Source organism: Phyllostomus discolor, chromosome 4 (assembly GCF_004126475.2).
Source record: "Phyllostomus discolor isolate MPI-MPIP mPhyDis1 chromosome 4, mPhyDis1.pri.v3, whole genome shotgun sequence".
NCBI lineage: Eukaryota > Metazoa > Chordata > Mammalia > Chiroptera > Phyllostomidae > Phyllostomus > Phyllostomus discolor.
Window position 1 is genome coordinate 67444074 of NC_040906.2, and position 72089 is coordinate 67516162.

Here is a 72089-nt window from a genome sequence, read left to right on the forward strand (position 1 = left end):
AGTAGAACATAATCTTATTTTTTCTTAGAAAGTTTGAGCTCCATTTCATCCTAAACCTCTTGAGCTAAACCTTCACTGTCTTTTCTCAATCCTTATGCTCTTGTTTTGAAATGCATTTATTAAATTATAAGAAGTCTCATCTGATAACAATGGTACACACCTTATGCAACACATAAAAATTTCCATGGCTCCTGATCATAAAACTCTACACTAGATTTTCTCTAAGTAGGACTTTAAATACTGTTTTAAAACAGCCAAGAAAACTCCTCAGACAAAGACACAGAAACAGTGGCAATATTCAAAAGGTAATACAATGATTTAGATGGAGTTCAAATTCAATCAATTAATCAGTACAACATTCTTCTGATCTCATAAAAAATACAAGTTTGAAAAACAATTCCTACCTTTTGGGAACTCTGGGATGAGAAGAAATACAGTCTTACTATTTTAGGAAAGCATTTACTTAAATACCACAGTGAGTGATTCAAATTTAATCAAATGCAGTTAAATATTTTAAAAAGGAATTATGCTCATTAACTGGAATAAAAGGGGAAGGCTTCATGCCAAAGAAAAAATTTCTTTGGCCTTTGAAAGACTGGTCAACATAGGACCATCAAAAAGGAAGGAGAGGGGAACTGAGGTTTGGAAGAAAGCAATCTCACAGCATTTGAGTGAGCCTAGTATGCACATGAAACAGAAGAGATGCTGATTTTGGACAAAGAGAGGATAAATGTTTTAAATGGGGGGGGAGGGGAAGGATTGGGACAACTGTAATAGCAAAAACAATAAAACAATTAAAAAGAGGAAGGAGGAGGAGAGATTAACTAGAATGGAAGAACCTTATAGTGGAAGGCTTGTCAGACACAATTCTGTGGGCAAGAAAAGTTATTGAAATTAATGACTTGGAGAGTAAGATAAATAAAGTAGGATATTTAGGAAAATGAAGTAACAGGTGTGTTTATGCCCACTTAAATACTAGAGGCATGAAGACCAATTACAAAGATACTCTAATAGGAGGTAGGGTCAGCAAAATGATTAAGATAAATGTGGAATGCAAATGAGAAGGCAAAATCAGCTCCCCAAAAGATTCCGTAACTCTATGAGTTGTTAGAATAGTTATGACTATTGAGAAGTAGGGAATAAAAAACTTTTTTAAGGCTAAATTTATCAATACAGTCAAATGGTAAATTAAAATAGATTATTTTCTTTATCTTTAAAGTACTGTTTGCATCTGTTTGCCTTGACCGTAACTTCTTGGTTAATCATACCTAATAAGAGACACTAAGGGCCAAGAAAGAAATGAAAAGTTTCAAGGGAAAAGAAGGAAAAAAAGTTTCCAGGTTTTTTTGGAGTGAAAGAGTAGTTGCCTTAAAGTTAATAAAATTTTGAAAAATAAAGAAAAATATTAAAATTAACAAAAATAATCCACAATCTCTCATATAGGGATCAGCTTCATTAAATACATTGTACATTTAATTTCATATTCACTCTATATACATTTTTTTAAATTGAGATGACTATACATGTATGTTTGTGTGTGTGACCTGCATGCCATTATTTATCCATTGCAGCATTTTCATAGTATATTAAATATTCTTTGAAAGCACTATTTAAAAAAAAGTTAATAAGTTAGAGTTATAGGAAAAGAAAACATGATAAATTAAAAGTTTCTCTAAAAAATGAAAGAAAATTCATACTTACTGAGCATCTCCTTTAGTTACTTCATCTCATTTAATTTTTCTTTCAACCCAAGAAACTAGTTTTCAAATTTTATAATTTTCTAAGGACTATGACATATTAAAATTTTATCCAGATGTATGGTTATTAAATATGAGGAAAAAAAGTGTTGAAATCCAAACCCAGAGCATGCTATGGAATTTCTGCTTTGGAATACCAGCTCCTCATGCCTAAATGCTCCATGTAATGCTCATGAAAGAATTCCATTTCCTTTCCTGCTTACAGTCTTCTGCTGTGTGAACTCTAGTGAACAAGAGCCTTTCCCAATGTTAATAGGAATTTGAGAAGAGAGGCAAATCCTATGTTCAGGTTTTTAAAGTGCTAATCAAACCCTGAACATGTTAGTATTCAGAGACTATCCAAAGCAGAGATATTGTATGCAACATGTCCAAATTGTTTTATCCATAGAAACTTTCTCTCCTGGTACATCTAATGGGAAAAATGTTCCTTATTAGGTTTGACAATACGATCTTATACTTCTGAAAAAGCCTTAAAGGGTGGAAAGTGGAAAGGCTTCTAGTATATATGTATTAGTTTAAAAGGAGAACAAATAAAAACAAATAAGGAGAACCATAAGTAATGAATATACATCCCACTGAATTTTATTATATAAGAAACCAAAACAACATACTTATAAATGAGTCATGATGAGACAGTCTCTTTCAAATGTTACACAGCTGCAAATTTGGGGACAGGAAATCCATTGAACTTTTAATAAGCAAACGTTCCGCATGACACCATGACGAAGACGAGGCCAAACACAGACTGATTCATCATACCTGTTCCCGTTTTGGATGACTTCATCTCCAGCAAGAGGGAAAGAAAGTGGTCAGCATTTGGAAATACCCAGTAAAACATGAATTGAGTCAAAAGAGGACAAAACACATAAAATTATAAAGGTGCTTTCCTCAATTAGATAACCTTCAAACCTTTATGATAAATTTGGAATTATCTGTTTTCCTAAAAGAAAGGTATTTACTTACTTTTGTTACACTTCCATATGTATAAAAGTTAAAAATAGTTCAAACAATCTAAAATAAAAATTAAAAATAAAAAGTAATACATCTTTTAAGAATAAATCCATGTACGGTTATTGTATAATTTTTTCACAGACGAAGAAAAGAAAACATTAAAACCTTCTCTGAGGAATGGGAAAAGGAGTAAAAGTGGTACTAAAAGTTTGTTATTTTACTTTTTACCCTCTGTACACTGACAAAATATTTTATAGCAGGCATATATTGCACTTTTATTTTATTGTTTTAAAATTAATTTTAAAATAAAAAACAAGGAAAGTAATTAGATTATCTTATTCAAAAAAATATATGACCTTCATCTCTTTCATAAAGATAGTCTTGAATATTCACTTCCTTTTCTAACAGAAATATGATCATTCTGTTCTGAAACTTGAGTATTTCACTAAAATATTCTGACTTTTTCTATGCCCATGTACATGACTATGCCCTGCTTGTTTTAATAGCTGCAAAATTATGTCAGGATATCACTGTAAAATAACCTATTTGACAATTGACAATTACATTTCAAAACTTATCAGTTGTTTTCAGTTTCCTGCCACAACAAATATGTCAGTGAACATCATTGCACATGCTATTTGGAACATCTGTGTGCGTATTTGTAAGAAAAATTCCTAGAAGTAGTGTTGCTGAGTCAAAGGGCACATAATGGATTATAAAATGAGCTGAACTCAACAAAGTATAAGCAAAACGACTTCCATCTGTCTCACCTCTAGTCTTTCCTCCCTGCTCTTCAATCAGATTGTATACTTTCAGATATTAAAAAGTCCAAGCTAGTCTTAAAAATAAAACTTCATGCTCAGATACAATTTTAATCTCCCCTTCTCCCAGCCCAGACCTGACCATTTCAAGATTCACCAGTGGGGAAGGGAAACAAGGACCATTGTTTTAATATTTCTCCCCTCCATCCTGAAGCTTCTCTTGGCCTGAGATTAAGGAAGAGGAAGAGAATCTACTTTAGTCCCATTTCCTGATAACTCTTGCCTTTTGAGTGATAGACTAAAAATTACAGAAGGGTTGATACTTTTTAGGTTCTAGATGACCTAGAACCTATCTTTGGAATAACAGGAAAATTACCATTTGTTGTTATTAGTTTTAAGGCACTAACCCAGACAAGAAAATGCCTAACTATTCTATTATTTACATTTTTATTTTTGACAATACTAGTAAATAACTCTTCAAAATACCTAAACAATTTAACACCCACTAAGAATGTATTTAATATAACTTATTTCTCCTCACCCAAGCTTTGACTCTTTGGCATTCTGATAGGTGAAAAATGTAGAATCTAACTTTCACTGATTTGCATTTCTATATCAGTGATCAAACACTTTTATTTATTGGCTATCTGTATTTATTTTTCTGTCACCTGTCAGGACATATACTTTTTTATTTTCTATAAATTTTTTTTGCTGGTTTTTATATATTTTTATATCTCATATACAGTAAGGAAATTCATTCTATACATTTTAAATATATATCTGAAATTGAGAGAGATCAGTAGAAACATATTTTTCTAGTGTGTAGTGTGAATTTTTACTGTATTGTGTTGTTGGCTTTGTGCAAAGAATGAAGTCTTTAGTGTTCATAATTTTAATATACTAAGGATTTCTTTAGGCTTAATATAATGGTCAGTTTTTACAAAAGGTATCTTATGGTATAGAGTCAGCATATAACTATTAGAATATCCATATTAATCATCTAATTCTAGATGTATAGAATTAATCATTTTTCATCTACTTGATTGGACATATGCTATAAAGTGTGGCTTAAAAATCTTTTACCAATAATGAATTGCCAACCATTATTGCTATATAGTATGCCATTTGTTATACAAAGTTTGTGGTGGCTATATATTTATTGTGAATTTTATACCCTTCATCATTAAGCTGAAAATTATAGTTGCCTCTCTAACATCAACCAATCCCTCCCCAGTTATACAGACACTATATAATTTAGGGTAAATTAAGTCACCACCCATCCCCATGGATGATACCTGATTAATATAAATCAATGGTTCTCATATTTTCAGGCCCCAGATCTCCTTTAAACTCTTAAAAACAAACTATCAAGGACTCCAAAAACCTTTTGTTTATGTGGGTTATATCTCTCAATGTTTACCATATTAGAAAATATTTATTAAATCATTTAAAATACCAGGATAATAAGCTTATTATATATTACTACAACTCCCATCTTTTCATGAAAAATAACTACATTTAACAAACTTAAACAAATGTAATAAGAAGAGAGGCACTGTTTTTTATTTTTGCAAATATCTCTAACATACGGCTTAATAGAAGACAGTTAGAATTTAATATCTGCTTTTGTATCCAATTTGTTATCTGTTATTTGATTGAATTTTGTGAAGAAAATTCAGGCATACACAGATGTAGCTGGAAAAGTGAAAAACATTTCAATGGCTTTTTCAGATAATTGTAGATATTCTTTTTTGATACTATACTACATCAACAACTGGTAATTACCTTGAATGTTAATTGCTTAAATGTAAGTACTCTTCAAACATGTTTTTGCATTAAAACTCATTACTCTATTTTGTACTTTGAGTGGATCTTTTACTAAGCATGATTTTGTAACATAATACAATGGTCATTTGGAAAATACTGGGTCTCTAAGTTTTGTGAATCTTCTAAACATTGACACATTTTATTATACAATATAAAAAATCACATTTGGTAATATCATCGATATGACTACTAAAAATCTTTTAATGTTGGGAAGTTGTCACACTAACTTAGGATGGCAGACTTAAGTATTTTAAAATTCAAATTTTTGCCCGAAGTCTGAATTTTATCTTGGACAAAAAAAAAAAAATACTATCAGTGATTGCTTTGAAGTGACACATTCAATTCATTGGGTTTCAAAAAAAAATTCTATCAAATACCTAAGTCTAAAGAAAAATAGTAGGTGGTTCTATGTAAAACAAAACAAAACCAAAAAATGCTAGTTCAGTTGCAACTCAATCCCAAAGTGCTTTCCCAGACACAGCCAGAGACGCCTACTGCACTTCAAGGTACTCATAAAATGCTTCATGCTTATTTCTCATTTCATCACACAAAACATTTTTAAAAACTTCTATTCAAGGATCAATATTTAACAAAATTAATAGATTCTATTACTTTATTAATGACATTCATAAGTGAAATGGGCATTTTTTTCAGCTACAAGGGATGGCAGTGAGTGGCTAGCAGTGAAGAATGCAATGAAGACCAGTGCAGTTTGGTGCCCTCACCTTGAATCATACTGAGGCAACAGCAGTTTTACCCATCAGCTTCATATTGTGATAAATGTCATTATAGTGAAAAGGGCAGATCACCTGTTAATACTGGATTGGTCAAAAAGTCTGTTATGTTTTTTCCGTGCAATGGCTCTAGTAGTGGTCAGTTGTCTTTAAATTCATTCAAAACAATTTTTGTTAGATTGTATTGTGACAGCTATCATATCAGCATGGATTTAAAAAAAACTTATCAAAATTGGTGAATTTTGTGCATTTTAATATTGAAGATGGAAGAAAATATACAACATTTTTGGTGTATTATGCTTTATTATTTCAAGAAAGGTAAAAATGCAACTGAAATGCAGAATAAAGATTTGTACAATGTATGGAGAATGTACTGTGACTGATTGAATGTATCAAAAGTGGTTTGCAAAGTTTCTTGATACTATTGACATTTTGGTGAAATAATTTTTTTGCTGTGGGTCTGTCTTATGTGTTGGAAGATGTTTAGCAGCACCCCTGGCCTCTGCCCACTAGAAGCCAATAGCTGGAGGAGATAGCCAACATACTTGAAATATCCGAATCAATAAAGTTACTGGTGACAATGAAAAATATCCCTTTTATTTTATGGGAAAAAAATAACAGACTTTTTGACCAACTTGATATTATTATCAAAATAGTTTTAACTTTGCAGACCTCTTGAAAGAGTCTTTGGGGACCTCCAGTGATCCATGATTTGCTCTTTGAGAACTCAAATATAAATCAACCAGGAAGTAATCCTATCTGCCTTTCCACAGTGATTGGTTTGGGGATTTGGTGGGGTGGGGTAAGCAGAGTGATGACTGTGAATAAGAATCACATTTCCACAGTTTCTTATGACCAAGAGGAGAGCAAGCCTGAGAACAAGCCACACAAAGTGAAGTGCACACCAAGGACCATCACAGAAAACAAGGCCCTAGACCTCATGGCACTCACTATGTCACTATTTTTTTTTTTTGGTTGTGTGTTAAACACAAGACAACATCCCAAAATGAAGCAACTTATGCTAAGTCCCACATCACCAGACCAAGATTTAACTTTACAGTTTAGGCTCTCCCTGAAATGGAATCTTAAACCAGTCAGTCAGGAATCTCCTGATCAGCACTAGTAAGGTAGGTAAATGCCAGATGGACACATGCCATCCTGAAAGACAGTGACCTTGGAATAACCAGTCCACTTTTTACCCAGTATAGCTTCCTTTTGTAAGTCTTTCCATTTGTACAGCTCCTTGGAGCTCCTTTCTCTGCTAAACAGTATGCTGCCTGACTCATAAAAAATTGAAATAAATCCAATAAGATTTTGAAAATCTACTAATTTGAATTTTGTTTAACTCATGAGCCAAATTGTCCCTTCATTTTCAAACCAGTTTGACTTTGTGTCTGTTCTAAGCACCAAAGATGCACCAGTGAACAAAACAGACAAAAATTCTTGTTCTCATGGAGACTAATCTGAGAACCTATTTCTCATTACAGGTAATTTATCTCATTTACCTTTATTTTTTAAACATCCTTTGTTCTTATTCCTGACATTTTATTTATACGTCCTGATTTTAGTATTTGCTTTTTTTTCAAAGTTGTCTCTGACCTCTTTTATTTTTTTTTTAGTTTAAATGGTATGCTTAAACTTTATTTCTTGAAGTATCCACTTTAGCATATATTTTTTCACTCCCTGCTAAAAAAGCACTCGCATTTCCTCCTACCTCACACTTTTTTCTCCCTATCTTCTATTCTTTTGCTTTTTAGATTGTTATATTTACACTGTTTATATTTATAAAACTTAGATGTTGCCCAATAACCACAATTCTTATCATTGTTGTTCCCTATTCTAATATAAGCCCGTTAATATTCACTGAAAGTCTTCTAATACTAGTTTCCCTACTCTGAAATCCTTATCATGACTCATTTATTTAATGCCTGATTTATATCAAGTAATTGCTTTTCAAGGGCTAATTTGTGCTATATTCTTTTTGCATATGTGAGAATATCCCTCTTTGACCTTTATCTTAAATAAAAGTTTTAAAAAATTACTGAGTCACACTTTTTACCCTTAGACATCTGATGTTGTTTCATGATACTCTATCACTGAGAGTCACAGTGTCTGATATAGTCTAAATGTGCTACCTTTTTTCCTTTGCCCTAAGAAGTGTTTTCAGATCCTTGAAATCCAGTAACTCCTCTAGGCTATAGTTTAATGTTGGTCCATGCCATCATCTTCTCTAGAACATACTGTGCCATTTCACCTACAGATTTCTTTAAGACATTTCTATTCTGTCTTTTAGTGCAATTTATATGATTCATTTATTTTGTTCTCTTTGGGAGCACCAACTGTAAGTTATTGGGTAATAATAGAAATTTTTCCTGTTACCTGGGAAGTAGGACTAAGACACCAAGCTATAAATAAAAGATGCTGTACACCCCACTTTCTAAGGTCTATTAACCACCGGCGGTTGGTACAAGACATCTCCCTATGGTGCTCTCAGAGAGGACTGTTTAGCAGGACAACTGTACTACCAGCAACACGTCTATTTAAGTGCAAGACTAGGGAGAGAGGACATTGCTTTTAAGATAATCTAGTGTTCAGAAAGAAAAGCTATTTTCACCCCCTTCCTTCTTGTGGGTTAAGTAAGAGAGATACTCTGCCTCCCCAAAGTCTTTAAATCACTTTGTGTCGGATGAAGCCGCACTTACAAAAAATGCAGGATGGTGCACATGTCTAACAAAATATTAATTGCAATGCAACTTCTACAGTGCTTATACAGGTATAGCCCAACAAATACTCGACACATACATAAAACAGCCTGATTTTACTCCTTTAATTTTTTCCAGTTTTTTTTTAATTATACTCTAAGCTATTTGTTGTTATTTTCTACCCAGTATCTAAACTTCCTTCATAACTTAGGGGAGACCACACTGTGTGAGACTTGGTATGAACTTGCTTCCCATCTACCCACTAAGGCATGTAAGAAGAGGCAGATAGTTCAGCTCCACACAACTGCAGCCAGGGCACAAGCATGTGCTCCAGGCTCAGCCAGTTGGCTCTTTGCCCATGAATTTGATTCTGGGTTGAGTGATGCAAGGAAAAGGAAATGGCTAGAATCATTTGTAGTGGCATCCGCTATCAGCATGGTATCCAATGCTGATGTCAAGCAAGGCTGACTTTTTCATTATTAAAAAAAACTAGAATCAATTTTTGCTACTTGCAATCAAGATCCTGATGCTCCACACACAATTAGGATCTTCAAAATTTTATTTGTTTGTAACATATAGTCATTAGATTAACTAAACAGCACTTTAAAGATTAAGATCAAAACACAATTAGCAATAAAGCTGTAAAACATCTCAGGTACCTTGCTTGTTTTTCTCATACACTTTTTTTCTTGTCATGCCAAAAAGAGAATAAACATATCTGTGTTCTGATAACTAATGGATGTATGGTAGAAAGCCAATATAGCACAAATTCTTCCAAACAATTTAAATGATGTATAAATAGGTTATGTGTTCCCAAATTAGATTTTCCTAGATTTATTACTATTAACTTTTGGCTTAGCATGTGAATGAGTTGGTTCCAGAATTTGGATAGAAAAGCTAGTTGAAAGGGTTATATTGATATGCCCTTCATATTGCTAAGGCTTATCCTGTCAAATCCCTTTTACATATCACTTTTCCCCAATCATATCTCAGTAAAATCTGCTATCTTATGTCTTTTCTTCAAGGGAAAAAATCTTTACTAGCTCCTTACATTCTCACTCTCAAAAGTTATGCCCCATAATTGTGAGGATATTAAATGCCAGACTCTTTTTTGAAAATATATTCTACCTCAATAAGGCAGAATATACTGCTCTGAATCTACAGAGCAATCGATTCTCTGACTTTGGTGAGATTTAGACACTTTTGCTTCAATAGCAGTTTATTAAGCTGTATCCTTCCTAAAGTATTTTCTGGTGCTATTTTTTTTTAATGATTCCCTTTCTCATTTTACAAAACCTTCTTGGATCCTGTTACCCTGACAACAGGTAACATATTGCGTACTTCATGAAGACCAAGAACTAAAGACAGAAAAAAGGAAGCTAGCCCTTCTCATCATTTAAGAGCTCATAGATGGAAGATTTGTGGCATAATGATAAATAATATTTACCAAGAATCTCAAGAAGAGTTAAAATAATTGTTTCATTAGCATTTTTCAGAAATGTACAATAATTTTATTTAGGAATACATATAGAGTGTTTATATGTGTCAGGCAATGTTATAAATCTGTAAAATTAAAATCTAAATTTTCCTAGCCTTCTAAGTGATGGGCTCTTATCCTCATTTTACATATGAGAAAACTAAAGTATAGAAAGTTTAACTTGCTCAAGGTCACAAAGCTAATACATGTTGGAAGCTGGTTTCACTTCCTGGTAATTTGGCTCCTCTGTCCATTATTGAGTTACTTGGTGTATGCATATGATTAAAGATTATTTGACACTCAACTTGAAATTTGAATCATATTTAATGATTTGTGTCAAAAAGTCAAAAAATGCACATAATTAGTACATCACCAGGTGTACATGATCATACCTGAGGCAATGCAACCACTCCCAGTTGCATTATCCATTCCCAGTTGGCTGGTCTTCTTACTCCACTACATGCTAAAGAAAGCCAATAGAAGGAAAATTATTAACATTACTTGAAAGAACTATGTTCTTAAGAGCCTTCAGACGCCTTGTCTTATCTAGTACTTATGACACAATAGGCATTTTTATCTGTGCTTAATGATTAGAAACTGAGACCCAGAAAGGTTAAAAAGCCTAAAACTATCAAGAGGCAAGACTCAAATGTAGCCTGGCTCTTTCTGCCATACGCGGCCACCGTTTTTACCAAATTTGGTACCACTGAAAACTCAAAATCCCAAACTGAATTGAGAATTCTCACTGGACTATGAAATTAGCACCCTCTAAGTGAAAACCCTTTCCTCTGTTCTTTGGTTCAGATGCTATATTAATTATATTTTCAGTCTGTTGCCATTGTTTATGGGGGGTGTTTCCCTGGACCCTCTTAAAGTTCCTCGCTGGGTCTGAAAAGTAAACTGACCAAGACAAACTAATAAGAGAGAAGCATACAAATTTATTTAATTGTTCTATGTGGCAAGGGAAGCTTCACAAGGAAACAAAGACCAGGAGAAACAGTTAAATCTGAGTATTTTATGCTAGATTTAAAGAATAGGCAGTCATGGGGGAATGTGATAGATTAAAGAACATAAGGTCAGGGTAGTAAACTGGGGAAACAGCAAGGCCTGTTTGTTAGGATTCTTCTTGGTGTCCCTGGTCATTGAGATAAGGATGCTTCTGTCCTCCAGGAGGCTTCAGGACTGTTTCAGGGGAAAAGGACTGAGGGGGAGGGAGGTCAGAGTGACCTTCCTGCTTCTGCTGTTTTTTTTCAGACTCCTTTAGTTTAAAACATTCCAGGTGCTGTGTTTTAACGTAGCATGTCCTTAAGCCCGTCACCACCTCACTGGGGACCACTAGGCAGTAGACTCACACTCTGGAATCTATTTGATTCCAAAGGTTGTGTTGTTTTTTGTTTGTTTCCAAATTATCTCTCTTGTTAATATTATTAATATTACTTCCTCACAACAGATTCCCCAGAGTTGAATTTTAGATTTAAGGAAATAAACTTTATTATGGTCCCTAAATATATATTTTAAGCTTAATTATTCAAAACAGCTATACCAAATTACATTGCCACCACAAATTTATACATGTAATATATAATCTCAAGGATTTTATTGTATTTTTATAGAATTAGACCTTTGAAAATCTTAAAAATATTTTACTGATATAGCAGGAAAAAAGGCATCTTATCATCATTCATTTTTTCCTCAATACCCATTCTCAGTGATCTTAAACTAAAAAGGAGATACTACAATTTTAGCAAAATACATAAAATAGTGTTTTCTTAATAAAATAGTAGTTTCTAGCAAAAGCATGCTTCCAAATTTCTATTAAAATATCTATAATACAAAGAAAAAGGTAAAAACTCACGATTCACCTCAAGTTTTCTAGAAGCACAGTTAGTTGCTAAGTCTGCATCCCCAGTCCTCAGCCACTGCCTCACTGTCACATCTGCATGATGGGAAAGACAGTAGAACCTACTTCAAGGCTTGTGGGAAGTAAGTGTTTACATAAAGAGCCCTTAGAAGAGTGCTTAGTAAAGACCAAGTTCAAAGAACACCTTAGCTAGTGTTATTGCCGTTGTTGTTCATCCAGGTTTCTCAAATCATACATGTACCACTGCAAACACACAGGGTCAGGGTGACACTCACAGCTACTGTAGCAACCACTCACAAGTGCAGTTAAGTGGCATGGATCACTTGAAAGAAAAAAGTATGTCTTCCTTTTTCAATTGTAACTGAATCCTTCTGATTAAAACAAGATTAAGGTTTCAATTTTGGTGTCAATAATGCTTAAATCTTTCCAACAACTGAAAACCTTCTTTATTACCTAAGAGAGAAGGTTTTAGATTGGCAGGAAATAGCATTCAACTAGAATTTAATAACTAATTTTTAAGCACATTTGCTTTCACAAATATCTTCTATTTCTATTGTTTTACTATTGTTTTTATTTAAATAATATAAAGTTTTTTATAAAATAACTTTAGAAAGTGATGGATCTATTTAATCAAAATATGATGTAAACAATGTGTGTGATAAGCAGAAGTGCAAAAATCAAGCAGTGTACATAAAAGATTTCTTTTGGAAAAGGTGGTCATCCTTACACTCCAAAAAGCCAGGCCATCAGTATTGCAGGCTTTGCGGGACAAACAGCCTCTGCCAAATGACTTGACTCTGCTATAGACAGTATGTGAGTGAATGAAGGCAGATGTGTCCAACAGAACTTTTATCTATAAATATGAGTAACAGGTGGGTTAAAATGATGGGCCATAGTTTGCCACCCCAGCTCAAAACTATAAGAGATATTAGAATCCTGAGATAAATGTTTTATTATAGTCAAAGTATTATTTCCAAAATTTCACTACTAAAAAAGTGAAGTAATTCATTTGAGGTTGGGAGATTTAATTTTTAAATAGTGATTCCCTGTTAATTTCTTAAAAGGCTGTGGCAAGGATTTCAGATTTAAAACTCAGCTTCAGAACTTTATGAGAAAAGAGGATGGACAAACAGCACTTAAACATCCTTCCATAATTCATATAAGAATTACATGTATAATAAACATTTGAGGTGATGGATGTGATAATTAACTAAGTAGGGGAATCCTTCCATCAAATCATTTCATACATCACGATCTACACTATAAATATCTTACAGTTTTACTTTGTAATTACACCTCAGTAAAGCTGGGGGAAACCCCACAATGTAATTACTAGATTCCTAAAAGTGTATACTAAAATCATCTAGCTAAATCATTTCTTTTGTAATATAAATGTGGATATATATGTGTCTTTAAAAAAAAAAGATTTATCTATTTATTTCCTTTTAGACATGGGGAAGGGAGGAAGAAAGAGAGAGAGGGAGAAACCTCACTGTGTGGTTACCTCTCACAGCCCCTACTGGTGTGGTCTTGCCTACAACCCAGGCATATACCTAACTGGGAGTTGAACTGGCAACCTTCTGGTTTGCAGGCCCAGTGCTCAATCTACTGAGCCACACCAGCCAGGGCCATATGTGTCTTTTTTTTTTTTTAAGAAAACAATGACAGCTTTGCCTTTAATGATAAAAGATAATGTAAATATGGTCTCATAGACTCTTAATTTTATGGCAAGATCACCTTTACTATAAATGATGTAGTTAAGTTTATTTACAGGATTTTAAAATGAAATACTTTAAACAGGAAGATAAAACATGACATATACGTATAACACTCACCAGCCACCAGGCACTACTATAGCAGTTTACATGTTTTAACCTATGCATTCCTCCTGAAAAATCCTTTGAGGTTGGTAGTATTATATTCCCACTAACATGTAGGGAAAGTGAGGCATATAAAAGACCTCATAAGAAGTAAAGTTGGGATTTGAATATAACCAGCCACTCAGAGCCCATGTCCTTAGGCGGCGGTGGCTGCTGCTGCTGCTGCTGCTCTGCCACTCAACTTAAGTCACAACGGCTGGTTGTGTTCTCCTGAAAACTTCAGCTCAGCTTTAAATCTGCAAAATATGGCGGGAGTTTTCTTGCTGGTGCAACTGAGAGAAGCTCACAAACACAAACAAGGGGGAATCCTCCCTGAGCAGGAATGACAATAACTGACAGCAATCTCAGGTGACAGTTTATGAAAACTTTCTGGGCCTGAAGTAGCCAGTTTCGCGGTAAGTTCTGAAGCCCATAGTCACAGACAGCGAGGGCCAAGGAGAATCTGGCATGCTGTTCCCAGTGATTATTCAAAGCAGAGGCACCGTGGAGGCTTTGTTTTAAGTGTTTGTTAGGCCAGACATCATATTACAGTTAAATTAAATGTTGACTTTAAAATTTGCAAATACCACTTCCAGCCAAGATGGAGGCGTAGGTATTCACACTGTGCCTCCTCGTGCAACCAAAACTAAGGACAACAAGAATTTACAAACAAAAAACAACCAGAACAGAGAGAAATGAACTGAATGGAAGTCTGACTACCATACATCCGGATTGGTAAGGGGAAGCGGAGTCAGAGGCCTATGGAGAGGGGTCAAGAGGTCCCAGCAGGAAAAATCAGTGGCTAGCAGACGTGGCAGTGCAGGGCGCAGATGGCAGTTGGCGGACCCCAGAAGCGCAAGGGCAGCTGACAGACCAGTGGCAGACTCTGGGCATGGGAGGCAAGGAGCAGACCCAGTGAGGCGCGCAAGGCAGCTGGCTGTCCACAGTCACACAGTCGCACGCAGATAAACTAGGCAAAAATGGGCAGTGACACAGACCACACAACCCAGGGACCCAGCGCCGGGAAACAAAGCCTGAAGGCACCAACTGAAAACACCTGTGGGAGTTGAGGCCGGGAGATTCTCTCAGCCTCACAGGAGGCTCCTTGGGGAAACCCACAGAGTCTGAGAAAGTACACAAGCCCACCTGCCCCGGAGCCAGCACCAGAAAGGCCCAATCTGCTTGTGGGAAGTGGCAGAGGGGACTGAAGTCCTAGAGAGAGCAGAGCAGGTGCCATTGTTCCCTCTTGGACCCCGCCCCCACATACAACATCACAACCCAGTGACTGAGGTGCCCTGTCCTGGTAAACACCTAAGGCTCCACCCCTCATACATAACGGGCGTGACCAGACCAAAGGAAAAAAATTAAATTAAATTAAAATGATGGCTCAAACAGAGTTAAAATCCCCAGAGCCAGTTTTTTTAAGTGATCGAGAGATAGCCAACCTATCAGATGCACAGTTCAAAGCACTGATGATCAGGATGCTCACAGAATTCGTTGAATTTGGTAACAAATTAGATGAACAAATGCAGGCTACGATAAGAGAAATGAAGGAAAATGCACAGGGAACCAACAGTAATGGGAAGAAAACTGGGTTTCAAATCAATGGAAGGGACCAGAAGGAAGAAAGGAACAACCAAACAGAAAAGAATGAAGAAACAAGAATTCAAAAAAATGAGGAGAGGCTTAGGGACCTCCAGGGCATCTTTAAACATTCCAACATCTGAATTATAGAGGTACTAGAAGGGGAAGAGGAAAAATAACAAGTGGAAAAGTTATTTGAACAAATAATAAAGGAGAACTTCCCCACTCTGGCAAGGGAAATAGACTTCCAGGAAGTCCAGGAAGCTCAGAGAGTCCCAAAGAGGCTGGACCCAAGGAGGAACACACCAAGGCATATCACAATTACATTACTCAAGGTAAAAATGAAGGAGAGAATTCTAGAAGCAGCAAGAGATAAGGGGACAGTTACCTACAAAGGAGTTCCCATCAGAATGTCAGCTGATTTCTCAAAAGAGACGTTGCAGGCAAGAAGGGGCTGGAAAGAAGTATTCCAAGTCATGAAAGGCAAGGACCTACATTCAAGATCACTCTATCCAGCAAAGCTTTCATTTAGAATGGAAGGGCAGATAAAGTGCTCCTCAGATAAGGCCAAGTTAAAGGAGTTCATCATCACCAAGTCCTTATTACATGAAATGTTAAAGGGACTTATCTAAGAAAAGGAAGATAAAAAATATGAACAGTAAAAAAAACATCAAACTCACAGTTAGTAACAACCATACCTAAAACAAAAGCAAACTAAGCAAACAACTAGAACAGGAACAGAACCACAGAAATGGAGATCACATGGAGGGTTAGCAACAGGGGAGTGGAAGGAGGAGCGAGGGGGATAAGGTACAGAGAATAAGTAGCATAGACAATAGGTAGAAAATAGACAGGGGGAGAGCAAGAATAGTATGGGAAATGTAGAAGCTAAAGAACTTATGACACATGGACATGAACTAAAAGGGGGGAATGTGGGTGGGAGGGGGTGGGCAGAGTAGAGGGGAGTGAAGGGGGAAAATGGAATAAAATGTAATAGCATAATCACTAAAATAGATTTTTAAAAATTTGCAAATACCATATGATCTCACCCTTAATAGTAAACTAATCAACAAAACAAACAAACAAACAAAATATAACCAAAGACACTGAAATGGAGAACAGGCTGGCAGTGACCAGAGGGATGAGGGAATTTCAGGGGAAAGGGGAAGGGTTTACAGGAACAAGTATAAAGGACACATGGACAAAAACTAGGGGAGGAGGGTGGAAACGGGAGGGAGGTGGGGAGGGCTGGGAGGGTGGGCTGGGATGGGGGTAAAAGGCAGAAAACTGTACTTGATCAATTAAAATATTTTTTAAGTAAAAATAAATAAATAAATAAATTTTAAGATAATATTTCCCTCCCAAGTTCAGATGCTCATATTTACGTTGGCTAAAAATTGATCTTAATGTTATGGATCAACATGAGTAGTAGTTTACCTTCATAAAACTTCCTTTTTATATAGTTATGTTTTTATAGAATTAATTTAAGAACGTTGTGAAAATTATTTCTGATGTCTCTTATACATCCCATTTGGGTATAAACATGAAGGACAACAATACCTAGTAGTGATTATGGCAATAAAAAATGAAAGAATTATAGCCTAAAACTAAGGATTTATAGCCTCAACCAGCATGATAAAGGATATGCCTTACAGTATACCTCCCCACTCCAAATATGGCAAATATTACATGGGATGATGACAGTGGAATGCAAAAGCAGCTTCCAAAGATGTTATTACAAATTATCCTGAAAATATAAAAGGTATTTTCATTTGGAAATTAAAACTTCAGTGTTTTTCAAAATTTGGATAACATTAAACAACAAAATTGGATTTAACAGTTTTCTTACTGAATTGTTTCAGTTTAACTTCAGCAATCATGTGAATAGTAAAGGAAACAGAAAATTTGGGGTTATTAATCCATCACCCGTTGATTACTATCCAATTGTGCCTACAGCAGCTGTCAGAGTGGCATCTGGACATATTCTCTGGCACCACAAGTAACATCATAGTCTTGGGCCTCTACACCCTTCACTCTCTGCTCTCTGACTCCCCTTTTTAATCATTACTCTTCATCCCGTCTCCAGTACTATCTGTCTACCCCCTTCTCTGTACTCTCAGAACCTCTATATTCCCACAGGAATGAATCTGCTCGTCAAACCTGGGACATTCACAAGAGAACAGAAAGAAGAGAAACTGGGCATTTCCACCCCATCATTAAATCTTTCTCCTTTTCACCTAACACAAAGTTGATTCTCTTACTTGAGTGGCTCTGCATTATCCTCTTAACAAATAGAACTTTTAAAAAAATGAGTCATAAGGATAAAAGTAGCCTTTAAAATTGGCATTTTCTATAAATTCCTTTTCCTAAAAATGATTTAAGGAGGCTTTCAGGAACATATTAAATTAATGTTATTGAATTAAAATAAATGGTGGCATTTTAGAACAAAGGATAAATACAGGGGTGGGCTAAAGTAGTTTTATATCTGTTTGTATGGGAAACAATACAGTAATTAATAATAATACAAAAATAAACTGTGTTTTGTATTCTTACAACTGTAAACCTACTTTTGCCCACCCTTGAATAAGTGAAAAAAAAAGATAAAACTAGACTGTGTCACCATGTAAACATCTCTCATTAGGTCCCCTTTTTTATAGATGGGCCACAAATTCAGAATCATAGGGGTCAATTCAAAGGAAAAAGAAACCACAATTTGTTACATTCTTCATGGTAGGCATAACACAAACTACATCATCATTTTAAAAGTCCAAGTATAATGTCCTCAAAATTGTTACAGAAAGCACAATGGAAAGTTTCACAATACACATCACATACTATCCCCCAAATCAAAATTCATAACAGATTATTCTACAAAGAAGTTCAGAAGATGTTAAACAAGATTCTGTGGTTACTTGAGTGGAGAAACATCCCCCAAAATGTAGAAATTACATAGGAGGTACTGATTTAAAACATTCTAATTATCTTCATAGGCTTTTCTTATAAGAAGAAATTAGCTTTATCTAGAGGGCCTGTGAGTTAGCCATACCTCCTATAAAAAAATAAATACTGATGCCACATCCATGATCCTCGACTGATCCCCCATTGTCCCTGCAGGTCTCCACTGCATTGAAAACATTTTTGGGACAATGATGTTTCCACTATTCATTGGGGGCTGAGACCCCACATTCATATGTGCTGTCCTGTCCAGTGAAGCATGCTGGCCATCCATGAGCCACCTGCCACCACATACACACACAGAGCAAAAAGTGTAAATACAGAAATGTACTTGCTTTCTAAATTATTTACTCCTAATATATAAATATTTTTTCTTAACAGATGAGAGAACAGAGTGTCACCAACATTTAATTTGTATTATTCATTACACCTTTAAATCAGCCTTTATAAATATCAGACACTACACTATAGCACTAAAAATGAATCACTGCTAAGAACAAGAACTAAAGCAACGAAACACAGCATCACAATTTGCTTTGCTAAAGAGTAAATCCCAACTAAGAAGAGAATCCAAGGGATGGAGCCAGAAGGAGGTAACTCAGTTGAGGAGGCAGCCTCACTATAACCTCCTGGAATTCTGCTGTTGGTAATGAGAGTGACAAAAATTCCCTTTCAGTGTGACACATTTTAACTAAGACCTTGCCCCCAAGGAAACTATACATTGATACTACTTGAAGATAAATAATTCTCTCTCTCTGACACACACATACTCATACACACATAAAAGAGTCCTTTAGGGATGATGATGAAGAGTGTGTGAGTATTCTCAATATCAAGATTGCTCCATCAAGCCCCAACTGGTATGGCTTAGTGGGTTGGGTGTCATCCCATAAAGCAAAATGTTGCTGTTTTGATTCCCAGTCAGGACACATGCCTGGGTTGCAAGTTCAGTACCAGGTTGAGGCCTACAGGAGAAGCAACCAATCAATGTTTCTCTCTCATGTCGATGTTTCTGTCCCTTTCTTTCTCCCTCCCTTCCCCTCTCTCTAAAATTAAATAAATAAAACCTTTAAAAAGACTGTTCTGTCAAAATATAAAACAAAGCCAGTTTTTAGACAAGTGATTTTAACAAGTACTAAAGAAGTTGGTTCAAAAATAGTGAATTTCATAATATATGTAAACCAAATCTTTATGCTGTTAACCTTAAACTCATACAGGGCTGTGTATAAGGTCTATCTCAATAACACTGAGGGAAAATTAGTGAAAGAAAAGTACAAAAAAGCAAGCAAAAAAATCAGAATGTGATGACATGATAAAAAGCTGAATCTGTAAAGTATGCTAGTTCAAGCACCAAAATAAGCATGTTAAACACACTTCATCAACTTTGTATCAAATTCACTTTACCTTTCGATCTATAGCATACTGAGACAGACCAGAATGCCTGAAAGAACCCAAATATTTTTACAGTTTTGCATATAACTCCAATCGCTAGTATTTTCTTTCTGGAAACTGTTTCTTAAAAAGCCAGGTTTTTCTCAGCTGTTTTCAATGTCATGCTAGCTTGATTGATCTTAGGTGATTCTTTTTGTTTTTAACCTTTCTTTAGAGTTTTGTTAATTAGTGCTGAGTGTCAGCAGACCGTACAGATAAGCTGACAAATGACTGAAAACATGTAACAGAGAATTGCTCAAAACTCCCTTGCCACCAGTCAGGAATAATTGGTACCTTTCTCTAAGCTTTCCTAGGAGAATGACAAATCAAGAGAAAATGCCTTCATTCCAAAGGATTTTTATCAGCTCTGAAATGGAACCATTTCACCATTTTAACTTCCAAAGAGCTGAAAAATACAGTATATTATAATTTTAAAAATCACAGGACTAGTATATAAAATGGGAATTAAGCCTTATTTACCAATATCTACATCTAATTCAAGAGGTAGTTGTGGCTAGTTGAGAACTTTTATGTACTGGAAGTTATGTAAACCATCTCAGTTAGGAAATTGAAAACTACTTACTATCATTTATCATGCCTCTATTGAGTGGTGAAGTTTTTGTTTTAAAAAATACAAAGTCTTCTTTATAGTAATGAGCATATCAGTTTCCTACTGTGCCAAAGAGAATATATCTGATTCTTATTTTAAATTTCACCCAATTATTTCTGGAGGCTTTTTGAAAAAAATCATGCCTTGCAGAATTGCTTTCTAAAATGACATTGTTTACATCAAAAAGTGAAAGAATTCTTTTCTTCTTTTGTTTTCAACAAATAAGGAGTAGGGGGAATTCAAGCAAAACAGCTCACACATGCAATTTTTTTATTACAATGTCTGATCTTACCTACTTTTAATGAAATTTCATAAATGTTAGATTTTCTTAACTCACTGTTATGTGTACAGAGGTAATTTGTGGACATTTGTTAGAGTCCATCCCACCTGCACATAAACAACACACAAGGATGCCACACTAGAGCTTTGGTTGTGGGAGGTGAGGGTGCAGGTACGTGTATAAACCCTGTTTAAAGAAATTGAGTTAATAAGCACCCAAGTTTCTAAAACAGATGATTTGTGGAATTATTATTAAAGACTCAAGGAAAGATTTCCCCAGAATTTTCTTCAGTAGCAAATTCCCTAAAGGTTTTGCTATTATTGATTTAACCAGAATTTTTTGATTCCCTATGTGTCAATTGTTTTAATGAGTAAGAAGGAAGAAAAGATGAGAAAATCCAAATATCTTCCCTCCAGAAATTCAAGTTTAATAGCTGACACAAATCCATAAGCAAATAATAATGTTATATTTTATATATTTAGATTCTTATTTTGTCCCCAAATTTAGATCACTAAGTTATAATAACTGACAGATAAGTACATTAGAAGTAAAAATGAAGCACAGAAGAGGAAATAAACAAACACAATTCAATTTATAGTCAATATGTAAGAGCTTTGATGATAAATAATGAGTGAGGTTCCTATGCAGAACCCATAGATGGAGTCTTGGCACAGTGCCAGATCACAACTTTGAATGTATTTATATAATCAAATTTAATAAGTGCTTTAATGTCTAGCAATAATAAGCAGATACATAGGTTACACCATTTTGCCATTTTTATACTCAATTTAAAGGGTTGTTGATTTCATAGACAGCCATTGCAAATGTCTATTTGAAGCAATACATGAAAACATTATTTTGAGGGAGAGCCCAGAAAAAAGTGATAACATTTATTCTTATCTTTTTTTGTTTCCTCATCTAATTGTTTAGGATTTAAATCCTTTGGGAATTATTAAACATCTAAATGAATGTTTTTAAAAAGCATTAGCCCTTTAAAGTTTTGTAATCATTATAGCTCAAAAGCATCAGCTCTGATTCAGTCTATATGTAAGACTGAGAAAGAATTATGCCTTGTGTTCCATTTATACTTTCTACAAACTAGTCTCAGGCTACCTTAACAGAGGCTTGCACATAAGAAGGTCATAAAGTAGACAGGTGCTTTTTGTCTGCCTGGAATCAGAATCTCTTTGTGTAAGCACCACTGCTGTCCTTGGTCCTGATAGCTCTAGAAGGACCATGTAACTCAGACCTGGCCACAGTTAATTAGATAAGGAAGGCCACGTGATCTGGGTCAGGGCAATCCAGGTCATTGGCAAGACTTTGGCTGGAGATACAATAAAAGAGGTGCTAGCAGTAAAATAATGTATGTACAGAGATGCTGAATTTCCTGTCAGTATATATGTGTGTGTGTGTGTGTGTGTGATATATTTGAGATGAATCCTGGCAGCTGCAACTAAGAATCTTGATTAATGCAGTGTTCAACAAATGTGAGTACCCATCCCCTCTCTTCCTTTTTTCCTCATTATGTATGACCTAGAAGACTTCCACAATGGGTACATTAAACTAACTCCTATTAGACTAAATAAACTATGTTGTACAAGAAAGGCAGAAAAACTTTTAAAAGAATAAATATTGCATGTGAAAATTTTAAAAATTACTAATTTTACACCTGATTTGTCATTTATAGACAGAAAAATTATCACACATCTGTTTTCTCTCTGAATAAAATATAAAATTAGTATCATGAGTTAAAAGAAAAATTCACTATGGTACAAGAAAACAAACATACACTTTCAAGCTTCATAAGCCCAACTCTGGAACCTCACAGAGAATTTCTGAGGGGACAGACTTATTGGGTTATGTCAGTATTAATGAAAGCTCTACTGTTGGCTGAAAGGTCTTATTCCAAGGTTTTATTACTTGAAAAGTAAATATGCCAGATCTCACCCTATTGCTCAGGAAGGCAGAAAAAAAAATGAGTGATGCTTTTTGGCTAAATTTAATAGTGCATTAGCGAGACCATATACAAAATAAAAGAACCAGGAGGAGAAAACAGAAAATGGTCTGTCACATAATATTCTAGTAAAAAAATACTAAATTTTGTTTTCCTACTGATTTTTCTTCGGTTGAAAAGTGGTAGGTGAGAAATCAAGGAACAGACTAAGTTGTTGGGAAACTGTGCCTTCCTGTTGTTCCCACTTTACAGGAAGAAAAGGCAAAGGGAACTTGCCTCTTTTCCAGCCCAAATAGGATCTGCAGAGTACTGTTTAAGAGGCAAATTACTTTTTTTTCAAACCCCTCCACTTTCTGTGATGTTCCCCTTCAGACAGAATTGGGTGTTTTTCCAAGAACATGCAATACATACTGTTTATATATTCCTAAATCATTTCTCCTCATTTGGTTATACCCCCTCCTGGTACAGTCACCACTTCTGGCATGCCTACCTACATGAAGGACAAGAATGCTTTTGCAGACCTACTATTTGGCATAGGCAATGTAAGCTCCAAATGACAGTGGCAGTGTTCCCATAAGAAGCAAAATGTGCTTTCAAACACTGTTATACAACTACACAACCTGAGCAGACAATGAGTAATGCCACAAGTAAATAAAGTAAACAGTATGAGCAATGCCACCTCCTCTTTCAACTAATGCTTGTCCTCTTTTTAAGGCACTTCCTCAATATGTTTTCTTTTTTTTTTAATTGCAACATTAACCCCCAGCATCAGAAAATACCATGCACAGCCAATCTGCTGCTCAAGTAAAGGCTCTGTTTAATATTTCAGTGTTTCCAAAAATGCGCCACTACTCTGGCTCTGCCTGTAATCTTGTTTTTGATTTCTGTCTGCCTTGGGCTTCTTCCCCCTGCCACATATTTATATGAGCCTATCTGCACCACATGCAGTGCCAGATGCTAGAAATGCCATGATACCAAAGCATGTGACACAGGGATGATCTGTTGATTCCCTTATAATTAAATGAGGCAACTGTGGGTCTATCATCTTCCACTTGGCCCCATCACAAATGCAGCCAACAGATGCCACCACATGTGATTAATGTAAGTACAAAGGAAAGATGTAAGTATACCCCTTAAAAAATTTTGTCAGAAGTTGCAGCCCCATAAGGTTGGCTACCTTGTGAAGAAAAGCAGGTGTTAAAATAAAAGAACCCAAGGTAAACAGCAGTGTGTGGACTCCATCCAAAACCATGTCATACATGTGCTTCATGCTTTAACACATCTGTCATTTTCTATTGGGAGATGCCCAGGCACTGGGTTGGCAACAAGCCAGGATTAAACCCACTGGCAACTATTCACCCCATGTCCATCAGCATGTGCTCTGAAAACCCCTCAGCCTCTCCTCAGGCTCACCAGCAGAAGCCAATGTTTCCTTTGATAACTGCTATCACCCAGCAAATTGCATTCAGAGCAGACACCCTACCTGAGAAGACTCGCTTTCATCTCTGCACTCCCTAACTTCTAACAAGCTTCTCTCTAGTCACCATAAAAAGCCCAACTATCACACACTGAAAGGAGGCTTTTTAAGACAACAAACCCAAGTAGTGCAAGTAAGGTTGCCAGCATAAATTACAGACATGAAGACACTATGAATAAATTACTGCTGATACTAGGTACAAAGTGCAACAGTTTGGCTAAAGGAATAAATACAAGAAATCATGAATTTTACAACTTGACCCCAAATTCAGTCTGTGGTTAGACCTTTGGCCTAGATTCTATCAATTTATCTTTAATATTAGCATCTAACCTTCTCCAAAATTACCTTTTCTCCTAGAATTGATGTAAACACCAAATAATCATCATTCAATGCTATCTTATTCTTCAAACATTTAGTACTAATGGCTCAGCATTAGATACTTTAAAAAATGATCAGAAAGAACTGTGTAGCTACTAACAATTTTTGCAGATATATATATTCCCTATAAAAGAAGGCTTCAAAATGCATGTGAATTCACATTTTCAGGCAATTTCTGTAGGTTAATATCTCAAGTAATATAATGGTATCATAATTAGCCAGGCTCACTTCCTCTCATAAATGTGTATCAGAATTCTCTGAAAATTTATATCGTCCACTGTGGGTTCCCATAGGGTTCTCAGAATTTCTATCCCTACTAAATAATCCAAATGTAATAAAATTTTAAAAAGAAGCAGTCATTAACTATCTTGTACCTTGGTGACATATAGCATTTTTCTTTCTCTTCAGTCCCATTCTTTGCCTCCTACTCAGCCTTCTGCACTCAGCCTTATATTGATGACCGTCTGGCAAATGGACCTTACAGCCTGTGTCTCCTTGACTTCAATGGCCTCTTTCCCAAACCAGCCACAAACATTTCCAAATAGCCTCATCAAAAAGTTCTATTCCTACTAAACTGCAAGATCCATGAGAACAGAAGCTACAGCTTGCTTATTTTTGCAGCTCCCACAGCATCTGGCAAAATTACTAGCACATAATAAACCACTGAGTCTCAAACACCTTTTTGTTTGAATGCAATGTATCTGAGGTCCTTTGCTCAACATTCTCTCCTCCTTGACCACAAGGCTGTCATCTGCAATCATATTTGCACTTCATTATAAAAACATTTAAAAACTAAGTCTTCTACACTTTTTTCAATCCATCATGATCTCTCTATTGGCAATATAATCCCTACTCAGCCCTGGGCTGCTGCTGAGTCACTTCCCTGCCAGCCCATCACCACCATCTACTGGAGAGTTTATCTTAAAATTAGTTTCCCACATATATGTGTACTTCCCATCTATTTTTAGGCTGACTAGGATATCTAGAGGAAGATTCAAAGATGGCCTGGGGCAGTCTCATTCTAGGAAACTCCAAGTATACTTATTTATTATCTGTCATGAAGCTGACTCCTCAGGATTTCCTAGGACCTTTCTCCCCTTAAGGCCACAAGAATTCACACTTCAAGCATGTCATATTTGATAAATCTACTTCATGAGGTCAATGTCACATGTGGGCTCTGTATAATGGATGCTATACATCAATGAAGTACATTCTGTGCATTTCAAATAGAAGATTTGGGTTTCTCAATGCTTATTAATATGATAGCTCAATGAAATATATTTTTTCCATGAGGAAGACATAGTCATGTGGTCAACCCACACTTTGGTATGTGACTTTATACCCAACAAATAATTCATTTGAGAAGTTGAGCAAACATGTTATCTTTTTAAAAAAAATACTGTCATATGCTGTCATCTGTCAAAGGATGTGACAAACTTTGGACACCATTCAAACTTTGGAACAAAAACCAAAGCTACAAAATTTGACTTATTGCTCACCTCAGTAAGGGAGAGCTATGCTGGTTAGTTACAGTCTTACTGAAGTTAGCAAACTGCCAATATTTCATAGGTTTTTAAGAAAAGAGGGTTGCAGAGGAGGGGACTATGTTAATTACAGAGGCAGTAGTGAGTTTAGACTTAAAAGGTGACTTCTGCTTTTTAGAAATTTTAAATATTTTTTAATTTTCTCTTTATTCAGTAATTTTTGTCATATTTTTCATTACCATTTAGTCCCCTTATACCCACCTTTCTCCTGCAATCACCATACTGTTGTCCATGTCCATGAATCCGTTTTCCTTTCTGCTCAATCCTTCTACCCCTACCCACCCCATGCCTTAGCTGCCATCTTGCTCTCTATGAGTCTGTCTCTATTTTGCTTGTTAGTTTGCTCACTAGATTCCACATACAAGTGAAATCCTATGGTATTTGTCTTTCTCTGACTGGATTATTTTATTTAGCATAATGATCTCCAGGTCCATCCATACTGTCACAAAAGGTAAAACCTTCTTCTTTTTTATGCCCAAGTAGTACTCCACTATGTAAATGTTTCATAGTTGTTTTATCCACGCATCTACTGACGGGCCCTTGGGCTGCTTCCATATTTTCTCAACTTAAATAACTGCAATGAACATAGGGATGCTTATGTTCTTCCAAAATAGTGGTTTGGGTTCCTTCGGATATATTCCCAGAAGTGAGATCACTGGTTCAGAAGACAGATCCATTTTTAATTTTTTGAGCTATCTCCATACTGCTTTCCATAGTGACTGTACCAATCTGCATTCCCACCAACAGTGAAAAAGGGTTTCCCCTTCTCCACATCTTTGCCAGCACTTGTTTGTTGATTTATTGATGATAGCCATTCTGACAGGTGTGAGATGGCATCCCATTGTGGTATTAATTTGTATTTCTCTGATGATTAAGGATGTTGAGCATCTTTTCATATGTTTATTGGCCATCTGTATATCCTCTTTGGAGAATTATCTATTCAGGTCCTTTGCTCATTTTTTTAATTGTGTTTTGTTTTTTTTGGTGTTGAGTTTTGTTAAGTTCTTTATAAATTTTGGATATTAACCTCGTATCAAATATATTGGTGAATATGTTCTTGCATTTTGTGGGTTGACTTTTTATTTTCTTGATGTTTTTCTTTGCTGTGCAAAAACTCTTTAATTTGATGTAGTCCTATTTGTTTATTTTTTCTTTTGTTTCCCTTGCTTGGGGAGATGTATCTGATACAATACTGCTTCAAGCTATGCCCAAGATTTTGCTGCCTATGTTTTCTTCTAGGATTTTTATAGCTTTGTGTCTAACTTTTAAGTCTTTGATCTATTTTGAATTTATTCTTGTGTGGTAAAGGAAGTTGGTCTAGATTTTTTCTGCACATATCTAACTTTCCCAACACCATTTATTGAATAAACTCTCTTTAGTCCATTGTATGTGCTTATTTCCTCTGTAGAATATTAATTAATTATAAAGGTGTGCATTTTATTTCTAGGTTCTCTATTCTGTTCCATTGATCTATGTCTCTGTTTTTATGCCAGTCCCATGCTGTTTTAATGACTATGGCCTTATAGTATAGATTGATATTAGGTAGCATGATTCTTTCAACTTTGTTCTTCTTTCCTAGGATTACTATTGCTATGCAGGGCCTTTTGAGGTTCCCTATAAATTTTTGGAATATTTGTTCCAGTTCTGTGAAATATGTCATTGGGATCTTGATAGGAATTGTGTTGAATCTACAGATTGCTTTGGGTAGTGTTTTAATAATGTTAATTCTTCTTATCCACAAACATGGTATGTGCTTCCACTTATTTGTACCTTCTTCAATTTCTTTCTTCGGTGTCTTATAATTTTCCTAGTACAGGTTTTTTACATCCTTGGTTAGATTAATGCTTAGGTGTTTTATTCTTTTTGAAGCAATTGTAAGTGGGATTGTTTTTTAATTTCCTTTCTGTTGGTTTTTTAATTTCCTTACATTATTGGCATGTAAAAATGCAGCTGATTTCTGAATACTAATTTTGTATCCTGCTACTTTAATGAATTCATTTATTAGTTCTAATAGTTTCTTGGAGGACTCTTTGGGGTTCTCTATGTACAGTATCATGTCATCTACAAATAAAGACAGTTTTACTTCTTCCTTTCCAATTTGGATGTCTTTTATTTTTTCTTCCTGTCTGATTGCTATGGCTAGGGCTTCCAGTACTATGTTGAATAAGAGAGGTGAAAGCCAATATCCCTGTCTGTTTTCTGACCTTTAGGGAAATACTTGTAATTTTGCCAATTGAGAATGATGCTAGTAGTGCATTTGTCATATATGGCCTTTCTTATGTTTAGGTATGTTCCCTCTATTCCCACTTTGCTAAGAGTTTTTATCATAAATGGGTGCTGGATTTTATCAAGTACTTTTTCTGCATTGATCATATCAATACTTTTTCTGTATTGATCATATCAATATATTGATATGATCATGTGATTTTTATTCTTCATTTTGTTTATGTGGTGAATCATACTTATTGATTTGCAAATGTTATACCAACCTTGCATTCTCAGAATAAGTCCACTTAATTATGTTGTATGATCATTTTGATGTATTACTGTATTCAGTTTACTAATTTTTTTTAAGATTTTAGCATCTATGCTTTTCAGTGATATTGGCCTATAATTTTCTTGTTTTGTAATATCTTTATACAACTAAGATAATGCTGGCCTTATAAAATGAGTTTGGGAGCCTTCCCTCCTCTTGAATTTTATGAAATCATCTGAGAAGGAGAAGTGTTAGTTCTTCTCAAAATATTTGGTAAAATTCACCTGTGAAGCCATCTAGTCCAGGGCTTTTGTTTATCGGGAGTTTTTTGAATACTGCCTCAATTTCACCAGCTGTAATGTGTCTATTCAGATTCTCTGATTCTTCTGGATTTAGTTTTGGAAGAATGTACATTTCCAGAAATGGATCCATTTCACCCAAGTTATCCAGTTTATTGGCATATAGTTGTTCATAATATTTTCTTACAATACTTTGTATTTCTTTGGTGACAGTTGTTATTTCTCTTCTTTAATTTCTTATTTTATTTACTTGGGTCCTTTCTCCTTTTTTCTTGACGAGTCTGGTTAAATGCTTATCAATCTTGTCTACCTTTTCAAAGCATCAGCTTTTGGGTTCATTGATTTTTTGCATCCTTTTTAAGACTCTATTTTGTTTGTTTCTGCTCTGATCTTTATTATCTCCTTCCTTCTACTCACTTTGGGCTTTGATGTTCTTTTTCAATTCCTTAAGTGTGAAGCTAGGTCATTTACTTGAACTATCCCTTTTTTTGTTGCTGTCTTTTGTAGTGTTTTTGTTTGTTTGTTTGTTTTTGTAATAGGCCTGTAATACCATGAATTTCCCTATTAGGATTGTTTTCGCAGTGTAACACAGATTTTGGATTGTTGTGTCCTCATTTTCATTTGTTTCAAGGTATCTTTTGATTTGTTCCTTGATCCCATTGTTGACACATTTATTGTTTAATAATATGTTATTTAGCCTCTAGATCTTCATATATTTTTTGGTGTTCTTGAGATTGATCGTTTCATAGGACTGTGGTCAGAGAAGATGTTTGATATGATTTCAATCTTCTTAAATTTATTGAGACTTGTTTTGTGTCCTGACATGTGGTCTATTCTAGAAAATGTTCCATGTGCACTTGAAAAGTATGTATATTCTGCTGTTTGGGGGTGAAATGCTCTGAAGATATCAATTAAATCCATTTGATATAGTGTGCCATTTAAGACTGCTGTTTCCTTGATTTTCTGTCTGGAAGATCTATCCACTGAAGTCAATGGGGAGTAAAAATCCCCAATTATCACTGTACTGCTGTCTATCTCTCCTTTTATGTCCATCCAGATTTGCTTTACATATTTAGGTGCTCCTATTTGGGTTGGTAAATGTTTACCAGGGATATACCCTCTTCTTGGATTTTTCCCTTCATCATTATATAATGTCCTTCTTTGTCTCCTACTATAACCTTGGTTTTAAAGTCTAGTTAGCCAGACATAAGTTCTGCTACCCCAGCTTTTTTCTTTCCAATTTGCATAAAACATCTTTTTCCATCCCTTTGCTTTTAGTCTGTGTATCTTTCGATCTGAGATTTGTCTCTTAGAGGCAGCATATATATGGGTCTTATTTTCTTATCTATTCAGCTACCTTCTGTCTTTTGGTCAGAGTATTTAAGCCATTTACATTTAAGGTGATTATTGATAGATATGAATGTAGTGCTATTTTATTGTTACACTGTTTTCTTCTGTTTTTTTCTTTCTTTCTCTTTTTCTTCTTCTTCCTTTTAAAGCAAGCCATTTAACATTTGTTACAGTATTGGTTTGGTGTTAACAAACACCTTTAGCTTTTTCTTGTCTGGGAAGCTCCTTAGTTCTCCTTTGATTTTAAATGATAGCCTTGCTGAGTAAAGCAGCTTTGGTTGTAGGTCCTTGCTTTTCACCACCTTGAATATTTCACACCACTCCCTTCTGTGCTGAAATATTTCTGTTCAGTAATCAGATTACTCCAGTCTAATCTGTGCTCCCTTATAAGTAACTACCTGCTTTTCTCTTGTGTGTTTTAGGAGCCCCTCCATATCTTTAAGCCTTGTTATTTTAATTATGATGTGTCTCAGTGAGGGTCTCTGTGAGTCCAACTTGTTTAGGACTCTCTAAGCTTCCTGGATTTGTGTCTTTTTTCCTTCACCAGATTAGAAGTGTTTTCTGTCATTATTTCTTTAAATAGATTCTTGATCCCTTGTTCACTCTCTTCCCCCTCTGGTACTCCAATGATGTGGATGTTATTATGTTCCATGTTGTCCAAAATGTTTCTTAAGCTCTCCTCATTTTTTTAAATTCTTTTTTCTTTGCACTGCTCTGCCTTGGTTTTTTTCTCTACCTTGTCTTCCAAATTAGTAATTCAATCCTTGGCTTCATCCGGCCTACTGTTTATTCTTTCCAGTGTATATTTATTTCAGACATTGCATTCATTATATCTGACTGGTTCTTTTTTATGGCTTCTATTTCTTTTTTCATGGTTTCTATTTCTTTTTTCATGCTCTTGAGTTTCCTTATAGTCATTACTCAAAACTTTCTGATAAATTGCTTGACTCCCTTTCATCTAGTTCTTCTGGAAAAATATGTTTTTCTTTCATTCTGGGATCTGTTTCTTCATCTTCCCATTTTGGCTGCTTTTTTGTATTTGTTTTTATGTATTAGGTAGATCTGCAAGACTCTGGTGCACACCTAAGTCAAACCCTGCCTGTGACTGGCCCTGGGCAAACTGTTTGGAGCTATCAGCAATCCACAGCATGTGGCTCTCTCTGCTGGTCCTGTGTGTGTGCAGAAAGAACCAGGCTTTGCCCCAAAGCTGGCTTTTACCAGCACCAGTCCCAGGGGTGGGTCAGCTGAAAACTCAGAGCTCCCAGATATCCACCTCTGCCTCCAGGCTTTCTGTAAGGTTAAAGTGTGAAAGTCTTCCAGCTGTACTCCTCAGCAACTGGGCTTAAGCACCACAGGGTAGAGCAGAGTAATTCCTGTGGGCAGGGCTATTGCTTCCCTTCCAGCTGATATTGCTTGGAGGGGAGTGCTCTGCCTGAGAGAGATGGCTCCTTCAAGGTGGTGAATAACTCAGTACATGGATCTGGTGGCTGTTCCTTCAGTTCTCTCCCCAGAGCCACCAACCAGACTCTCTTCAAGCATCTCTAGTCCACTCTGCCCTCCCTCTGTTGGAGCCCAGGGTAAGTGACTGAAAATGGAATTTTGTGTGTGGGCCCTTTGAGAGGCTCTCTGAGTCTCTAGCCATCTCTCCCTGGAAGATAGAAACCCCAGTGCTTTTCATGGCCATGTGTTGTTTGGGTTCCTTTCCTGGATCTGGTGCTATAAGTTGGGGAGCCCAGATTGGGGTTTAAATCCCACACTTCTCAGGAAGAATGCCCCCCAGCCACTGAAATATCCCTCTAGGATTTCAGCTGCCCCATGGGAACCCAGCCAGTCTTCTAGTACCTCCTCTGCATTTCCAACCAGTCTCGTTGTGGTGATGTGGTTATAAGACTATCTGTAGTTATAAGACTTCTCTCCAGCTAGTGTTCAGTTTGTTATTCTGGATAATTTCTCTACAATTTAGTTGTATTTCCAGTTTGGTCCTTGGAGGAAGTTAGAATATCTTTCACTTATTCCCCCACCATCTTAGGTCACGTGACTTATGTTGAATAAAGAAACACAGTTATGTTTGGTTACAGATACAGAAGTTTCTTGATGTTGGTCTTAAATGCAAGGTCATTGGGGTCAGTCTACTGCTGACAGGCTGACTTTCAAAGCATGAGGTCACTGATTGGCTGGCTTTCAGAGGTAAGTTCAAAAAAAAAACTGTCATTAATCAATTACATAAGATTAAAACCAGTTCAGGTGTTTACTGGTTATCGTATCAGTTTTTTCCTGGGAGCATAAGGAATAAAATATTCTCATACTTAAAATATTAGCAGCTATAGGAAATGTTGTTGTTGGCAGTATTTTGTAGTTTCATCTAGCATAATATACCATTCCCACAACTAAAACAGAAGACCTAAGTTAGCATAGAGACTTCATCTGATTTGTCAAAGTCTATCAATTGTTTGTGATAGTCTAGAGTGGCATATCGAGAAAATTGTGAAATTCTATCCAGGTCTAGCAAGTTAGAGCATTATCATTCATGAACAATGTTTGCTACAGAGACAACTGAATGGCAACATCACCCCATATCTCTTCTGATTCTGCCCAATATCCAAAAGTGGCTCAGAGTTTACATTTGACAAGGTTGGACTCCATGAATGCTTATAGCAGAGATTCATTTTAACAAGAATAAATAAACTAGCTGAAACCTAAGCCATTTGAATTTAAAAATAACAATGACCTGGGTGGAATAATGGGTATGAGTGCAAAAGCAATGAAGACAATATCAAAATTCAGTGGCATCTTGGTAAGTTAAAACAGTTAAGGAACAAACAATTCCAGAAGGAACAAAAATTTACTTAGAAAACATGTCATTTTTAATAATAACTTTTTCTCTGGAATGACCCTAAATTGAATTATGAAATTTTATAAAAATGAATATTTCCTAACTTCAATTATTTATAGTTATTTATTTACTACATAAATGTGATGTTTTACTTTAAAATTTTTAGTTATAAGGCATCTTTTTCTTCAAAAACAAAGGGGTCTTATTTCAATAAATAATACACCTCCATGAAAATACTATTGTGGCATACAAGAGTATTCTCTTTCCCTCAGGAGTAGACATGTGCATCTCTTCACTATTCAAAATCAATTGTCAAGATCTGAAGTCATAATAATTTCTAAATTTAGGGGAGGAAATCTGAACTGGACACTTGGTTAGAGTATATGCCACTTTTTAGTAAAGGGGTCTGGCAGGCAGCCATATCTTAGCTTATTTTTGCCATCTTCAGTTAATCCCCAAAATGAAAACTATTATTATTCATAATAAAAATAAAGAGAAAATGTGGGTTGTGCATGCAAGCACTAACTGAAGGAATTTATAAATTTAGAAAACTATAAAAAAGTATTCTTCATGATTGTCAAGGATATGTTCAATTTGATTGTCCCCACAAACATCCAGGGTTGAATCATGTTATAAACTTGTACCTTTCTAGTGTTTTCTGTATGACAAAATGTCTTGATATCTCTACGCATCAGGATATAAACCAGAGCTGAGCTCTTGAAAGTCTTTCTAGCACCATGATGATTACTTGTGCTTTGAATAGTTATTTCAGGGAACATTATTAAGCATTTCCTGTATAGAGTCTTCTACTAGACACAATGAGGGAAGATTAAAGGACTATATAAAGACTATTTAAAAATTACAGATGAACACTAACAAAAAATAGGATTTAATATCAGTATATAGTACAAATTGGAAATGTAAAAGTTTATAAAGGCAACATCATTCACTAATGGCATGACTGAGTAAATTTCTTAACATCTCTGAAATTTATTCTCCATCTTTCTAAAATGGAAACCTCTCTTACTGTATTTTTTACTATTAAATGTGATAATTCAGGTAGAGCATTTATGCAGTATTTAATGCATGCAAGCACTAATAAGCATGAGTAAGGGTATAGTAAGGCCGGGTATGGAAGCAAGGAACAATTCCTCAAGAAGGTGAAATCTGAGCCAGCTCCCAAAGTCAAACTCACAGAGGAAAACAGAATCCATTTTAGCTAAAGACACGAATAGAGAAAAGAACATGGAAATTTTCAAGAAAAACATTTAATTTATTCATCTTAGAAATTATACACTTTGTCTAATTCTGCATAAGACCATATTAACTTTCTTTTTAATAATAATATAGACACTGAATTGAAAGAGATCTTGAAATGATAGCTTATCAGTTACTTTGGCTACTCATTATTTACTTGAGATGACAAAAAGGAAAACCATGGCAATTTTTAAAATATAAAACCTTTTATTTGGTGGCTAAGCCTATCTTTAACTTAAGGCTAAGATAACACATTCTTGAAGCAACTGCCAACTGGACATACTCTGCAAAGACACCAGTCCTTTTAGAAACCTCTCTTCTTTCCCTACAGTTGCCACTCATCATTAGTGTTCCTGACAGGCTGCTTTTCCGGGGCACTTGCTGAGGTGGAAGGTGTGCTCTTGAGTGTCTGACTTATGGACAGAGAGCAATCTTCAACGTAAAACTTCAATCAAGCAAAAGCCTAAAGCAAAATCTCCTGCAGCAAACAGCTTGTATTTGTCCATTTTAGTAAATGGAAAAACTAGGTGTTTATTAGAGTGTATACATTGTAAGAAGAGACAAGATCATTTGTGAGGAAAAAATGTTTCAATTAATAAATTTTTAAATCATCTTTAATAAAGTAGATTAATAAGACCTCATGTACCTAGTAATTTTAAAAAACCCTTGTTTTCAAAAGAATTAATATATTAAAGATAAATGCAGATATTCTACTTACAACAAAAATGGAATAACTGTCATATAACACTTCCAGCAAAAAGGAACAAGAAAAGCTGTATAAAATACTTTTTAAAATATGTAAGGATTGAAGAGCTTTGGAGGCATCCAGGAATTGAGAGGCCAAGTTCTCAGAAAGAAGAGAAATTTTTTGAGCTGAGCCCAACATTCTGTATATAGCTTTTCCCCTTGGGGTGTTTACTGAATCTTAAACAAGAAGGAAGAGACTAAAAGCAGTAGCTAAAAGGCTTTGCAGAACACAAATTCCAACAGGCAAACACCTATGAAGCTTTTTTCATAGAGCTAAGAAAAAAATGCACTTTGGGCCTACTAAGGCCTCCAGAGGGGTCTGAGGAACTGGGATCACTGACAAAGAAGAGCAGAGAAAAGTAGGTATAAATTCACATAAGTGTTCCCCTCATAGCATTTGACAGTTCTTAAATTGCACAAGGAAAAGTAGCTAAGAAACTGAGAAAAAAACTAGAGCAAACCTCAGTGGAGCTTTCCACAGCCTCGCAGTGTTAGAGTATGCAGTTAGCTATATAGATAGTAATGAAACATCCTGCCTGGTGGACTAGGCAGGAAAGATAGCTTTGTAGCCATGGGAAGGGAGGATTGACCAGCATGTTACCCCCGACTAAAGGGTGAAGGGAGAAAATGGTGCAGAGGGAATTTCTTTTACTAAGTACATGTGCCATAGAAACTAAATGACATAGTGGAACTATGAGGCATGTGCAGTAGGAGCCAAAATGACAGCCATAACAAAGAGACGGAAGCCCTGGCTAGATAGTTCAATTGGTCAGAGCATCATCCAAATACGCCAAAGTTGAGAGTTCAATCCCCAGTCAGGGTACATACCAGGGTTTCAGGTTCAGTCCCCAGTCATGCATGTGTAAGAAGCAATGGATCAATATTGATTCATTCTCTCTCTCTCCTCTCCCTCTCTCTCCCCCTTTATCTATCTCTAAAATCAATAAGAACATATTCTCAGGTGAGGATTAAAAATAAAAGAATAAACCAATAAATACATAAATAAGTGAAACAATAAATTGATGCCTCTCTCTCCTTCCTTCCTCGCTCTCTCTCAAATCAATCAATCAATAAATAAATAAATTTTAAAAAAGAAAGGAAGAAGAACTGGCCTGTGAAAATTTGGAAGAAAAGAGATTGGATAGGGGGAGGGCACAAGCAAAGCCCTAGAAAATCCAGGAAAGAGACTGGATGGTTCAAAAGAAAGCCTGTCCTTTCCTGAACACAAGGAAATATCTCAAGGATCTCAGGAAAGCCACTACCCTCTAGCATGCCCACCCTCTGCCTCTCTGAGAGAGTACTATCGCTTTGTGCTTAAATAAATCTTGCCACCATCACTTAAAATTCCTCCTATGTACGTGCCCCTGAAATTTGCTTCCCATGACACCACTGAAGGACATATATCCCCCAGTAACAATAGTGCCAATGAAACAAAAATTGAATTTCAGGATCTGCCAAGTAGGACAGCTCAGGAAAATATCTCAGCTCTACTTTCAACTTTTGAGTTCCATCATCTGAGATGGGCAAACCTAAAACTGAGACTTAAAAGTCAAAAATAGAGGCTAGAGTCTCTTCAATTCCTGATTAGATTAAGAAGTCTACCCCTTTTTCTAGCTGACTGACAAAGGATTAAATGAATCATCTCTGGAGGAAAAAAACATTATCTAGAACCACTCCAATTGTTCATATATAATATCATCACTAAGTTTAAAAGTATTAAGCATATATATATATATACAGGACCATAAGACCAGGTGAAAAGTTGACAATAGTAACAGAACCACCAGATACCCAGTTACAGCACACCAACTTTAAACTAGGTATAAATGATGTTTTAAAAAATAGATGAGATGGAGAATTTCACTTGAGAACTAAAATCTATAAAAATAATTATGAATTGTAGAACTGAAAGGTAAAGTAAAATATGATCATGGTTTCAACAACAAATTGGATATGGAGAATTCATGAACAAACAGATAAATTATTATAAAATATCCAGTCTTGAGAACAGGAAAAAAGTGGTACAAAAAGAGTATAAGAGACAGGAATATGAAGAAAAAGTCTAACATTCATATAATTGAAGTTCTGGGATGGGAGGGTGCAACATTTGAAGAAATATGGTTGATACAGTTTTAAGACTTATGAAAAACATCAGTCTACAAATTCACAAAGGTCTAAGAATTACAAATAGATTAAACAACAAAAAAAACTACACACATTTAAGCACATTATAAACAAAATTCCTAAGAAAATCACAATAAAAGAAAAAATCTTTAAAATCAGCTGGAGGAGCAAAATGTATTAGTTTCAAATGCGCTACCAAATTAACAGCTAAATTTGACAGAAACGATGAAAACCAGACACAATAGAATAACTGCTGAAAGTTTCTTTTTTAATCCAATCTAGAATTTTATATATCCAGAGAAAATAACCATTAAAGATAAAAATATAGTACCTAGTTTTGAGCAATGAATTATGTGGTAAAGAGAATCATATTTTCTATTTACTCTGAAACAACCTCAAAGAATTATATATATATGTGTGTATACATACACACACACACATATATACACACACACACACACATATATATAATCTTCTGGAGGGTAGGGCCCTGGTAATACAGGCTTCCCCCCACTAGAAAACTGTTCAAGGAATGCCAGTGTACCAGCTGGCATTGCTATGAGAGGCTGCCTTCAGCTTCAGTGAATTTTTTGAAGACTCTTTCAGTGTGTTTGCCCATTTCATGACGAGCGGTTTACTAGCACACCTGTCCACACCAAGCTGAATGTTCATCAGTTTTTTACCCAAAACAGCATGACTCCCATGCCCCATCCTCCCTATTCACCCAATCTCACCCCAATTGACCTATTTTTGTTTGTTTCCCTGATGAAAAAAGTCTTCAAAGGGAAACTTTTTGCAAATGAGGAAGAGATGAAACAAAAAAATGTCAGAAGTACTAAAAGACATTAAAATTGACCAATTCAAAAACTCTTGAGCAGTGGAAAAAATGTCTTAATAGGTTATTGTATCAAGTGGAGAGTATTTTGAAGGTGACTGATGTTTAAATATGTAAGAATAAATACACAGTTTTATAAATAAATTCTAGGTTTTGGGGGTTCGTATATATCTGGTATATAATAGTATAATAGTACACTATTGTTGCCACTTTCTTGTTAGTATAACCTTATTTGAAAAACAAAAGTTTGAGAAAAAAAGATACAAAAATGAAGCATCTCCCCACATCATATCTCTCATGTTCAAAAACTGCATAAAATAAAATAAAAAGAGAGCTTAAATAGAAACATCCCAGATAAACAAAAACTGAGAAATTTTGTCCTTACAAATTCCATAATAAAGAAATACTAAAGAGAGTTCTTTAGGCAGAAGAAAAATAATCCCAAATGAACCCTTGGAAATGTAAGCAGTGTGGAAGAGCAAAGGAAAACATAAATGAAAGTGAATACTCACCGTATAAAAACATGATAACATCTTTGGGGGTTAAAGTATATGTATAGACAAAATACACAACATCAATAACACAAAAGGTAAAACTTGGTAAAGAGAATTAACAAAAATTAAAGTGTTTCAAAATACTAGTCTCACTTGAGAAGTGACAAAGTCCTAATTTATTTTACTTGGATTTCATAAGTCATGATGTATGTTATAATCTCTAGGATAGCCAACTAAAAGAAGAATAAAAGAATGTACATCAAATAAGTTAGAATGACAACAACAAATTAAATTGAAATAAAGTAGAAGGAAAATCATAAAGAGTACAAATAAATAAAGAAGAAAATGTGTACGTGTAGAAAATCAACAAAGTCAACATTTAATTCTTCAAAAACTTAATCAAGTTATAAACTCCCACCAAGAGAGAGCAAGAAAAAATGGGGAAGGTACAAATGACAAATATCAGGGATATAAAAAGGGACATCACTACAGACAATATGGACATTGAGAACAATGGGGGGAAAATGGGGGCAACTGTAATTGAAAAATAAAAAGAAAATTTAAAGAAAATTAGAAGATATTATAAACAATTTTGCCAATAAATCCAAAAATGAATATACAATAAATTCTTAAATAATAAAACTAATAAAAACTAACACAAGAAGGAATTGAAAATTAAAATGTTACTATACTAGAAAAGAAATAGAATCTGTAATCAAAAACCAAACTACCACAAAACAACTCCAGATCCAGATGTATTCACTAGTGAATTTCTCCACAAACAAAACAGATATGATATCAATACTACATGAATTCTGTCAGAAGTGGAAAAGAGGAAGCACTTCTCATCTCATTTTATAAAGCCAGAATAATAGCTATACTAAAACCTTCAAAAAATTCAAGAAATTTCTTGCAATTCAGGAAATTTATAAGCCAATTTCTCTCATGAATTAGACGTTAAAATCATAAAGAAAATGTTAGTAAATTAAACCTAGTAGTACCTAAAGAAAGTAAAAACATAACCAATTTGAATTAATTTGAGGAATACAGGGTTGATTTAATAATCCAAATTTAATTAGTTTATTTACTACCATAACAAAGTAAAGGAGAAAAATCATATAATCATAAAAATATATAAGAAAAGTATTTATAAATTCAACACCCTTTTGATTTTTAAAAAATCTTGCCACACTAGAATAAATGGAAATTCTATTGATCCAATAAAGAATATCTACAAGCAACTATTGGAAACATTTTGTTGAAATTTGAAAGTTTTCTCATTCCCCACTCTGGAGATCCGACCTCCCACGGGTACTTTCCATCCCACTTCTGCTCTTGCAAATTGTACCTACCCTTAGCTATCTATTTGTGTGTGTGTACTCTGTCTATCACATATACCTACCTTCCATCTCTACATTTTACGCATAATATATATGTTAGAAAAATTGACGAAGAAAAATTGCTATTCTCCTGGATGGCATAGTTATGTATGGAAAAGCCAAAAAATGTTCAGACATCTTTTAGAATTAATGAGAAAATTAGGAAGGAATCTGTGTAAGATTAATATGCAAGAATAAATGTACCTCTATATGCTAACAAGAAGCTATTATAAAATAAATTTTAAGACCCCATTTCCTAAAGCATTTAATACCTAAGTATAAATCCATTAACAGATATTCAAGACTTAACCATGCAAATACGAAGATATTTTTAAAGATCTGTATCATAAAGATAAAAAACATGTTCTCACATTTGAAGTCTTAATATTGTTAAAATGTCAGTTTTTCCAATACTGAAACAAATATTAAAATGCAACCTCAATCAAAATCCCAGAAGGTTTTAAGGAGACAAGAAACAAGCTGATTCTAAAACTTTGTATGAAAATTCAAAGGACCAAGTAAAGTCCTTTCTTCAAGAGTAGCAAAGGCCCTGGCCAGAGAGTTCAGTTTGTTGAAGCATCATCCTGACACACGAAGGTCGAGGGTTCAATCCCCAGTCAGGGCACATACAAGAAGCAACCAATGAATGCATAAATAAGTGGAACAACAAATCAATGTCTCTCTCTCTCTCTCTTTCTCTCTCTCTCTTCCCTCTCCCTCTCCATCTGTCATAGTAAAAAATATAGAGCTGGAGAACTTAGTACACCATCATCAAGACTCAAGATGTAAAACTTCAGAGACTTCTAAAGATGGCGGCTTTACTCCAGGCAGTGTGATTCCCGGCTTCTGTGAAGAGGAGGGAAACTCACGGATTAGTGGAGGAACAGAGCAAGTGGCCTACATTACTGAAACATTTTTGAAAACAGGACATCAAAAATTACAGCGATCATTGAAAAACCAGACAGTAAGGAGACTGCTTCAGGACAAAAGGGACCCAGGGATCAGCTCGGGGACCAGGAGGGTTGCAGTCCCCAGGCCCGGTGCTCCCGGGTCTGCCTCAGGGCACCTGGGAGAGTAGAGTCGCTGTTCCCTCCCCGGACTATGGGGGTGAGCAACACCAGGGAAGACCTTGTGGCTTGAAGGCATAGAGAGGGCAGTTGGACTGGGAGACAATCGCCCAGGGGCTATGAGCACCCACCCATAGCCCTGGGAGGGGTGAGTGCCTCCAGCTGGCTTGACCAGGGGCAGTCTGGAAGTGCCTGCACCCCCAGCCCCATGGGAGTGTGGATCGGTGGAAAACCCAAACCTCGCAGCCCCATCCAGGAAAGGGCGTGGGTGTTCTCAGGTTTCTGGAGCCAGCAGTGCTGAACTGTGGAAGCACACACCCCCTCAGTAATCCTGACTCTCACGCTGTGAACCCAGAAGGGACACGGCGCTTAGTGCATTCCTAGAGCCCAAAACTCAAAAATTTGGTGGATGGGCGCACCCGCCCTTTTACGATCCCTAGAGATAGCACCGTGAATCCAAAAAAGTCAAAGGTGCTTCCTGAGATCATAGAGCTCTCTGCAGTGGAATTTGGGGGAAGGGCACGCGTCTCCTTGTAATCCTGGGAGCTTGCATCCTGAAACTGAAAAGACGCAGGAGCCCTGTGGGGCCCCAGAGCCTGGGAGACTGTGGCAGTGAGCTCCAGAGAGCATGCTCGGGAAGGCCCAGGGTCCTGTAGAGGAAGGTCAGATTGGCCCTGGGGAGAGCACCCTGCTGGCCCTGGGGATAGTACCTGAGAGACTTACTGAGATTTGGCTGGGAAGAGTGATAAGCATTTCAAACTCCCCTCAGCCTGCTGAAGCCAACAAGATCAGAAAAACTGGTCTGGCCAGTTAGAAACCAACAAGAGGTTTTTTTTTTTGTTTTGTTTTGTTTTGTTTTGTTTTGTGGCTGTTGTTGTTTGATTGATTTTATCTTGTGTTTTAAGTGACTTTTTATTTTTCAATTCTTATTATTTTATATCTCTCAATCCCTTATGTTTCTCTTCCATTCATCCTAGTATTATTTTTTCCACTACAAATTTATCTCTCCTGCACTCCATCTTCTGCTTCCCCGCCCCCCTTTTTTCTTTGATCTTGCAAGTTACTGCAAATTTGTATAATCTTTTTCTCACTTTTCCAACATTTTTTATTTTAATAGTATTTTGGTATTCTTTTTCTTTCTGTATAATCTTCTTTGCTTGGCTGGTTATACTGTCATTTGATAGGATCCCCCCGGTATCTCAGTCACAGTGTGTTGATAATTTACTATCCTTCATCTGTGTTCCATTAATATACCTCTCAAAGTTTTATACTCCTTATTCTTAGTATCTAGATCTCATCAGTTCTGCCACAAGACTGTCACTTTACTATTACTGTAAATAAGACCTAGTTCATACAATTGTAAATACTACTCAACACCCCTACCTGATCTCAGTCCACTTTGCAATTTCCTGAACTATACTATTGTGGGCGTTGTCTCTATTCGTTTACACACTACTCCTATTTACTAATCTTTATTCCAACCCTACCTTAGAATCTGACCTCCCACAGCCTCACAGCTTTCTAAATTGAATTAACAATCCTTTCATCCCCAATAAGAGTCTCATCTTCTTTCCATCCTTTCTAAAATGTGGATAGTGGGGTGGAGGATCACGGTTAACACTATAAGGAGCCAAAGGATAACCCACCTCTTCTCTACTGGCTGCTAATGTAAATATCATAGTATACTGTCTTGCTGTTTTAAACCATTTTGCCTTACTCCTCCAACTGATCACAAAAAAGAGTAGGAGGAAGTTGTGAACACCAGGATACACGAAGGAGACTGCACCACTGAATCTCACAGGTATTCTACCACAGAAGTTCACACCATAATCACAGGGAACCAGAACAGATCAATTTAAGAAACAGAGGCTAACGAGAAGAAACCCACAAACAATGAGAAAACAAAGAAACAATCCCCAATTGAATGGAAAGGAGGAAGCCACAGAAAAAAAATGCTAAATGAAATAGAGGCAACTCAACTATCAGATATTGAGTTCAAAACAATGATTATCAGGAGTTAATTGATAATGTGATTATCAATGAATAATCACAATAAGCTATCAGAAACTAGAGGGAAGCTACAACGATCTCACTGCAAACTATATAAACATGAAAAAGGAAATAGAAACTCTCAACAAGGGCCAAGAGGAAATGAAGAATGCCATTTATGAACTGAGGAACACAGTAGAAGGAATGAAAATCAGGATTGATGAAGCAGAAGATCAGATTAGTGAGCTAGAGGACAAAGTAGAAAACAACACCCAGAAAGAGCAAGAAAAGGAAAAGAGGCTCAGAAAGAATGAAGAGGGATTAAGAGAAATGCAAGACAATATGAAACATAATAATATCTGTATAATAGGGATACCAGAAGGAGAAGAAGAAGAGCAAGGGATTGAAAACCTATTTGAAAAAGTAGTAAGCCCTGGCTGGCATAGCTCAGTGGATTGAGAGCGGGTCTGGGAACCAAAGTGTCCAGGTTCAATTCCCAGCCAGGGTACATTCCTGGGTTGCAGGCCATAACCCCCAGCAACGCACATTAATGTCTCTGTCTCTGTCTCTCTCTCTCCCCCTTTCCTCCCTAAAATAAATAAATAAAAATCTTAAAAAAAAAAAAGTAGTGAAGGAAAACTTCCCTAATTTGATGAGAAAAAGTCACACAAATCCAGGAAACACAGAGATCCCAATCAAGAGGAACCCAAAGAGGCCCACCTCAACACATCATAATTAAAATGGCAAAATTTCAAGACAAAGAGAGAATCTTAAAGGCAGCAAGGGAGAAACAGGAAGTAACATACAAGGGAGCCCCAATAAGACTAACAGCTGACTTCTCAATGGAAACACTTCAAGCCAGAAGAGAATGGCAAGAAATACTCCAAGTAATGAGAACCAGAGGTCTGCAACCAAGGCTACTTTATCCAGCAAGGCTCTCAATCAAGATAGAAGCCAAATAAGAAGCTTCCCAGACAAAGAAGTGTAAAGAATACACCTCCACCAAACCAGCTCTCAAGAGATTCTAAAGGATTGCTTTAAGAAGAGAAGGAAAAGAGAGAGAGAGAGAGAGAGGAACCACGGACAGTAAAAGACAATGATAAGTACCTATCAATAATAACCTTAAACATAAATGGATTAATGCTCCAATCAAAAGACATAGAATAGCTGAATGAATAAGAAAAATGACCCACACATATGCTGCCTACAAGAAACCCCCCTCAGGATAAAAAGACCTGCACAGGCTGGAAAGTGAAGGCCTGGAAACAATCTTCAAGCAAATGGACAGGAAGAAAAGCCGGGGTAGCAATACTCATATCAGACAAAATAGACTTCCAAAAGGTCCATAAAGAGAGACCCAGAAGGTCACTTCATACTACTCAAGGGAAGAATCCACCAAGCAGACATAAATATTGTAAATATATTGCACCCAACAGGGAGCACCCAACTACATAAAGAAAACCTTAGAGGAGTTCACGAAAGATATGGACAGCAACACAATTATAGTGGGAGATTTAACACCCCACTATCAAAAAATGGCCAGATCTTCCAAACAAAATATCAAAAAAGATATTGTGGCATTGGAACAATACCCTAGATGAAATGAACTTTACTGATACATACAGAGCCCACCATCCTAAAAAAGCTAACTATACATTCTTTTCAAATGTACATGGACATTTTCAAAGATTGACCACATGAAAGGACACAAACAAGCCTCAACAATTTCAAAAAATTGAAAATCATACCAAAGCATTTTCTCGGATCACAAGGACTGAAGCTAGAAACCAATCCCAAGGAAAAAAACAACCCAAAAACCTCAAAATCATGGATTGAAATAGCATGCTATTAAACAATGAATGGGTCAAGAATGATAATTAGAGAAGAAATTAAAAGGTTTCTGGAAACAATGAAATGAACTCACAACAATCCAAAACTTATGGGACACAGCCAAGGACAGTCCTGAGAGGGAAGTTCATAGTGATACAGGCCACCTAAAAAAGGTAGAAACATTCCAAACAAACAACGTGACCCTACATATATGGAGGGAACTCGAGGAACAACAACAAAGACAGCCCAGAGCAAGCAGAAAGAAGGAAATAACTAAGATCATAGCAGAATTAAATGACAGAGAGACTAACGCACAATTCTAAGGATCAATGAATCCAAGAGCTGGTTCTTTTGAAAAGATAAACAAACTGACAAGCCTTTAACCAGACTCATCAAGAAAAAAAGAGAGAAAACCCAAATAAACACAATCAGAAATGAAAGAGGAGAGATTACAACAGATACCACAGAAATACAAAGGATTGGAGAAGAAATTACTACGAAGAACTGTATGCCAAGAAATTTGAAACCTAGGTGAAATGGACAACTTTCTAGAAAATGTAATCTTCCAAAACTCAATGTGAAAAGAAGCAGAAAGCCTGAACAAACCAATAACAGCAAAAGAAATTGAAGCGGTAATCAAAAAACTCCTAACACACAAAAGCCCTGGGCCAGATGGTTTCACAGGAGAATTCTACAAAGCATTAAGGAAGAGCTAACCCCTATCCTTCACAGACTATTCCAAAAAATCCAAAAAGATGGAAGACTCCCAAACTCTTTTATGAGGCCAACATCATCCTAATTCCAAAACCAGATAAAGACACAACAAAGAAAGAAAACTTCAAGCCAATATCGCTGATGAACATTGATGCTAAAATTCTCAACAAAATACCTGCAAACCGCATCCAACAATACATTAAAAAGATCATACACCATGACCAAGTGGGATTCATTCTAGGGATGCAAGGATGGTACAATATTGGCAAATCAGTAAATGTAATACATCATATAAAAAAAGCAAAGACAAAAACCACATGATCATATCAATTGACGCAGAAAAAAGCATTTGATAAGGTACAGCACCCATTTATGATAAAAACACTCGGCAAAGTGGGAATAGAGGGAGCATTCCTCAACATAATAACGCCATATAGAGAGACCTACAGCCAACATCATTCTCAATGGGCAAAAATTAAAATCTTTTCCACTAAGATCAGGAACAAGGCAAGGCTGTCCACTTTCACCACTTCTATTCAATATAGTACTGGAAGTTTTAGCCACAGCGATCAGACAAGAAAAAGAAATAAAAGGCATCCAAATTGGAAAGGAGGAAACAAAACTGTCACTGTTTGCAGATGACATGATAGTGTACATAGAAAAGCCTATAGACTCCACAAAAAAAAACTGCTTGACCTAACAAATGAATTTGGCAAAACAGCGGGATACAAAGTCAATATCCAGAAATCAATGGCATTTCTGTACACCAACAATGAAACAGCAGAAGCAAAGATCAAAGAAAAAATCCCATTTGAAAGAGCAAAAAGAAAAATAAAATATCTAGGAATAAACCTAACCAAAGAGGTAAAAAACCTGTATTTAGAAAATTACATAACACTCAGGAAAGAAATCAAGGAAGACAAAAACAAATGGAAACATATACCATGTTCATGGATTGGAAGAATTAATATCATCAAAATGTCCATACTACCCAAAGCAATTTACACATTCAATGCAATACCTATTCAAGTACCAATGGCTTATTTCACAGACATAGAACAAACACTTCAAAAATTTATATGGAACCATAAACGACCCCAAATAGCTGCTGCAATTTTGAGAAAGAAGAGTAAAGTAAGAGGGATCACAATACCTGACACTAAACTATACTACAAGGCCACTGTATTCAAAACAGCCTGGTACCGGCATAAAAACAGGCACATGGACCAATGGAACAGAACAGAGAGCCCAGAAATAAACCCAAGTCTCTAGGGTCAATTAATATTTGACAAAGGAGGAAGCAACATAAAATGAAGTAAAAATAGCTTCTTCAACAAATGGTGTTGGGAGAACTGGACAGCCACATGCAAAAAAATGAAACTCAAGCACCAACTTACACCTTATACAAAAATAAATTCAAGGTGGATAAAAGACTTAAATATAAAATGTGACACCATTAAAGTCCTAGGGGAGAACGTAGGTAAGAAAATCTCAGATATTTCACAAAGAAACTTTTTTACTGACATGTCCCCTAGAGCAAGGGGCATAAAGGAAAGTGTAAACAAATGGGACCTCATCAAAATTAAAAGCTTTTGCACAGCTAAAGAAAATAGTATCAAAATTAAAAGAGAACCAACTGTATGGGAAAATATATTTGCCAATGGTACCTCAGACAAGGGTTTAATCTCCAAAATATATAAAGAACTTACACGACTACACTCTAAGACAAGGAATCCACTTAAAAAAACGGGCAAAGGACTTGAACAGACACTTCTCCAAGGAGGACATACAGAAAATCCAAAGACACATGAAACGATGTTCAATATCGCTAGCTATCAGAGAGATGCAAATTAAAACCACAATGAGATACCACTTTATGCCAGTCAGAATGGCCATCACAAACAAAGCAACAAACAACAAGTGTTGGAGAGGTTGTGGAGAAAGGGGGTCCCTAGTGCACTGTTGGTGGGACTGCAGACTGGTACAACCACTATGGAAAGCAGTATGGAACTTCCTCAGAAAACTAAAAATGGATCTGCCTTTTGACCCAGCAATTCCACTGCTGGGACTCTATCCTAAGAACACTAAAACACCAATCCAAAAGAACCTATGCATCCCAATGTTCATAGCAGCACAATTTACAATAGCTAGGTGCTGGAAGCAACCTAGATGCCCATCAGTAAATGAATGGATCAAAAAGCTATGGTACATTTACACAATAGAATTCTATGCAGCAGAAAGAAAGGAGCTCCTACCCTTTGCAACAGCTTGGATGGAACTGGAAAGCATTATGCTAAGTGAAACAAGCCAGGCAGTGAAAGACAAATACCATATGATCTCACCTTTAACAGGAACCTAAACAACAAAACAAAGAAACAGGCAAAATATAAACAAAGGCACCGAAATAGAGGACTGGCTGACAGTGACCACAGGGGAGAGAAGAGGGAATTTCAGGGGACAATGGGAAGGGTTTACAAGAACAAATTTAAAGGATACATGGACAAAAACTAGGGAGAGGATGGTAATGGGAGAGGAGGGTTGGGTGGGAGGCTGGATTGGGAGTAAAAGGGAAAAAACTGTACTTGAATAATGATTAAAATAAAATTTAAAAAAGAAAAGAAAAACAAACAAACAAACAAAAAGATGTAAAACTTCAGTGATTAAGACACTGTATTTTGAACATAAATATACCAGCAGAACAGAAGGGGGTCTTGAAAGAGATCCATTCTTTATGATTAAGGATACATTGTGGAATAGGAAGAAGAAATGTTTTTCAATAAATGGTGCTCTGTTAAATATATACCTGCAGAAAAAAATGAAACAAATTTTAACTTCATATATATCTATTGACAAATATCAATTCTAGAAGAAATGTAGATCTAAATGTAGAACATCAAGCTATAAAACTTCTAAAAGATGAATAAAGAAAATATTCTTATGAACTTGTGGTAAGCAAAGATCTTTAAAATAGAACAAAAAAGTACTAAATATAAGGTAAAAACAATAGATTATATTATATTAAAATAGTAAAATTCTGCATATCCAAACATACTGCTGTGACAATAGAAACTCATACAACAAAGAGGGAAGAGAAATTTACATTATATGTCTGTCAAGCAATTCATATACTGAATTCAAAAGAACTCCTATAAATCAGTAAGAAAAAACTACTGACAAGGATAGTAGACACTTCACAAGAGGAAGTTCTGCAAATAGCCAATTAACATAACAATTTTTAACTTCATTAGTTTTCAGGGCCATGTAAAGTAAAAGCATAATAAGATTTCATTATAGAAATGGCTAATAAATGACTAACAATACCAAGTGTTGGCAAGAATGGGAAGCAACTGAAACTCATACATTAATGGTGATGAAGAAAATTGGTACCACCATTTCAGAAAACCATTCAGTGATATCTACAACTAAACATAAGCATTCTCTATGACTTAGCAATTCCATATATATATAATATATATATTATATATATAAACAAAAAACATGTAAGAATGCCTTATATGAACACACATGAATGTTTATAGCAGCACTATTGTTACGGCTAAAATTGGAAACTACCCAAATGTTCATAATAAATAAACAAAGCAAACAAGTTAATTATGTTATATCATACAATAGAATATTAAGCAGCAATGAAAACAAAATTACTGCCACAACAATAACTTAGAAGAGTTTTACAAACATAATGCTGAGTGAAAGAAGCCAGACAAAAAGGAGTTCATATTCTACGATTCCTTTTATATAAAATTCAAAACAGGTAGAACATACAGATGGTTACACAAGTCAAAATATTACATTTTGGGAAAGAGGGCAGTAACTGAGAGATAGCACAAAAGAAAATCTCTGAGGTGTTGGTAATTTTCTATTTTGTGATCTGAGTGGTAGTTATACAGTTGTATTCATCTCAAGAAAATTATCAAATTTAGGATTTATGCACTTTTTCATAGGTATGTTACACTTCAATAAACTTTAGAAAATAAAAGGTGAATGTGAATACATGAACTTTGACATTAAAGAAAAATTGACTCCTATTAGCAAGAGATATTAAGAATAGGACTAAAATGTAATTTAGCTTTCACAAAAAAAAACACTACTGTTTTAAGCTGCATAGCAAAGCCATTTCATTATTGTCAAGGGGACTAGAATACCTCTCTAAGATTGCATTTTGATTAGGGTATCACAATACCAAAAAATGGAGTGCAGAGAAAGATATTTTTAAGTTCAGAAGAAATACATTTTGATATAGGAAATAAAAGTATCAAAATAATTATTCTGTTGGGAGAAAATCATGCCAAAAGAAGAAAAAAAATCACTGCAGATAAGAAAAGCATGGCTTTATAACCATGATCCATCCTCTGTCCTCTGCTTTCTCTCCAATCCTACCCCCCCCACCACCACTGTATCAACAACATCACCATTGCTGTTGTGCTGCCCCGGTTTTCCCAAAATAGTCACTCTTTTAGAACTGCAACAACAAAAGTGTTAAATAAGTGCAAGGTTTCTTGGACACCACTACTCAGAATACTTTTTCAACAAAGGCTGTGTTTATCAACCAAGATTTTAGAATACTGGGTAGTGAACAAACACATATAGAAAATGTTTATATTACTTTCTATTAAAATTACCTTATCTCCACATCTTGGAAGCAAATATGTCTATGCTCTTACATACCTGCCTTTCATTGGTCAGAAAGTCAGCATAGATATACTTATGCTCAAGTCTTTCCTGTTCTACCCTGGAAGCAAAAGTATTTCAAGTTGGTAGAATGAGTTCCCTTGGAAATCCCCATTGCTCTTTCACTCCAAACACTTAACAATAAAAGCTTAAAAGTTTTAAGTGTCTTTAAAATACACAGGTGTAATTTTAAAATATCAATATCTCTGTGGTTCAGATATAGAGAAGAAATCCATAATAATGAAAATGGGTGGCAGCTCTAAGCAGACTTTGCTCCAGGGTAAAAACAAAAACAAGTGTTGGTGTCTGGAAGTCAACTGCTACAAGGCAGTAGAGACAAAAGCTCTCCACTCATCTAAAAGCCTGCGTTCAGGCCCAGTGCTGAAAATATGAGCTGAGGTAAGGTTACTCCTATCTGTGAGGCCTGGATCACAGGAAAGAACAAAGGCTTCCAGGACTGAATGTACAGTATCCCCAAGCCAATATTAACACATCGTTTTAAACTGGGAACTCAGAATTCAAAGGGAAGCAAGTGCAAGAGCTGTGTCAGAAAAGAGGAAAAATATCTCTCATTTAAGATAAGCTTGAAATTCAAAATACAAAACCTGATAAAGAAAGCTAATCCATTAAATGAAATTCTACAAACTTACAAAAAAGAGTACTGATTCCTCCCCAAAGTGGAGACAGTAAGGCACATAGAGTTTTTTAAATAAGCATTTTAATATCCTCAAACTGATAAAAGATGGAAAATCCTTCAACTATAAAACTAGAAGATTATGGAACAAAAATAGGTAGATATGAAACAAAAACAGACTGATAAGGTTTTTTAAGTCAATTATAAATGCTAGAAATGAAGACAACATCTAGGAAAGAATTTAGAAGACAAGATAAACTTTTAGCTGGATACACTTAAAGAATCAGTTATTGAGCCACTGCTAAGGAACTAAGGAATTCACCCTTGAATCTTGATGCTCACCAAGGTTTCTTCCTTGGACTTCTAGACTTCCCATTTTACACACACTATAGGAAAAACCTCAGTCTTTCCTCCTGTATTTCTCCTCAACATGACTACAACATTCACACCAGATGTGTGGGGTTTTCTCCCAGTACCACACAACTCTGACACACCAGCTGAGTGTCCTACAGATAACTCAGTTCTGAGGTATCCACCTGGAGACACAGTGTCAGATCCCCCAGGTTAGTGACTCAGTCCCATGAGACTTCCCCCCAGTTCAGATGTCAATTTCAAGTAGTAAGTTCCCAGGCTACCCATAACTTCTTACTATGCTACAAGTCTCAGATTCCCATGACTGTCCCCACCCCCTTGGATTCCATTATTTGGTAGAACAACTCACGCAACGTAGTGAAACACTTAACTTATATTTACCAGTTTATTAAAGAACACACAAAGGATACAGATGAACCTCCAGATGAAGAAATACGCAGGGCAATTTCTGGGAGGGTCCCCGGGCAGGAGCTTCAGTCACCATAGGGTTGGGATGTGACATCCTCCCTGTATGCAGATGTGTGCATCAACCTAGGAGCTCTCTGAACCCCATACTGTTGGAATATTTATGGAGACTTCATCACATAGACATGATCAGTTATTAATGCCATTTTTTAGTCTCTCCCCCTTTCCTAGAGGATGAGAGGTAGGGCTGAAAATTCTAGGTTTCTGATTACAGCTCTGTCTTTCAAATGACCACCCCCATCCAGGAGCCATCAGAAGCCCACCCAGAGTCAGCTCATTAGGGAAAAAAAATGTGCTCCTAGTGCTCTGATCACTTAGGAATTTACAAGGGTTTTAGGAGCTTTGTGCCAGGAACTGGGAGCAGAGACCAATATACGTTCTTTTTCTATTATTTCACACATGTTCTCTTTTGCAATCACATCTTCTTCAAAAGCTTTTACAGTTCTGACGATGAATTCCAAATTTTCTTCTCCAGAAAAGACTTAATATATAATTATACATATAAATATATATAATACCTATATATTTATACCTACATATTTAATATATATTTATACCTATTATATATAGATAGGTATATAGATATATATAACATTAGCTATATACAGATATATTCAGATTTTTATAATGTATCTACCTAATATATAGCTAGGTAAAATATGGAGATATATCAGAGAATATAAGCAATTGCCTGGTGGACACATTCTTCTGGATGGGCTGTAGACACCTCAGATTCAACATATACCAAACTCAGCCCATTAACTTCTCTTTCACCCTATATTCTGCCCTTTTGCTCTATGTTCTCTGCCTGAGCAGTTGATGCTACTGTTTATCCATTTATCCAAGTCAGGAACCAGATAGCCATTCTTGACCACACTCTCTCCACTGCCCCCTAAAAACATTGATGAATCCTGCCCCTTTGGCTCCATCCTAATACAAACCCACATCACCTTTTATTAAGCCCCTTTAATTTCAGTAACTCTTTAGTGATCTCTTGCCTTCAGTTTTTGACTTTTCCAAACTCTGTCCTCCAGACAACTGCTAGACAAGTTATCTCTAGAGAATTAGAAATACAACATTGACTGTTTTACTTCTCTTTATAAAACTCTTCAGTGTCTCCCCATTAACTCAAAATAAAGCAACATTAAGCACATGGTCAAATGAGGAAAGGTATCCTAAGAGTAAGAAAAGGTATGACTTCACTATTTGTTCTTTAAGGGCAAATACCATTTTCCTTATCTTTGTAGCTACACAGTCTCTGGCATATGATAAATGATTACTGGATAATTTTGTGAATGAATAAATGACTAAATACTGAAATGAAGTTGAAGTTCAGGCAGCTTTGCTGTTTATGGTCCTGTCTATAAAAGCTCTACTCCCTGCCTCTCCAGCATTTAAGAGAGACAATTTGAAGTCAAAATGACTGCGTACAGAAAGATCAAATACGACACAAAAAGAGAGGCTATGTTGGGCAGAAGGTAAGATTAGGAACTCAGGCTGCAGAGCTAGACAGACCCATGTTTAAATTCCAGCTTCACCATTGAATAACTCTGTGACTTTGAACAAGTGGCTTAGTCTCTAGGTTTTGATTTGCTTATCTGTTAAAATGAAGACAATGATAATGCCTGCCTTCTTGTAATGAAATGGTACACATAAGTCATTTACTGGGCTCAAGTTCCCAGAGGCTGTTGAATGAAGTAGCTTCTATTATTTTCATTATCCAATATTTACTAAGTAAAACACTGGAATCCACTGGCTGGTTCCTGGCAAGGAATCTCTGCCACACAAATGCCTTTGGACAAACTGAAGCCCTCACAATTGTTCTGAGAATGACCACATTTCAAATGTTTCATTAATTGCTTTTAATTGCTGTTGATTATAATGAACAGTATATTACAGAACTTTACAGTTTATCAGCCTGTTTTATCTCCACCCACTTCTAGCCCATAGTAAATGCTTGCCATCACACTTCACTGAAAATAGCTTTTCTTTAAGAACAACATTGATTGCCCTGGCTGATGTGGCTCAGTAGATAGAGCACTGGCCTGTGAACAGAAGTCACCAGTTCGATTCCCAGTTGGGGCACATGCCTGGGTTGTAGGCCAGGTCCCCATTTGGGGATATGTCTCTCATCCATAGATGTTTCTCTCCCTCTTTCTCCCTCCCTTCCCATCTCTCTAAAAATAAATAAATGGAACCTTAAAACAAACAAAAAAAACAAGCAAGCAAAATATAACCAGAGACATTAAAAACAAATGGATAGTCACCAGAGGGGAGGTGGGAGGGGATAAGGGGAGAGAAAGGGTGAAAGGTTTTCAGGAACAACTATAAAGGACACATGGACAAAAGCAAGGGGGGGTGGAATCATAGGAGGGAGGTGGGGATAGCTGGGGTGGGGGGAGTTGTGGGGGGGGGCAGACAACTATACTTGAAAAATAAAATAAAATTAAATAATAAATTGATACATAGAGCAACCTTAAAAAGTCAGGCACCTGATTATCCAGTCCATGTAATCTTGCTTCTATGTTGACTCTCTCTCCACCCTGGGATTAGTTATGAATTAAATTAAAAAGTTAAATTTACAAAGATAAAAAATCATTTCACATTTTAACCAAAAGCCTCCTAAGACTGAATACTGCATGTCTAGCAAATATAAATGCTTATACAATGTATACCCTTTCCCTACTCACTATCTGATCTATAGTGATCCATAGTATCTGAACCTAGAATGCATACCCAGAAACTATGTCAGGGAGGCCATTGGACCACACTTTTCAACATAAAACCTCCATTCTCAAATCCCATCAAACTAGATTTTGCTTTTCCTAGTTTACTTCAAATTATATAGTTCAGGCTATTTATCCAATGGCACATGATACAGCAGTAAAAGACAAATAAACAAAGCAATAAACAGTAATATGGGTAAATCCTAGCAAAATAACAAGTTAATAAGTAAATCCCCAAAGATTCCATACCACATAATACCCCTTTGGAAAGCTAAAACAACTATAATTACAATTTATCATTTTAGGGTTAAGCATATGTATAAGCATAGTAAAAGTATAGAAAAGGAGTGATGAGCACAGTATCACGGCCACTGATACCATTTGTGGGAGGAGACTGGAAGATGGGATGGGGAAAGATATGGTGAAATTAGATATCATTATAGATATCTATATCTATGGTGAAATTAGATACCATTTACCTGGTTAGATAAATGTCATTGCCAAGGACTTAGCTTTGGCTTTGAGTAGCAAATTCATGAGCATCTAGTATATCATTAAAAATATTATAACTATATCAGTCTGTGTATCAGCAAAGATACATTCAGGAAAACAGCAACCACACCAATTATTTTAACAGGGAAAATTTAACATAGGGAATTGGTTAAATAAGTATTTGAGGAATTAAAAAACAGCAAAGAATATAAAGGTAACAGAGATATGCTAACTGCAGGAATAAGCTACCACCCTTAGGGCTGGAAGAACCAAAGGAAAAGGTCAGGATTATCAGAACCTAGAAGTTCAGAAGAGGGACCCTTCATGGAGTTTGAGGAGGCGGCCCTATCCAGCTTGTGCTGGTCCCTTGAAGGCAGCACAATAAAGCTAGCCCTGAAGGTGCTCCCAGAAGCTGGAAAACAGAAACAACTGGTGCTGTTAGGGTGAAGCCACGGATGAAGCAACACTAACGAGAACAACGAGCAAACCGGGAAAGAGAAGTCCCTTTGCCCATCTCCTCTTCCGGTCTCTCCACAACCCCCTACTGGTGGAACATAACAGGGAGCCAGCTGGTCAAGGAGGAATATGGTTAGCAAAGCCCCAGCCCCAAAATCACAGGATGAAGAAGGGTGGGTTTGGCACTGAGAGACAATAGCTTATTAATTGGCACAGGCTAGATTAAAAGTCACTAACAGAGTTTAAGTATATCTCCTGCCCATTTTCCATGTCCAGTGCAGGTCAACAGGGTGGCTCTGTTCATCATAGCCATGTGAGGGCCCAAGCCTATGAAAATTTTCATAATCACCAGAGCAGTGAGAAGGATATGTGGATCCTTCTTTTAATGACTCTGCTCAGACATGATACTCCACTTCTGGTCACATTTTTTTGGCTAATGCAAGTCACATGACTGAGCCAAATTTCAGATGTTGTGGAAAGGTACAATCTACCTCCCCCAAAGCCAAGTAAATGAATAAAAATTGTTCATTCATGGACTAATAATGAGAATGTGTCATGAACCAAGTATCATAAGTAATCCAATTCTAGGCAGCTGACATAAGTGTACACACACTCTTTATGTACATACACACAATTTAAATTAACACCTTGTCCTGCTACACACAAGTGTTCTGTAGGAGCCACAGGGAGACATACCCAGTCTTCCACAATGTTCAATGACTGAGTTTGCACATCTGCAACAGCATCATCTTTAAAATGTTGTCCCTTGAACCTAAGCACTAATGGGGGAATGAAATACCTGTTATTGAAGAAAAAATGATGTGACGATGTGAGGAGGATTGTCCTCTGTGTGGGAAAACCTGAGTCCCAATATTCGTCCCCTTGACAGGACCACAATAAATAGGCTAAAGTAGGCCAACAATTCAAACTGGTTTAATTTCAAGGGCCAATTTCTAATGCTTGGCAGGGGTTCCTGGGGGGCAGAAAACCATACTTCTTACATAACACTCCTTCCTAATTTGCCCTGACTGTGGCCACGGGTTGCTTCTTGAAACTCTAAAAGGCCAAACTTTTCTAATTGGTTATAGCCAGGAATCATGTTTTGCCTTTATCTTTAATGAGTTAAGAGTCACACATTTGAATTTTCAGAACTCTCCTCTATGTGGGACCTCTTTTTAAGGCATATATTTATAGTTTTCTTCTTTAAACACTTTCCAGTTTGGCCTGTGTCTTTGAAACAGGTACACAGAATGGAAGATGGCTCCTATCTGCCAATTTCACACTTCTAAAAATCAGTCTCTTGGAAAAGGCAGAAAAACGTGGAAAGGCTTTCCTTTTCCAATCATGAGAGTTACTGTTCTGGCCCCTTCTACTTTTGAGCCAGAATATGAACAGTAAGACAACCTGGATGAGCAGAGGTATAGCTCAGGCAAGTGTGTGTGTTAGTTAGCACAGAGCCTGTTCATGCCCGTGAGCACAGCCAGCACAGCATGGTAAAACATCCCAAAACGACCCTCTTCCAAGCTCTAAGTGTTAAATCCCATATACGCGGAGGGGGGGGGTTCTGATGGAGGGGGAGGGTTCTGATGATCACAGGTACACTGGCATTTCCTGATATCCCCCAAACCCTACCCCCAATAAGCTCAGATCACTTCAGTCCCCAGGGTCCTCTTAGGATACCTACTTTAGAGGCATTAGTCCCATGGCATCATTTCTTTCAACTAATCAGCTTCCTAGTACCGTATCAGCAGGTATGGCTTAGGTGCAATGTTTGGCTAGACTCTGGAAACTTTAGGGAACAGAAGCCCAGTTCAAACTGCATAGGCAGAAAAAGTCCATTTTGACTCTCAAATCTGAAAATGCATCTGGCATGACTAAATCCAAAGTTTCAACAGCATAGTCAAAAATCTGGTTTTGTTCCCCTTGGGTCTGCTCTCCTCTTCTTGGCTTCATTCTCAGGCTGGCAAAATTAGCCACCAGCAGCTCCAGCTCCATTCTACCTGGTTAGGAATCCCAGCAAGAAAGAGTGTACCTCTTTTCCAACAGCTCCAACAGAAATACAGGGCCTGGTGGTCCTCATGTCCAAATCCTGAGCCATGTGAGAAGCTAAGGTCATGGTCAGCCTCACCCAAACCACTTGAACTGAGAGCAATGAAGGTAAGTGTACAAAGAACAGTAAGGGAGTGGATGCAGGAAATGAATACACATGCAAAAAAAAAAAAATCAGTATGTGCCAAGGACCAGTGTGGACAGTTTAAGAATGCAGCTGACACTAAGAGTTCACAGGCAGTGTCTAGTCAATCCCAAGGCCCATTCAGTAACACAAAAATGTAACAAAAAATACACTGAAGATGTAATAAAGGGAAAATAACTAGAGTCTGCTTTATTGTTAATAGCGTGGAAGGATAAAAGGGTAGAGAGAAAAAAAGAAGGGATGGAGGGAGGGAGGGGAAGAAGAGGAAAAGGTGGGAGGGAGGCAGAGAGGGAGGGAAGCAGCGGCTGAAAATGTTACCTTAAAACTTTTTTTAAAAGGAGGTTCTAAGTTTCATATCTCAAATTTTAAGAAGCCTAATAACTGCCCCAGGATTACTGTGAATTCCTGGGATGTTTGTGTTCTCATGGTGAAATCACTGGATGGCCTGTGATTCCTTTTTATTCTGTACAATCCCTGTCATTCCTTGACTTCTGTCCCCAGCATCTTTCTATGCACCAACAAAGGCAAACAGTTTAAGGCAAGCTTTCCAGACCACACAGGCCTGTGGATATTGGCTATGATACTCCAACTGCCAGGGTTAAGGCTCTGATCTCTTGGATTTCCCAAATCTACAATAAAGACCAAAGATGTCCCTTGAGTCTCAGTGCACAGCTCTCTCCCTACTAGTACAGTAAGGGAAACATCTCAGGTCCCTCAGGAAAACAGCCCCTCAGATTCCACTACGGCCCCTCTCTCTATAAGTGTTCAAACTCAAGTCCTTAAAGCCAACAAGAGGACCACTGCTGAGGGCAATTCTATACTGTCCTCACCCCCTGCCCACCCTAAGGCCTTAAGGAAAACTTTCTCCTTCTTCCAACAAGCAAAACCCTGGAAGCAAGTTAATTCAAACAGATCTACCCTTACTTCTCTTGACCAGTAACCAAACTTTCCCAGACACTAATGAACATCACCACATACCCAATCCAGGATTTCTACCAAGCCCTGACAAAAAGCAAACATGTTCCCCAACTGTGCATGAAAGGTGGTTTTGGAGTTATACTTTAATACAGGGACTTCCTAGGTTTATTTGCTATTTGATCATATAACACTAATGGATTTGATTGCTTTCTAAAGCATTTCATCCATTAAGTATATGAGATATCATTGATTTACCACCAGAAATGCCACATTGCATTTTGCCAAGATAAGGCCTTTTTTTCATTATTATTTTGTCCTCTTTTTAATTACTTTTAGTCTTGAGTACATTTCTCCTCTGTGTGAGCCCACAGCTCTAGGCTAGATTGTCATCTTTATTTCTATGTCTCTATAGCTACTCTCCTGGCCCAACCTTTACACTTAGAAAAAAGTGCCAACACGGAAATCACCAAATTCCTCAATGCAGCTGCATCAGCATATGCCTTTGAATGTTTGGGCCCAAAAGCTCATCAAGCAAGGAAAATTAAGGCTCAGACTCAAAAGACAAGGAGACTTTAGAACATCCTACATAACCTGCATAGAATGAATGGAATACGCCACAAAGGCACAAGCTATGTCTCACCCATGAGTCATATGGGATGAGTGGAAAAGCCAGCAGCACAGAACTAAATAAGGAGCGGTGGTAAAAGGATCTTCAGCAGAGTCTAGGCAGCCAGACAGACACTGTGCAGAACACAGTGGTACAACCCCCGCTCCAAGCATATAAAAGTTGAAAAAACAAACTGGAAAAGCTCTTACCTAAAAGTCACATTGTCCTTTTGAGGAAAATAACAGATAAGGAACAGAAATTGGAGACCTGCTTACTTTCTTTCCCTTCCAGCATGCTGAAGTGAGCTAGAAACAGCTTCCTGGAGCTCTCATTCTCTACTTGACAATGTTGTCATGAAATGCAATGCTACTGAGTTACTTGTCTCATCTATAGTGCCTTGTCAGAATTCATCTGGGAGACCTGCAAATACCAATCATGCAGCAAATCTTTGGTGGCTAATAAACATCATATTTTATTACAATTAGAAATGGAGAGTCTATGAAAAGAAAACGTAAAGAACAGGAACCCTAGCCAGAATTAGATCAGATGTTTGGTAGGACTAATCATAGAACACAGATTTTAACTCAATGAAGATTAAGTGAGCCTTCAGAATGAACTATGGTTCAGGTCTCCCCAGGAAGCACCAGAAATCTTTGTATGGGCATAAAAAATTGTGCTGGAGTCCCAAAGAATTCAGATTCCACTTATGGGGGACAACACAGAGAGAGAGAGAGAGATAGTATCCTTGCCTGGTTTATTGAGTGAAATTTTTAAAAAATTTTAATTGATTTAGAGAAAGAGAGGGATTGAGTTGTTGCTCCACTTAGTTGTGCATCTGTTGGTTAATTCTTACGTGTGCCCTGACCAGGGATGGAACCCACAACCATCACACAGCGTATCAGGATGACACTCTAACCAGCTGAGCTATGCAGCCAGAGCTTATTGAGTGAATCTATTGCCTACTTTGTTCTTCATTGCCTCTGCATTTTAAGTCTCCCTCAATTTTCCTTGTTATAGAACAAAAACCAATTTAAAAAATAAAATGGCAAGACCCACACTTTTTAGGTGCCTTACATGTATAATTAATAAATAATATTGATGGGAAAAATTATAGAAATGAAGAAGGGAAGGGGAGAGGGAAGCAGAGAGAGTGGAAGGCAAGAGAAGGAAAAGAAAGGAAAATTTATGCACTCAATATTCCTCATATTCCAAGTAAAAAAATTACTACTTTCTAAAGAAGAAAAATTAGGGTGCAATATATTTTATCCTGACTTATTAATTCATTTACATTTAAACTGTACAAAGATAAGTATTAGATCATTTTATTAATACTTAATGCAACACCTTTATTTAAGAAGGACAAAAATATACAAGAAGAAAATTGTTTTAGAAAGTTTGGATATGTGGTCTTAGAACCTAGGCACAAAGAAATGTCTAAGTATCCGACAGGGTATGGCTATAAAGTGGTTTTCCTGAGTCCTTTTCTGAAGTACGTTTATGCAGAGAATTAATTCCATGCAGAGCTTCCTGCTCCTGGCTGAGACAAGCACCAGAGGTACCCACAGAAACCTGACAGCCTTTTATCCTACCCACACCTTTCCTTAACAGGTGACCTTCTTTTAAGGAGGAAAGGAAGGTGCTCTGTCAGAGGGTTGACTTTATTAGGGATAATCCAACTACCTTGCAGATTTAGAGAAAATTTGATATCTTGAGTTTCTGAAAAACAATGATATTAGCAAGAAATGTGAGTTTCAGACTTTTTAAAATAAAGAAGTGGCAAAATTATGATTGGTGCCTTTTCTAAATTCGGCTTTAAAAGGTCAGATTTGAAGTTTGTCAGAAATCTGTTCTCCTCTTTATCACAAGTAGATAATATCTATTAAAAAAGAAAGCCCAAGTCATCCAACATTTTATTGGTTAGGCTTAACATTATGAAAAATACTGAAATGAACTTCAGGAAAATCTGTGAATGCTAAGAAATATGTATGAATTCACTCCCACCTCCGCAACAATTATTCTACAGCAACAATGTGGAATTTAAAAGGAGCTGAAACCAGGGATGACACACATGTTAAAAAATAAACAATAAGAAACAAACAAAAAAGATTCAGCCTGGCATAAGGAACTTAAAAATTCCCACTCCATCCTAACAAGTAAAAAGCTGAACAAACTGAAAAGTCAACAACTATTCTTAGATCTGTCAGAGAAGTGATATCACAGGAAAAAATAATGCCCTAAAGATTAGAGAGACTGAAGGAGAGAATCCAAAGAATCACAATTTACGGTAGCGGGATTGTACAAACAGAATCTGCCATGGAAGGCAGGGCCAAGACAGGAAAACCTGAACCATAGTGGATGAATTTCTGGAGGCACATTGTAAACCAGAGAGTTAAAACCTGCAGGGGGACTCACTGAAGGGGTTCCGCATACTTTGTGAGTTTTACTTCCAGCAGCTCCACCAGGCCATCACAGTAAATACCAGAGAGCAATTTCCTCACCTGACAACAGCAGAATACACATTTTCCCCAAGCTCACTTGGAACGCTCACCAACATGGATCACATGCTGTGCCATAAAACACACCTTAACCAATTTAGAAGAATAGAATGTATACAAAGTCTGCTCTCAAACCACAACAGAATTAAACTGGAAATCAACAACAGAAAAATAACTAGAAAATCCCAGAATATGTGGAGATTAAATGCCACACTTCTAAATAACACATGGGTCAAAGAAGAAATCTCTAAACATTTAAAAATATTTTTAACTGAATGAAAACATCTTATCAAAATTTATGGGATGCAGCAAAAGCAGTGGATCATAAGCCTCCATGTAAAACACACAACTACAAAACTCCTGGAAAATAACTGAGAAGAAAATCTGGATGACCTTGGGTATGGCAATTATACTGTAGATGCAACACTAAAGGCCTGAGCCAAGAGAGAAATAACTAAGAAACTGGATCACATTAAAATGTAAACCTTCAGCTCTTTGAGAGACACTGTCAAGAAAATGAGAAGGCCACACACTGGGAAAAAAATACTTGCAAAAGACGCATCTCATAAAGTACCATTATCCAAAGTATGCACAGAACTCTTAAAACTCAGCAATAAGAAAACAGATGACTCAATTTAAAAACGGGCAAAAGATCTGAAGAGACAGTTCATCAGAGAAGATATATTGATGGCAAGTAAGGAAATGAACATATGTTCTATATCATATATCATCAGGGAAATGCAAATGAAAGCAACAATGAGCCTGCACTTCATACCTATTACAATGGCCCAAACCCAGAACGCTGGTAGCTGTGAAAGCGGGTGAGGATATGGAGCAACACTGTTGATGACTGTGCAAAATGGTGCACCCACCTTGGAAGACAGTTTGATGGTTTCTTACTAAATTAAACATACTCTTACCATATGACCTACTAATCATGCTCCTTGATATTTACCCCAAATACTAGAAAACTAATGTCCATGCAAAAGTTTTTACACAGAAAGGGATTAAGAAGTTTAAATTGCCAGTTATAATAATAGTTACAGGAATGTAAAGTACAGCATAGAGAATAAAGTCGACACTACTATAATAACTTTGTATGGTGCTGTATGGGTACTAGTCTTATCAGTGATCACTTTGTAAGGCATGTAAATGTTAATCACTATATTGTACCTCTAAACTAATAGAGTATCGCATGTCCATTGTAATTTAAAAATTGGGGAAAAAAAACTTGCACACAAATGTTTGTAGCAACTTTATGTGCAGTTGCCAAAACTTGGAACCAACCAAGATGTCCTTCATTAAATGACTGGGTAAATAAACTGTGGTACATTCAGACAGTGGAATATTATTCAGCACTGAAATGAAACAAGTTATCAAGCCATTAAGAGACATAAAGGGAACTTAAATAGATATTATTAAGTGAAAGAAGCCAATATGAAAAGGCAACATGCTGTATGATCCTTACTATATTACATTCTGGAATGGGCAAAATTTGAGAGTACAAAGGGGTTTGGGATGAGATAAGAATGAGCAGGTAGACCACAGAGGATTTTTAGGGCAGGGAAACTATCCTGTACAGCACTACAACGGTGGATACACATCATTGTGCATCAGTCAAAACCCATGAATGTACGGCCCTCAGAGGAACCCCTAGTGCAAACTCTGAACTTTGGGTGACAACGATGCGTCCATGTAAGCCTGTTGATTGAAACACGTGTGTGACTGTTGTGCAGGGAGACTGTGCACCTGTGGGGTGAACCAAATTCAATTTTTCTATGAACCAAAAACTGCTGTTAAAAATAAAGTTTATTAATTTAAAAATGAACAATATGCAAGATCCATTCAAATGCATTGGGTAAGCATGTATCTTTCACAAAGACTGAGATACAGACTCACTTTGACAATAACAACAGAAATTGAACACCTATCACATAGGAGCCATTGCCTGAGGTGCTAGGAGTATAAAATAAAGGAGACCTGATGCTATCTAGTGAGGTGAATATATAGCCACATAATTCTAGCATATTGTGAAAAGTGTTATAACAAAAATATGTTCAAAGTATTATATAGCCCCCAAAAAGGAGTTATAATAGTATCAACACTTATGCACTGAACTGTGGACGCTCCTATCTGTGAAGATGAAGTATTAGTACAACAAATGAATGTGTTAATTTGTACCAAATTTATAGGAGCTTAATAGCAGTATGAAAAGGAAAAACCCTAAAGATAAATTAGTGCTCTAGCTTTCTCCGTCTACCTTCTGTTCCCCTACTAGAAGTGAAAAAGTTATCTTAACAACAAATGGTTTTAGCACCCAGACACCTGCATGTAGACTGTGCTGATTTTGTTGCTTTAATATAGCTCACTGGTTCTCAATATGTAGGAAATAGAAGAATTAGTACACAGGGTTATAAACATGAAATTATGTATATTGTATCATGTAGACAAGCTACAGAACCTCTGGAGGATCTTTTGACCATACGTATTTGCAGGCCTCACATGCTGTTCTCTTAGCACTCCATTCTCTTTGTTTTAGGTGTTTTCTCAGAGGACATGACAATAGAGCCGAGTCTAACAAAATAAAATGAATAGTTTTTAATTAAATTTAAAATAAGCTCATTATTAAATCTTTTCAAATAGGTGCTCTCATGCTTAGATTGAGATTCAAGTGTCGTATATAACCTGACTGAAAAATACATAAAAACTGAGGTTACTCCCAAAATTCTCATCACTGAGGGTGCCACTGGTTAAAGCATTTGTACATAAGATTGAGAGTAACAAAGTAAGTTAAAGGGAATTTTGGCATAAACACAAATGTTAACTTAACATTGACAGAATGGAAAATTACATTTAAGTAACCATTTCCCAAACACTATTATATTGAATACAAACTGACCAATTCTCTGTGTTGTCATTTCAGTGCCCCCTAAATCTCTATACAGCACACCACACCCTTAATAATGTCCACACTACTTTTTAGTGGAAATTGGATGCTACTACTTGCTTTGCACATCATGAAATTCCCCACAGACATGGTTGGTTTTATGAATAATTCAGATGGCAACATCTTGAAGTTACGATGTCAGTTTACAGCCTCCTTTATACTTGTTCTTATGGTCAAGGAAGGAAAGAAGGAAGAAGGAGACACTCTACTTACTTTCAAGCTCTGTAAAACAGATTAGGATTTCCCAAAATGTGTCTTTAGAACACCAGTCTCACAAGATATTCCATGAAGAGTTTCGTGGACAAATGAATCTGGTAAATGATACATACCCTATCCCCTTCTTGGAGGTTCATAAGGCACATTAAAATATTGGAGATGTTTAAAAGTCTAATCATAAAGATGCATGTTTTACTCTGTTTAGCCCGCATTCCCTGGGACAGCCCCTAGCTATTTGACCTTCAGACACTGTTACTGTTTTTGTTAAAGTTCTGGTCACAAAGTTGCACAGGTTTTAAGTGGTCTGCACCAACTCTATTTTCCCATAAGCCTTGTTACTATCAGTACACAATTTTTCAGAACAGATGTTTTCTGGGAGCATAAATTTCATATTCTATCAAAATCCTCTGCAGCTATAAATTACTCTCTTAAAAGAATGAATGACTAGTATGCTTTGATGATATAAATTACTGTTAGGTTGTTTTGGTAATCCCAAGGATTTAGGGGAACGTGAGGAGCTGGAAGTTAATCAATTAACTGTTAGCTGTTATGGCTTGAACAACTTCACTATACTCCTAACCCTTCCATCATGGAACCCTTGCTCTCACCAGGCTCCTTTATTCTATTTCCAGAGAACATCATGCCCATCTCAAAGCCTTTGCAGATACTGTCTCTTGTTATTCAAGTCTCAGCTCAAATGTCACCTTTTCAGAGAAAACCTTCCTGACCACCTCACCTAAAGCTGCATTCCCCCAAACTTCTGTCCTATCACATGCCTCTATCATTGCCTTCCTAATACTTAACTCTTCCTGATTTCTGTTTGTGGCTTGTCAGATGCGTGAGAGCCTGGCCTAGTAAGTAGAGAGATGAAACCAGGGATCAGTGTGCTCACAGCCAGAGGGGTAGGCATTGGGGAAAGGCCCTACCACCTGTCATCCATGGTCTACCTACCCTACCTGTGTGTCTAGACTCATTGCATACTGCTTTTCCTAACTTCTCATCACAACCCCAGCAATTGAAAATTTTAGGAGAAACAGCCAGTCTCCTAGCTTGATCTTATGCCACATCCTACTCCTGCTGGTTCATTGAACTTCTCAACGTCTAAAACGCATTGGCTTCTGGAAGGCACCACAAAAAAATATTTCTTGGTTGTACAAAAGAATAAAAGAAAAAAATACTAATTGAAAAATTAAGAAATTTTTCTCCAGCCACTTAACCCTTAAGTAGTTGAATCTAGTCCATTTGTTTTCTTCTCCCCTATGCTTCAGTGCTCCCTATTTGATTGGCTCACAATGCATATAGCTGAACAGACCTACCACACTTTTTCTGTGTCTTTTTTAAGATTTCATTTATTTATTTTTAAAGACAGGGGAAGGAGGGAGAAAAAAGGAGAAACAGCAATGTGTGGTTGCCTCTCATATGCCCCATACTGAGGACCTGGCCCACAACCCAGGCATGTGCCCTGACTGGGAATCGAATCAGCAACCCTTTGATTCACAGGCCAGACTCAGCCCACTGAGCCACACCAACCAGGGCTTCTGTCTTTTTATGAAACATTCTTCAGCTGTTTTCCCTATTAGCTTTGATATTTTTTAATTTTATCATCTAAAGGCAATGGTATAAAAACAAGTAGAGTTGAGTCAAAGGGTGCCTTAGTAACTCCAACAATTTCAGTACAGTGTGTTCTAATGAAAACAACTGTTGCTTCAAAACAGAAAATAGTCAACAGATTGAAGGATGCTAATGTCCATTTTTGGAATGGGGTCATGTCACTAGCATCTTCTGTCTTTTATTGCCATAAAGTAAGTGAAAGTAAATTTTAGTATCTACAATTATGCTTTTAAATATACCATAAAATTCATATTTTTCCTGTTTTCTTCTTCCAAGCTCCAATTTCAAAGAATGATTCTCCAGGAAAGATATGTACTCTAGTTCTGTGATATCAAAACAATACTTTAGTTGGAGGTAGCATTTACACTGTTTTTCCATAATAATAAAATTGCTAATTAATCCATAAAAATTTGAACCTGACAAATAGGTATTTTGATTTACAAGGAATCATATGAATACATTTAAATTTTCAATTAAATTTATTATTTAGATTGATGTAATATAGCTACAATCACAGCAATAGATATTGTTGTCAGTGGAAATAGGATTTTTCCAAGGAGTCGTGAGAAAAGCATTTTGGAGACTCACACATGTGAGCAATAGTGGCAAGATTTATTGGAGCAAAAACAAAAGACTGACGCCAGGTGCCCGATGTCTCACCCATGACCAGATGGTTCAGCTCCATCTCACAGCGAAAAAAGTACAGCCTCTGGTGCCTCAGACCCACACCTACGCCTGTCAGGCCCTGGAAGGCCAAGCCCCAGATGTAGGACTTCTCTGTGCCGCATTTCCCCATCTGTGTGCTCACTGCCAAGGCCCAAAGGCACCCAGGCTGTGACCAGAACTGCATTTGGGCCCACAAGGCTGCTATGGAGAGAGAACATGTGAACAAATGAGCCCTGCGCCTTTGTTGAGCTTTGATTACATCTCCTTGGGTTTGGAAAGTGGTAAGCTTTCTATCAAACTGACCAGTCTTCTTCCTAATTCTTCCCAGGCTTGTGCTGGTGCCTCCCCACTATCCAGTCTCTTTTCTGGATCTTCCAGGGTTTCATGCCCTTACCCTATCTAGTTTTTTCCCCACATTTTCCCAGGCTAGATCCCTCCCCTTCATGGTCAATATCTTGGCTTCCACTGCACATGCTTCAGCAGAGGGACTTCCCCTACTGTTTTATACCTCCCCCCAGTAATCCCAGCCAACAGGCCAGCTGTCTCCCAGGGAGACTGGAAAGCTAGTTTCTCCTCCCCGCTTGGGGATTAGTGCTCATTTGCGGGGGAGGATGTGGCTGTCCCCTGGGGAGTCTGTGAATGCTGCAGCTTCCTCTTTAGTCAGGCTTAAATGTCTGATTCCTTAGCTCCCTTCCTTTATTGATAACTAACTAGCTACCTATGCCTACAATATGGGCACTAGTTATGGTTGGTACTGTTTTTCATTCACCTGAATAATTTACTGAATAATTTGATTCATGATTATAATGTATAAATTTAATACAGATGAATATTTCTATCTAATTAGTATACAAATTTTAGGCACATGCACCTTGTTCTAACTCAACAGAAGCTTTGAGCTTCACTGGCTCCCACAGCTGCCTCATCATCACATTCTAATGGGGCTGTAGAGTTGATATCCTGCCTCACAAATGGAAGAGACTTTGGTTCTCTGAATAATATTTATTTTCAAATGTAAATAGTATCTTTAAAACAAAAATATTGAAAAACTCTGGGCCTGTTATAGCTACAAATTAAAAAAAAAAGGAAACAGGGAATTGACTGTGCCCACCACAATAACAAATGAATTCATGGTAGATGAAGCATTTTTTTATTAACTGGTGCCATGGGGACTAGGTGGCTTAGCTATGAAGGAATTTCTCAGGTGGCTGCCAGGCACAAATCAGCCTAACACTAATGAATCTCATTCTACTTACCTCACTTCTAAAATCATTGTATAAATTGGTTCAATTTGACATGGAGGATAAGCACAGTTAGCAAGCTGAGGGATAAAAAAAGACAGGGAGAGCTTGGCATTTAGACATAGTGGCAATTCCACACAGAGAAGTTTTCAAAAGATCCACCACATAAATATAAGCCAGTAATGGTAGTCAGTTATTATTATATTAGTCTTATTATTTGATAATAATGATGGGTAACACTTACTGAGCTAATAAGAGGTACCAGGCTTTGTCTACAAAGTGCTAAACACTATGCGTGTCAACTCAATACCATAAGCTCCACTTGAGAAACAGGAAGTGGAGCTTAAAGAAGTTGAGCAACTTGTCAGGGATCACAAAACCAGTAAACAGCAAACCCTGAGCTTCTGGGTTCAACTCCAGAGTCTGTTTTCCTCACTAGCATAATAATATACAACTACCTGTTACAGATAAACACTACATTTTAATAGGGGTGAAAAGTATTAATTTCCTTCTAGTGATGTCAGGGCATGGGCTTTCTTCTTTTCAATGGATTAAATATAAGTGTTATGATAAATAAAGACCTAAAAATAATATTCGTACTCACTGTATGTTATTCATGCTCTTGGAAACACGAGATCAAGATGATCTGTAAGGTTCTTTCCAGTTCTCCAACTCTTCCTGACTTTCATCCTGTGTTTTCCATAACCAAGTCCAATTTCTTCAGCCACAACAGAAACACAGCCATCATCCTGCTCCATGCAGGCTTCATCATGTACTGAAATAATTGACAGCTGTTGTGAAAATTAGATACCCCCTGCCAATATTTCCTAAAGTTCCAGACTTTTTAATGTTCCTGTACTTTCTAAAGTACAGCTTTATCTCCTTGTGTATTTCAGAAGTCCATGGGTCAGATGTAAAGAAGGTGAATTCTAGCCATTAACAGAACCTATGTAAGGGCATCTAGGGAGGTGTAGGTAAGGACTACATAAGGTCACAGGCCTCAAGAGAACAAACCAAGGGACACAGTCAAGGTCATAGTCCTATAACTATTGATTTATGGATATAAAAAATTCAAAAAAGTTGTTTATGTCATTCTGTCAAATCATGTGTGACTCTGTAAGTCAAATTTATCTTTAGCCCTGACCAATGTGGCTCAGTTGGTTGGGCATCATCCTGCAAAGCAAAGGATTGTTGGTTTGATTACTGGTCAGGGGTCATGCCTGGGTTGTGAGTTTGGTCCCCAGATAGGGAGCATAACAGAGGCAACTGATCAATGTTTCTCTCTCACATTGATGCTTATCTCCCTCTCTTTCTTCCCCTCTTCCCATCTCTCTAAAAATAAATAAAATCTTTAAAAATATTTATATTTAATAACTACTTTAAGCCAAATAAATATTCAGTTGATACAGTTGTTACCTCCTAACTGAAAATCAATAACTCCATTTAGTAAGGTTTTGTCACTTTGATATACCTAGAAACAATGTAGGGCCATCAAAGTCATGGTCAAGGAAGCAAGGAAGTGATAATCACCTTGTTTACCTTCTCTGTAGATTAAAAAAAAAAGCTAAAAAAAATCACTGATATGGGGAAATGGTCCACTTTTTACTTGAATTACGCTATATTATAAAGTGTACAAATTTTAAATACACAGCTTAGTGAATCTTTACATATGTTAACCCCATTTTAGTCATCAGTTATAACCACGCTGAAGTCTCAGACATCTCTAGCACAGCAGGAGGTTCCCTTGTGCCCCCACCAGGTCAATACCCCCCACCAAGGCTAACCACTGTTCTAACCTTTATTCTCATGGATTACTATACACACTTTTGAACTTTGAAACAAAATGGAACCACACAGATAACAGATACAGCATGTATTCTTTTGCATCGGGCTTTTTCTACTCAACATTGTTTTTAAGATTCATCCATGTTGCTGCTTAGATCAATCATTCATTCCTTTTTATTGTTATGCAAGTATTCTATTATATAGAAGGATATTTAATTTGTTTCTAATTTAGCTACTCTGACTTATGGCAATAATGAATATTCTCATAGAGACAGTTTCTGTCAGGTGATGCCTGGGACTGACACTGCTGGATAGGTATAGGTACAGAGTCACCCTTAGCAGGTGTTGCCAAACATGTTTCTAAAACAATTGTACCAATTTCACTCTCACCAACAGAGTAGGAGACTTCCAGTTGCTTCACATACTTGACTGGTGTATTGAATTTTAAATTACCATAGCTGAAAGCAAGAACCTTTGTGGAATTCTCCTATGACCTCCGAATTTCTAGTCATTCCACAAATTTAATTACAATCTTTATTTCCAAGAATTACAATCTTTATTTCCAAGAATTGTTTGTTCAGATAGTTAATCTGAAGTCAGTAAAATGTAAAGAATTCTTCTTTTCTTCAGATCAAATATAAACATTTTCTGATCACAGCAAATGTCTAATGGACAAAAACATTGAGGTTTTTATTGGATGTGTATATGACAGTTTTACTCTTGCTTATTTAACAAAAGCCTCCGTACTGGGGCTGGCTGGTTGACAATGACTTTCCACAAGAATCAAGCAACTAGATGATTCTATTTTCTCCCTTTGCAAACAAATGTGCTGTTGGCACACACAGTGGGGGATGAGAGCACCTTCTCTGCAAAGTGAAGTTCCCGCTTTATCCCATCCATCTTCATTTACTGTCACAGGAACTAATATAAGAAAGTTCACTTTCAGTAATTTATTCTTGAACCAATTTGATGATGAAGTTTGTGCACAAAACGCCCATTTGTCAAAAATATAGATTGTACATTGCTGGGAGATAGGATGTCCTGATCAAGTGGCAGATAAATATAACATTCCCTGAAATTAACAGGTCTGTCCATGTGTCTCACATTCATTTAAGAGTAAACAGACACTGCATTTCTCTAAAATTTTTACAAAATACTTTTCTTTCTCCTGGCATATGTCACATACAAATATATATATGTATATCAATCCTATTCAGCTTCAACTTCCTATTATTCTTCTTGAGAAGTTTCCTTAAGACTTTCTCAAAGTCTGAGTGTTGCTTACATCTAGACATCCTTTTGTATGCAACATTGTTTTTTTCCTAAAAAGGTATCCAAGACCATTCTCTTAGGTGATCCAAAAGACAGTTCTTCAGATGTTTTACGTTTCTTCATTCTCTACTTCCATTTCTGAAGAAACTCTTTGCTTCTGTAAGTACAAACATAACCTCTTTAAGAGCTTATTCTTTCCATCTTCTCTCATGTGAGCCTCATCCCATGAACTTGGTGAAAGCACTTGCTATAAAACTCAAAGAAATTGCTTTTGTTTAGACCAAAGCCCTTTTATCTTATGAACACTGTGTTCTGAAGTGCTATGCAGAGCTCATTTAGGTTCATTATGCTGGAATCCCTAATTTTTTATCTTTTAGCTCTAGGGAGTTCCCATGGGTCCCTCTGCTCTAGGCTTCACCTGATTCTCCCACACAACCCAGCCCTCTCTACTTCCTCCTTTCTATCAGCTTGTCCTTCTCTTCATTTAAAAATGCTAATGTAAACCCCGTTTTATTTTTTCAAAGTAAAACAAATTCTCTACCTTCACCCCTCACACACACCTCACCTGGATTCCTAAACCAGACTTCCAGTGTTCCACACCAAAAAGAAACTCTCAAAACATAAACCGGACCAAAGTATTTCCTGTTTTAAAGTCTTTCATTGGTTTAATGAAAAAGTTCAAAGTCCTTACCATCATTTACAAAACTTTCTGTGATTGAACCTCTTCAGTATGTTTCTTGCCATTCTCCTTACCCTATATACCAGCT

At 36.6% G+C, this 72089-nt stretch overlaps 1 long non-coding RNA gene across 1 annotated transcript; it reads right to left on the bottom strand.

Annotated features, from left to right (window-relative positions):
- Nucleotides 1-30881: 30881 nt before the first annotated feature.
- On the bottom strand, nucleotides 30882-45515 carry LOC118500111. The gene is made up of 3 exons (XR_004902641.1): nucleotides 45505-45515; nucleotides 43502-43505; nucleotides 30882-31234 (listed from the first exon to the last, which is right to left on the bottom strand). It is a non-coding gene; the product is annotated as an uncharacterized LOC118500111 (long non-coding RNA).
- Between the last annotated feature and the right edge of the window lie 26574 nt (nucleotides 45516-72089).